At 62.6% G+C, this 60,948-nt stretch overlaps 6 protein-coding genes across 8 annotated transcripts in view; 3 read left to right on the forward strand and 3 right to left on the reverse strand.

Annotated features, from left to right (window-relative positions):
* The window catches only part of LOC135300161 (homeobox protein not2-like), a 2,606-nt gene extending 2,277 nt beyond the window's left edge, over positions 1–329 (forward strand). The window contains exon 2 of the mRNA XM_064419363.1: positions 1–329. This exon is cut by the window's left edge and continues 1,228 nt beyond it. The gene's annotated coding sequence lies outside the window, so the exon portion shown is untranslated.
* Positions 330–2,235: 1,906 nt separating this feature from the next.
* SMYD5 (SMYD family member 5) lies at positions 2,236–8,606 on the forward strand. The gene is made up of 13 exons (XM_064419181.1): positions 2,236–2,409; positions 2,577–2,685; positions 3,144–3,283; positions 3,481–3,602; positions 4,201–4,270; positions 4,430–4,534; positions 4,968–5,030; positions 5,198–5,268; positions 6,463–6,569; positions 6,793–6,849; positions 7,121–7,215; positions 7,470–7,540; positions 8,051–8,606. The coding sequence occupies exons 1-13, from the start codon at positions 2,344–2,346 to the stop codon at positions 8,187–8,189; spliced, it is 1,215 nt and encodes a 404-aa protein (XP_064275251.1). The 5' UTR covers positions 2,236–2,343; the 3' UTR covers positions 8,190–8,606.
* A 1,036-nt stretch (positions 8,607–9,642) lies between these two features.
* PRADC1 (protease associated domain containing 1) lies at positions 9,643–12,696 on the reverse strand. The gene is made up of 5 exons (XM_064419182.1): positions 12,602–12,696; positions 11,603–11,703; positions 11,188–11,297; positions 10,393–10,560; positions 9,643–10,164 (listed from the first exon to the last, which is right to left on the reverse strand). The coding sequence occupies exons 1-5, from the start codon at positions 12,651–12,653 to the stop codon at positions 10,044–10,046; spliced, it is 552 nt and encodes a 183-aa protein (XP_064275252.1). The 5' UTR covers positions 12,654–12,696; the 3' UTR covers positions 9,643–10,043.
* Positions 12,697–12,804: 108 nt separating this feature from the next.
* Positions 12,805–27,997, forward strand: CCT7 (chaperonin containing TCP1 subunit 7). 2 transcript variants are annotated; one of them, XR_010361669.1, is made up of 13 exons: positions 12,805–12,942; positions 14,343–14,496; positions 16,218–16,324; positions 16,975–17,100; positions 17,633–17,685; positions 19,368–19,539; positions 20,527–20,691; positions 21,515–21,703; positions 22,192–22,289; positions 22,943–23,075; positions 24,365–24,571; positions 26,712–27,457; positions 27,602–27,997. XR_010361669.1 is itself a non-coding variant. In XM_064419187.1 (12 exons), exons 1-12 carry the CDS (start codon positions 12,937–12,939, stop codon positions 26,940–26,942), a joined length of 1,641 nt encoding a protein of 546 aa, XP_064275257.1. In that variant the 5' UTR covers positions 12,805–12,936; the 3' UTR covers positions 26,943–27,997. The 2 variants fall into 2 exon arrangements, 1 of the variants encoding a protein (XP_064275257.1); XM_064419187.1 differs by having other exon boundaries at positions 26,712–27,997.
* A 778-nt stretch (positions 27,998–28,775) lies between these two features.
* Positions 28,776–50,074, reverse strand: FBXO41 (F-box protein 41). Of its 2 annotated transcripts, none has more exons than XM_064419184.1 (13): positions 49,930–50,074; positions 45,772–46,686; positions 42,334–42,562; positions 41,262–41,338; positions 40,885–41,183; positions 40,505–40,773; positions 39,970–40,085; positions 39,620–39,772; positions 37,335–37,430; positions 36,119–36,237; positions 34,739–34,897; positions 33,448–33,528; positions 28,776–32,907 (listed from the first exon to the last, which is right to left on the reverse strand). In XM_064419184.1, the coding sequence occupies exons 2-12, from the start codon at positions 46,491–46,493 to the stop codon at positions 33,470–33,472; spliced, it is 2,298 nt and encodes a 765-aa protein (XP_064275254.1). In that variant the 5' UTR covers positions 46,494–46,686; positions 49,930–50,074; the 3' UTR covers positions 28,776–32,907; positions 33,448–33,469. The 2 variants fall into 2 exon arrangements, with proteins under 2 accessions (XP_064275254.1, XP_064275253.1); XM_064419183.1 differs by having other exon boundaries at positions 33,448–33,563.
* A 2,892-nt stretch (positions 50,075–52,966) lies between these two features.
* On the reverse strand, positions 52,967–55,802 carry EGR4 (early growth response 4). The gene is made up of 2 exons (XM_064419186.1): positions 55,041–55,802; positions 52,967–54,756 (listed from the first exon to the last, which is right to left on the reverse strand). The coding sequence occupies exons 1-2, from the start codon at positions 55,672–55,674 to the stop codon at positions 53,420–53,422; spliced, it is 1,971 nt and encodes a 656-aa protein (XP_064275256.1). The 5' UTR covers positions 55,675–55,802; the 3' UTR covers positions 52,967–53,419.
* Positions 55,803–60,948: the final 5,146 nt, after the last annotated feature.

Genomic DNA, 60,948 nt, shown 5'->3' on the forward strand with positions numbered 1-60,948 from the left:
GGGGGGCCAGGACTAAGGACTCAGGCTGTCACCTTGCCTTTCTATGGCTGCCCATCAGCTCAGGATAATTTATTCCATCTCTTTCTGACCTAGAACACTGTATATCACTTTACTCTTACATTGTTATTTATAGAAATACCTTTTGTTGTTGTTGTTGCCTTAATACTTGTCGCTTATTTATTTTCTTTGTCTCTTGGTAAAAATCGAGTTAATTTTTAAAAGAGAGATGGAATGAGTATAAAAACAAAAAACAGATGGAAAAATTTCCAAGTACTCATATTTTTCAATTGAAATTAGTAGCAAAAACAAATAAACCAAATATATTTTCATCTTTCTCAAAAGAGTTTGAGGGTTTTTTTCTTAATAAACTATTTTGGACAAAACATAATACTAAGCATCTTTTTTTCAATTTATTGATGACCCCATATCAAAGCAGGTGAAGGGAGTTACTATCTCTGGGCTGGTTCCTGCTGAGATATAATTACATTTTCAGTAAGACCAGTCATGCCTGGTGAGTATGGGGTGCTCAGGCTCCTGGAGAACAAGAACATGTGTCTGCAGGTGGATGTGGCCAAACCCCTGCAGCTCCTGCTCTGCCAGCCTGAGGGGCTGGAGTGTGGCCAGGGCAGGGAATGGAGCTGGGAAGGGCTGCAGAATCTCTGAGGGAGCTGGGAAGGGGCTGCAGAATCCCTGAGGGAGCTGGGAAGGGGCTGCAGAATCCCTGAGCGAGCTGGGAAGGGGCTGCAGAATCCCTGAGGGAGCTGGGAAGGGGCTGCAGAATCCCTGAGGGAGCTGGGAAGGGGCTGCAGAATCCCTGAGGGAGCTGGGAAGGGGCTCAGCCTGGAGCAAAGGAGGCTCAGGGGCCCTTGTGGCTCTGCACAGCTCCTGCCAGGAGGGGACAGCCAGGGGGGTCGGGCTGTGCTCCAGGGAACAGGGACAGGAGAGGAATCCCAGGATCACTGAGGCTGGAAATTCCTCCAAGGTCACCAAGTCCAAGCTGTCCCCAGCCCGGAGCTCTGAGTGCCACCTCCAGGCCTTCCTTGGACTTCTCAGGGGATGGGGACTCCAAACCTCCCTGAGCAGCCCCTGCCAGTGCCCATTCCACCCCTTTCCATAAAGAAATCTCTGAAGAAATGGCCTCAGGTTGTGACAGGGGAGGTTTATAGAGGTTTATATTGGATGTTGGGGAAAACTCATTCACAGGAAGGGCTGCGCAGCCGTGGTACAGCTGCAGTGGTGGAAACCCATCCCTGAAGGGATTTAAAAGCCGTGTGGATGTGGCACTTGGGGACATGGCTCAGTTGTGGCCTTAGCAGTGCCAGGGAACATTGGACTAGTCTTAGTGGGCTTTTGCCACATAAATGTTCCATGAATCGCTGAGGATGTAATGGTGAGTGACGGCAGCATGGCCCCACCTGTGCCGTGTCCTTGCGGTCCCTGCCACGGGCACAGTGTGATGGAGCACAGCCTGCCCGGGCTCCACCGGCCCCGGATCCCACAGCACGGCCAGGGGACGTGGCCCTGGCAGCCTGTTTGTCCCCTGTGCCCCGGCCGGTGGCCGGAGCAGTGCCCATCCCTGCGGCCAGTGCTGAGGCCGTGCTCAGCTGCTGGCCCGGGCATGGAGGTGGCAGCCCCCGCCTTGTCACCCGCTGTCGTGTCCCCGCCACGAGCCGACAGTGACATCTAGTGACACCAAATCACTGCCCAAAGCCCCGAGCACGGAGTCGTGCTGAATTCCCAGCCCTGCTCCCGCCGCCCGGCCAGCGACGAGCGGGGCTGAGCCGCCAATTAGTAAATACAACCAAACACGCGTTTCCCTGGACTCTGAGGCTTTGCAGACCCCCATGCAGAAGGCAGCCAGGGCAGAGTGGCCACAGCAGCGCGTTTTGAAGGCTTTTTTGGGGGAAATCGGGCCAGTTTGGGTGCTCAGGGCAGTGGGCAATGCCTCCTCTCCAGGAGGGGAGACCTCAAGTGAGGGGGGAACTTGTGCCTGACAGGGCTGTGACTATTCCCCTATCGTTAAATAATAACAACTGACTGGGGAGAGGCAGCAAACTCCTGCGCGATTTGGGGTGGCAGCGGCAGCGCCCCGGCCCCGTTTTGGGGTGTTTTGGCGGTGTTTCGGGGTGTTTTGGCTGTTTTCAGGCGCTGGCCGGGGGCTGTGGAAGGGGGGCCAAGATGGCCGCCGGCCCCGGCGCCCCGCGGCTGAGGGGGGCGATGGCGAGCGCGGACCCCTGAGGGGCGCAGGGGGCGGCGGCGGAGGAGGAGGAAGAGGAGGAGGAGGAGGAGGAAGAGGAAGAGGCGCTGCCCGGCGGGTCAGGGCGGGGAAGTCGCCGCCCGAAGATGGCGGCCGCGGCGGGGCCACACGCCGGGGCTGCGGCGGAGGCGCGCTTCATCAGCAGCGCCAAGGTGAGCAGCCCGCGGTCTGCCCCCGTGAGGGGCTCTCCCTTCCCGGCCGGCCCGGCGGGCACAGCGAGTAGAGGCACGCAGGGGTGGAGGGCGTGCAGGGATTCCCTCAGCTCCCGGGTATGACTCGGCTTGGGGCGCGTCCCTGACCCGCGGCTGTCCCTCGGCAGGGAAAAGGCTTGTTCGCCACCAGAAACATCCGCAAAGGGGAAACAGTCTTCGTGGAGAGGCCGGTGGTGTCGTCGCAGTTCCTCTGGAATGCGCTGTACAACTACCGAGGTGAGCGGCTGGTGCTGGTGGCACGGCCCCATCCCTGTCCCCTGTCCCGGTGGGGTGACCGCGGGACCGCAGAGGTACCGAGGGAAGGGTTTGGGTTTGTCTTGGCGCCTCTATAAAGGTGGCCCTGCTGCCTTTTCTGCCTTTGCACCAAACTGTTGACAAGTTCAGATGCCATCTGAGGAATGGTGACTTCCCTCAGCTCTGGAGGAATGTGCCAGGTGCCACCATGGAATCTTGGAATGGGTTGGTTTGGAAAGGGCCTTAAAGATCATATTCCATCCCTAGCATGGGCAGGGACGCCTTGCCCTACCCCAGGTTGCTCCAAGCCCCATCCTCTTGTTCCTGTTTGGTGTTGGTACCACTTGTGTTGCTTTGCCCTGGGTTCTGGTCCCTTTCCTTTCTGAAGGCTTTCCAGTGGCATCCATCCTTCATCCATCCCCCCTTCCTGTGTCCCCCAGCCTGTGATCACTGCCTGCGGGCGCTGGAGACGGCGGAGGAGAACGCCCAGCGCCTGCTGGGGAACAGCTCTCTGGTGCTGCCTCACCCGGAGCAGTGCAGCATCCGGAAAGACCTGCACCAGCAGTGTCCCCGCTGCCAGGTACGGGACTGCCAGGAGGGACCGTGCTCTCCTGGGCATCCTTGAGTCCTTCCCATCCAGCCCGGCTCTTGTGCTGTCTGCCTTTCCATGCTGTGGGCCAAAGAGCCAGGGCTCTGCTGGTCAGGGAGGGGGCACAGCTGGATCCAGGAGCCCTTTCCTGCTGCCACAGCAGTGCCAGCGCTGTCCCCTCGCTCTAGGTGACGTACTGCAGTGCAGAATGCAGGCAGGCAGCTCTGGAGCAGTACCACCAGGTGCTCTGCCTCGGCCCGTCCCGCGACGACCCCACGCACCCCCTCAACAAGCTGCAGGAGGCATGGAGGTAGGGCCTGACCCGCCTGCGGCCCCACGGGCAAGGGAGGTGACTCTCCTGGGCTGGCTCCTTGCTGTGCATCCCTGCACAAGGTGGCTGGAGGGAGGGGGTGGCTGTGGGACACTGCCCTGCTCTTTCTCCTGCTGGGCTGTTGGGATCTTCCAGCCCAGGGCTTTGGACACACAGCTGAGCACTCCTTATTTTTCTCCCACTAAGGAGCTACAAAGCGCTGAGCTGTGCACATCCCTCACTCCTGCAGTTTTGTGGTGCTCCTGCAGATCTCCAGCCTCTGGGAGATCCTCCTTGTAGCATCCCATGGGCCCATTTCTGTCCCTGCTTTCAAAAAAAATGGTTCCAGAGGGGATAAGCAACATCCCTGACCCAAACCTTGTCCCAAGCCCCAGCAGAGTGAGCAGGATGGAGGGGGATTGTTTGTATGGGTGGAGCAGGGAGGTGGGTGCAGGTTTTTCCCCACACAGCAATGCTGCACTGTGCTGGATCAGTGCAGGCCTGTCCACACCTATGGCAGCTGCCTCTGCCTCCCTCCAGCTTTCCACTCCCATGCCAGTCCTGATCTGCTCATCTCTTCTCCGTTTTAATCCCACAGAAACATGCATTACCCCCCAGAGACCTCCAGCATCATGCTGATGGCCAGGATGGTCGCCACCATCAAACAGGTACGGTGGGTGGTTTTGTTATCCCATTGTAGATGTTATTCCCAAGGCTCTGTTTCCTTGGCCTGGCTTTCTCAGCATTTATTCTGACAATCCTCCCTCTCTCTGGGCTGGGGAGGAGAGTGGTGTTGGTGCAATGCCTCTGCTTGATTCTTTTGTCAGGCTAAAGACAAGGAGTGGTGGATCAAGGCCTTCTCCCAGTTCTGCAACAAGACAGCAAATGAAGAAGAGGAGATTGTGCACAAGCTGCTGGGGGACAAATTTAAGGTAAGACCCAGCAGCTCTTCAGTCCTTGAGCCTTCCTTCTCCTTCCTGTGTCTGAGCCCAGAGATGCAAAAGCCTCATTACAGCAGGGTAGGAAACACTGGAAACTCCAGGCTAAAAGGGAGGGCCCTGACAGTGAGGAAATGGTTGCTTAGGGGGTTTTGGCCTTGTGATGCTTTCATGGGATATGCTGCTCCTTCCCGTGGGGGAGATGTTCCTGCTGTGGGCTGGGACAGCGTGATATTTAGCTGCTGAGTGGGTGGCTTTTGCTGCTAAAATAGGTGGATTTCACAGCTGTGAGGGCAGCAGCCTGCAGCCATGCAGGGCAGGCCGGGGGGCCCAGGTCCTTCTGGAGGCTGTGGCTGGGCTGGGCTCAGCTCAGCCCGGGGCTGGCACCCACAGCACCCCACCCTGACCGTGCTCTGTGTCCTGCCAGGGCCAGCTGGAGCTGCTGCGCTTGCTCTTCACCGAAGCCCTTTACGATGAATATCTCAGCAGGGTGAGTGGAGCTGCCTCCCAGATAGCCCAGGAGCCTTGGCCAGGGCTTCCCCTGGGACTCTGCTGGTTCCTTGCTTCCCCCAAAGCTCCCTGTGGCGTTGGGAGCATTGCAGAGTGAGGTGGTCCTGCAGGCTGCCGCCTCAGGTGCTCTGTCTGTCCCTCCTGCAGTGGTTCACTCCAGAAGGCTTTCGATCCCTCTTTGCCCTCGTCGGGACCAATGGCCAAGGCATAGGAACCAGGTAATGGGCCTTTGTGGGTGCTCCCTGCAGGCACTGGAGGTGTGGAATGTGAATGGCTGGGTTTAAGAGATGGGGAGAGAGAGGCAGACTTAAACAAACCTTCATCATGGCTGTGTCCAACCCTTTCACATCCCTCTGCTAGGCCTTGGCTGCTCAGAGCCACCTTGGATCTCCTCTGCGAGGTCCCACCGTGTGCTGACAGCACTGTGGCACTGTAAAAATGTCCTGTTTCTGACAGCACTGTGGGACTGTGGCAGTGTCCCACTGCTCCCCCTTAGCACTGTGGCACTGTGGCAGTGTCCCCCTGCTCCCCAAGGCACTGTGCCAGTGTCCCCCTGCTCCCCAGCGCTGTGGCACTGTGCCAGTGTCCCCCTGCTCCCCAGCGCTGTGGCACTGTGCCAGTGTCCCCCTGCTCCCCAGCACTGTGGCACTGTGCCAGTGTCCCCCTGCTCCCCAGCACTGTGGCACTGTGCCAGTGTCCCCCTGCTCCCCCAGCTCTGTGGCACTGTGACAGTGTCCCATTGCTCCCCAAGGCACTGTGCCAGTGTCCCCCTGCTCCCCCAGCTCTGTGGCACTGTGGCAGTGTCCCCCTGCTCCCCAAGGCACTGTGCCAGTGTCCCCCTGCTCCCCCAGCTCTGTGGCACTGTGCCAGTGTCCCCCTGCTCCCCAGTTCTGTGGCACTGTGGCAGTGTCCCCCTGCTCCCCAAGGGCACTGTGGCACTGTGCCAGTGTCCCCCTGCTCCCCAAGGCACTGTGCCAGTGTCCCCCTGCTCCCCCAGCTCTGTGGCACTGTGCCAGTGTCCCCCTGCTCCCCAGTTCTGTGGCACTGTGGCAGTGTCCCCCTGCTCCCCAGCACTGTGGCACTGTGCCAGTGTCCCCCTGCTCCCCAAGGCACTGTGCCAGTGTCCCCCTGCTCCCCCAGCTCTGTGGCACTGTGCCAGTGTCCCCCTGCTCCCCCAGCTCTGTGGCACTGTGCCAGTGTCCCCCTGCTCCCCAAGGCACTGTGCCAGTGTCCCCCTGCTCCCCCAGCTCTGTGGCAGTGTCCCCCTGCTCCCCAAGGCACTGTGCCAGTGTCCCCCTGCTCCCCAGCAGCACTGGCACTGTGGCAGTGTCCCCCTGCTCCCCAAGGCACTGTGGCAGTGTCCCCCTGCTCCCCAGCAGCACTGGCACTGTGCCATGTCCCCTGTTTCCCAGCTCCCTGAGCCAGTGGGTGCACGCGTGCGATGCGCTGGACCTGCCCATGCTGCAGCGGGAGGAGCTGGACGCCTTCATCGACCAGCTCTACAAGGACATTGAGAAGGGTGAGGCTCTGGGAGGGCAGGGGCAGGGCAGGCGGCCTCGGGATATGAATCTTTGTCCTCCACCCCCTCCCAGTGGGAGGGAAAGGCTCTTGGGAAATCATGCTGCAGCACCCAGGCCGTGCTGGCTGTGGGTGTTCCGTGTTGATGGATGTCCTGTTGTGCTTGTGTGTGGAAGAGCTGGAATGTACCATGCCAGGCTCTAACACCTCTCTCTGTGCTGCAGAGTCGGGAGAGTTCCTCAACTGCGAGGGATCAGGGCTCTACGTGCTGCAGAGCTGCTGTAAGTGACACAAGGACTGGCAGGAAAACCAGTAGTGAGGAGGGAAGTGTCCCGTGCTAGGCTGGCACACCTCTTCCTCTGGAGAAAGGGGTTTGTGCTTGCCATCTGTGGGATGGGATGGGGTGGATGTGATGAGTGGTGCTCAGTGTTCCCTGGCAGTTTGCCCAGCTGTGGAATGGCCGGTCCTGCCTTGGATGCACTCACATGCACTCAGATGTGATGTGGTTCCAGGAGTCACTCAGGCATTTAGCAGAGATGGTATTGCCTGTAGGTAACCACAGCTGCATCCCCAATGCTGAGACATCCTTCCCAGAAAACAACTTCCTCCTGCATCTCACTGCTCTGGAGGACATCGACGCAGGAGAGGTGAGACAGCAGGGCCTGGGTGGACCTGAGGCATCACCGTGGCATCATCCCTGTGTCCCCTACATCCTCCACGGACCCCAGCCCCAAAACCTCCTGTGTCCTGCATCATCTTGGCAGAGGAATTCAGTCCGCATTCTATGTAGGGGCTGCCAGACCCCATTTCTGCCTGGTTCTGGGAGGGACTGGGGCAAATCCTGCTGCTTTGGGATCATGGGGAGCCATTCTGAGCCCTGCCCATTTCTGTTTGCTGCCAGGAAATCTGCATCAGTTACTTAGATTGCTGTCAGAGGGAGAGGAGCAGACACAGCCGCAACAAGATACTCAGGTAGGGGCTGCCTGGAGCTACCTGGGGGAGACCTCACACCCCCTGGCACCCCAAACAGTGCATCAGGGCAGCACCCCCACCCCAGGCTGTGTGTGCCTTGGGGTGTGGCTGTGCACGGGCTGCTGTGAACTTCAGTGGGCTTGTGGCAGGGGCTGTGTGCAGCACGTGGTGTTTCTGGTTCTTCAAGCTCCTTGTAATGTGTTGTAGGATTTGGGTTCCCCCTTCTCTCTGCATGCTTACACCTGCAGACCCATCCTTTTCCTTCTCTGTCCCTCAAGGGTAGAGGTTCCTGCTGGGGGTCACTGTCCCCCTGTCCATCACCCCTGTGGGGCTGAGCAATCCCCTCTGCACCCGGGGTACCTTTACCCTGCCTGAGCCAGCAGGATGGCCCCCCCAAACTCCTGGGTCTGACACGTTTAGCCCCTTCCTGGCTGTTCTCTTCCCGACCCCTGCCCAGCAGCAGTGTGGGAGTGTACCTGCCCCACGCCATCCCTCTGTCCCCCCTGCCAGGGAGAACTACTTGTTCACCTGCTCGTGTCCCAAGTGCCTCGCGCAAGCCGACGACGCCGACGTGACGTCGGACGAAGAGGAGGAGGGCGAAGGAGAGACGGACGATGCAGAGCTGGAGGATGAGATGACTGACGTGTGATCCTGGTCCCGGGCGAGAGGAGAGGGAAGGGATGGAAGGGAAGGGCCTGGAGGCTCCTCCAAGAGGCAGCAGCTTTAATTTAGAACAGGGTTGTGTCGTGGGGTCGGGTGGGCGCCGCGTGCCCAGGTGCCGGAGGGGGCAGCCGGGAGCCGGAGGCAGGCCCTGCTCCCGCCTGTCTGTGTCCCTGTGCGTGTGTGTGTGTGTGTCAGGCTGTCCCCGTCCTCCCTGCGAGGACAAGCTGTGAGCCAGTGGCCCTCCAGCACATCCCAGTTCCCGGTGGGGCTGGCTGGTGCTTGCAGGGGAGGCTGGAGGAGAGTGGGGTCCAGCCAGCCCCTGGGACACCACGCTGTCACCCGTGAGGTCACTCTGCTGTGTCTGTGCAGGCTGTGGATGTGGAGGAGCTTGTCCTTCCCACCCTGCAGGGACGAGGGCAATGTGTGTGTGTGTGTCCGTGTGTCTGTGCACGAGGGTACTATTTAATGTCTATATTAGCACTATCTACACCCTGTGGAGCTGGGGCCCTTAGATATCCTCATTCCACGCCTTGGCCAGCAGTGAGGGGCAGCAGGATCTTGCAGGGGATGCCCTGGAGAGTGGCCCAGAGCTCGAGTCCAGCAGGGAGAGCAGAGCAGACCCTGCAGACACCTTCCCAGCTCAGCCCATCCTTCCTGTGACACAGAGCCCCGGGCAGAGACTGCAGGAGCATGTGGGGATGGAGAATGGCCAGGAGCTGACACGGGCTGTGGTGTCATCCCAAACCCAGAAGACACTTTGGGTTCTCTAGGGAGGGAGTTGTCCCTCCCTTCAGCTGGCTGTGGGACAAGGATGTGCCCGGGGAGATGTGCCAGCACAGAGTGGCCCCACTGGATGTCCCCTTGTCATCCATCCCTTGTGCCACCCTCAAGGCCACACCATGCAGCAGTGTCCCTGTGTGCAGACGTGGCTGGAGGGACAACAGCTCCAAGTGACAGACAGGCAGCAGGTCAGGGATGCACCCAGGGTTATTTCCTTCCTCCACGGATTTTGGGGAGCTGTGTTCCTGCTGCCATGGCCGTGGCAGCTGGATTGTGGGACCGAGGGTGGCACACCTGTGGCACTGCCATCACTGCCAACCCTGCCTCCCGCTGCTTGTCCCCAGCCTTACCAGGGCCACATCCCCTTCAGTGTTCCTAATAAACCGAGACTGGTGACAGCTGGGGACCTGTGCTTTGTATTGCTGGGTGCTGAGTGGGCTGTGACCCGGGACACAGGGCTCAGGGAACAGACACCTTCAAGTGTGGGCTCTGGATTTGTGACCAGCCCATCCCTGCTGGAGGCTGTGCTGTCCCATGCAGCTCTGACTGAGCCCTGCCCCAGCTGCAGGAGGCATTTGGAGAATTTTACTGGTAAAAAATTTGAGGATGAGATTTATCCCAACATCTGCTGACTGCTGGAAATAAAAGAGAAACTTCCCTTTCTCTAAAACTTACTCAGACTTCATTAGCTCAGACAAAAATACACAGACATCAGGTGAGCCGTGCTGGAACAGACCAAGCCTCTATCGCTCTCCCCATCCCTGCCAGTCCTGCATCCCTCCAAATCAGCAGCACAACGTCAAATGTTTCCAGGGAGGTGCTGGCCTGCTCTGGGCCCTCACCCCCCTCCCACACAGTCACAGCCCGGTGCCTGGCTCAGGGTTCCCCCTGGCACTGGTGTTTGCCCTTGGCCACGCACCGGTGCCAGCAGGAAGATCTCCCTGTGGCCGAATCCAGCGGGATCTCTGGAGCACGCTGGGATCCTTTCCTCAAACCTGGTCCTTAGGGCAAGATCCTGGGACGCACCAGGAAGGCCTCGATCCACCACAGCCTCCAGCTGCTACCAGAAGGTCCAGGGGGGCTGCATCATCTCGTAGGTGGGGATGCTGGTGACGTTGACAGGAATGGAGATGACGGCCCAGGGGAGCCCGTGCTGCTCCAGGGAGCGCCTGATCATGTACCTGGGGGATGGAGGGTGACAGCTGTTCCCAGGCTGCCAGGGCTGGCAGTGCAGCCAGACCTGGGCACAAAGCACAGCCCAGCTCCAGCTGCCTGCTGAGCAGGACTGAATCCATGCAAAACGTGGCTCCCAAAGCCAGGCCCAGCTGGGACCTCCCTGCTGCGAGGGACAAGGCTGTCACTCGGCCGTTTGTGAGCTGTGCCACCCGGGCAGGCAGCCTGGCACGTACCCGTCCCTGCCCAGCAGGAAGAGCGCGGGGATGTCGGCCGTGCGCCGGGAGCTGTCCTGGATCATCTCGATGTAGAAGCTGTCGTTGTCATAGGCGTTGTCAGCGATGATGACGGCCCGCCCGCCGTGCTCCTGGATCACTCGTGTCTTGGACAGGAACGAGCAGCCCCTGGGCCACAGGGGGACCCCACTGTCACCAGCTGCGGTGGCCACAGGCAGCTCCAGAGCCTGCGCCTGCCAGAGCTGGCCTGGAGACAGCCTGACTGGGGATTGTCTCCCTGATTCCACACCTCCTCCAAACCCTGCTCCTCTGAGTCTGGTTTTAGGTACAAGCCACCCACACTCCTAAAAAACTTGAAATAAAATTTGGAATGGTTTGGGTTAGAAGAGCTTAAAGCTCATCCAGTGCCACCCCTGCCATGGCAGGGACACCTTCCCAGGGTGCTCCAAGTCCCAATGTCCAGCCTGGTCTTGGACACCTCCAGGGATATGAGGCATTCAGAATTTCTTTGGGCAACCTTTGCCAGGGCCTCACTGCTCACAGAGAGGAGTTTCTTTGCCACTGTCTAATTTAAGCCTACTCTCTCAGTCTGAACCCAGACAGCGTTTTTTTCTACCTTACCACAGGCTAAAAAACACAAGCTGCAATTCTCCAGGCTAGGAACACCCTCGCATTTTCCTGGTTTATCCGTGTGGGGAAAGGCACAGGATGGATCTGGAGGTGATGGGGAGGTGTGGCCAGCGCTCCCCTCCTGCCCAGCAGGGTCCCCCAGCAGCTGCCATGACGCAGACGTACCCCCTCTCCACCAAGGCGATCTGGTCCTGGATGAAGACCCCATTGTTCAGCTCTCCACAGGCCTCCGGGGGATCCGCCGGCACCAGGTGGATCTGCTCGTACCTTGTGTTCTCCGAGGAGACAGGCGGGGCTGAGCCGGGCCATGGAGCTGCTCCCGGCCCAGCCCTGCCCGCGTGGGCTGTCCCACACCCCGCTCGTCCCTCGGGGGCTGCTCGGGGGAGATTCTGGGCTCCCGGGTTCAGGGACGCTCAGAGCCAGCCCCGGGGCCAATCCCCGCCTCTGGAATCCTGCCGAGGATGCTCGTGCAAGAGCAGTGAGCTCCATTTCAATGAAAACCCCAAAGCACTGGGTCCCACCAAGGAGCAATATTGGCATGCAGGGAGCCAAAGTGGCAGGTTCAGTTTTTAATACTTACAAACACGCCTCCGAAATCCTTGGCTGGGGTGGCAGTGAAGATGTAGCGGATGTCCCCGGGGCTCAGCACTTGGAAGTACAAATACTCATGGATGCGCAGTCCTGGGGGTGAAAGGAACAGCTGAGGCAAGGGAAACTAAGGGCAAAGTCCCTGAAAAAAGGGGAAAAGTCCCACTTATCACTCCTGAACCATGGGGGAGAGAACAGGCCCTCCAGCAATGCCAAATCCCGGCTGGGCCCAGGACCCAAAACTCCCCAAAGGTTTTGGGGTGTTCCAAGGGCAGGTGTGGCAGTTCCCAGGGGCTGAGAGGGGATGGGAGCGAGAAAAGCACTGGGACTGGGGTGCTGAAGGGAAAGTGCAGCTGGGCCATGGAGGGGAGAGGGGTGCTAGGCACCCAGGCCGAGGGGAGCACAGGGGAAACACACAACTGGGAGTGAAAATGCACTTGGGTTAGGATGCAGCAGGAAATGCACTGGAGCTGGGCCGCAGTGGTGGGAAATGCACCTGGGTCAGAGGGGAGATCCAGGGGGCTCAGAGCCCCCCCAGAGGAAATGCTGCTGGACTGGCGTGGGCAAATGCAACTGGGGCGAGCTGCACCGGGGAATTGCACCAGGACGGGCATGCAGGAGGGGAAATGCACCCGGACTGGGGTGCAGGAGGGGAAATGCACCCGGACTGGGGTGCAGGAGGGGAAATGCACCCGGACTGGGGTGCAGGAGGGGAAATGCACCCGGACTGGGGTGCAGGAGGGGAAATGCACCCGAAATCCCACCGGGATACACACACAGGAGGGGAAACACACCGGGATACACACACAGGAGAGGAAACACACCGGGATACACACACAGGAGAGGAAACACACCGGGATCCCGGTGCGCCGAGCGGGAGGCGGCCGGCCCGCGGTGCCTGGGGTGTGTGCGCGGCCCGGGTGCGGGGCCCGGTGGCCCGGCCCGGCCCGGGCGCTGTCCCCGCTCCGCGCCTCCCCCGTCCCTCACTCACCGCGGGCCGGCCAGCAGCAGACGCAGAGCCAGAGCCAGAGCCAGAGCAGCATGGCTGCGCCGCGCCCCGCCCACCGGCCCGCCCCGCGCTCCCCATTGGCGGATGGTCTCACCGCGCTCCTTCCTATTGGTCTGCGCCGCCATCAATCACGCGCGGGCCGGCGCGGGCGGCTGGCTGTCACCGCGGCGCTCGCTGCCAAATAGTGCTCCATTCCGCTTCCCGCGCTGCGCGCCCTCTTCCCTGCCTGCCAAATAGTGCTCCCTCGCCGGCCCGCCCCCGGGAAGGTTCTGGGCGTGCGCGGTGCATTGTGGGGCCGGGAGCCAGCAGCCGCCAGGATGATGGTGAGTGAGCGCCCCGCGCCATCCGCCGCCATCGGCCGCCGTCCGCCGCCGTGCCCGCGGCCCGCCGTGCCGCAGGGCCCCCGCCGGCCCCCGGGGAGCCGCCGAGGCGGGTGGCGGCGGGCCGGGCCGCGCGGATGGAGCCGCCCCGGGGGCAGGCCTGGCGGGAGCCGGGCTGCCATGGCTGCGGGGATGGGAGCGGGCAGCCCCGAGCTCCGTCCGCTCCGCAGCCCCCGCCCGGCCCCGCCCGGCCCCGCCCGGCCCCGCGGTGATGCCGGAGCTGTGTCCAGCCTGATTGCCCCCGGGACAAACGGGTGCTTTCCCCATGGGGTTTCTGCCCTGCTGGGTGTGGAGGAAAGCTGTGCGTTCTCTTCCACACAATCTCCGGGTTTCAGGGATCACAGAGTAGGGTGGGAGATCACTGTTCAGCCCCCTGCCCGGGCAGGGTCACTGGGACAGGTGACACGGGGACGTTTTGGGATGACTCCAGGCCCTCCCTGTGCAGCTGCCCCAGGGCGCTGTCACCCTCCCTGGCAAGAAGCTCTTCCTCATGTTGAGGTGAAACTTGCTGTGTTTTAATTTGTGTCCTGTTATTGGGCATCACCAAAAAGTCTGGCACCAACTTTTTGGCACCGCCCCGGAGAGGTTTGTATGGATTGATGGGATCCCTCTCAGCCTTCCCTTCTGCAGCCTAAGCAGGCCCAGCTCCTGCAGTCTGTCCTCATAGGAGAGATGCTCCAGAGCCCAAGGATGCTCTTTGTGCCCATCACTGACCCCTCTGCAGTAGCTCCTTTTCCTGTGCCTGTGACCCCTCAGTGCACCAAGCACAGCTCAGTTCTGCTCTGGGCCTGCTGGCAGCAGTTCTGTGCCAGTGCATCCCAAATTTGGGCAGTGTTTGGGCTCTGCCTGTGGGATGGTTGCAGCACTCATGGAATGGTTTGGGTTGGAAGGGACCCCAAATCCCACCCAGTGCCACCCCTGCCATGGCAGGGACACCTCCCACTGTCCCGGGTGCTCCAGCCCCAGTGTCCAGCCTGGCCTGGGCACTGCCAGGGATCCAGGGGCAGCCACAGCTGCTCTGGTGCTCTCACCACCCAGATCTGTTTGGTTCCTCACTGTCTCTGTGATTCCTGCAAGCTCTGTCTCCTCCAGGTTCAGATCAGAACCTCAGTGGTTCTGCCCTGTTATTTTTGGGGCAGTTCTGTGTGTCCCTGGGCCTGTGCTGGAGCAGTTGTGAATTCCCAGTGCTGCGGGAGCAGTGGAAAGCAGCTGGGTGGTGCGGGCCACAGGAATTACAACAAATCTGTGGTTTTGGCCTTTTTCCTCACGCTCCTGCCTTCTGGGCTGTCGGGAGTGTGCTGCGGGCTGCCGGGCTAACAGCTGTGCTGTGCTCCTGCCCGCAGCCCACGCCGGTTATCCTGCTGAAGGAGGGCACGGACACCTCGCAGGGCATCCCGCAGCTGGTCAGCAACATCAACGCGTGCCAGGTGATCGCCGAGGCCGTGCGCACCACGCTGGGCCCGCGCGGCATGGACAAGCTCATCGTGGACGACCGCGGTACGGCCGCTGCTGCCTGCCAGCTGGGGCCACCCCTGGCCTGCTGCAGCTCTGCCTCGGGGTCACCACAGCACCCCGTGTCCCCTGCAGGAGGCAGGACGATTGCCACTCCAGCCTGAGGATTCTGATTGCTCCCCAGGGCACCTGCGGGGATGCACAGTCAGGGGGTGGGATGCCTTGGGAGGGCTGAGCTGGAACAGAGAGCAGACAGAGTTACAGGATAAAGCAGGGATTTATTCAAAGGATCTCCTCCATGGATCCACCTTGGGCAGCACAAGAGCCCAGCCAGGGCTGCACCCAAGGTGAACCCAAATGGTCCCAAAATGAACCCAAGGGGAACCAAAATGGTCCCAAGATGAAACCAGAATGGTCCCAAAATGAACCCAAGGTGAACCCAAAATGAACCCAAGATGAACCCAAAATGGTCCCAAAATGCACCCAAGATGAACCAAAATTGTCCCAAGATGAAACCAAAATGGTCCCAAAATGAACCCAAGGTGAACCCAAAATTGTCCCGAAATGAACCCAAGATGAACCAAAATGGTCCCAAGATGAACCCAAATGGTCCCAAAATGAACCCAGGATGAACCCAAAATGGTCCCAAAATGCACCCAAATGGTCCCAAAATGAACCAAGATGAACCCAAAATGGTCCCAAAATGCACCCAAAATGAACCCAAATGGTCCCAAAATGAACCAAGATGAACCCAAAATGGTCCCAAAATGAACCCAAATGGTCCCAAAATGCTCGAGCGCTGCCGGGGTCTCTCCCTGGGCTCAGCTCTGCTCCATGTGCACATTGCAGTTCATTGTCCAATTCCAGGTTTAGGTTATAGTCTTATCCTGGTTTTTTTTCTCTTCATTCTGCTGTTGTTTGTGCTCCTGGGCTGAGATTTGGATCATTTGTCCTTGGTCCCAGCTGGAGCAGGAATTGTTTTGTCTCCCTGCTCTGTGCACAGAGCTCACCATCCCCTCATGTGAAGCTCAGACCCACACACTAAAGCAGCACAGAATGTGAAAAATACAAAATTAAAACCTAAGGCATCACTTGGATGCATCCAGTGTAAGTCTGTGCCAGACAGAAGCAGAGAGGCTTGAACCTGCCTTCAGGTATTTTTGGTTATCTATGTTTTTAAATGAGGCTCATGATTCCTCTGGAGTTACTCAGCAGTTGTGGCTGAGTGTTAAGGTGTGAGGTCAGTAGATGTTCCTGGGTTGATTTTTAATCTTTTTTTTTTTTTGAGTGTGATTTAAGAGATTAGCTTTGCCACCACTCTAAAAAGACTTGTATGAAGTCATCGAACTAATTAATTACTATTTTTGTTCCTGAAGGGTGGAGTGAAAATGTAAGAATCCTTTAGTTTTTACAGATAGGAACTGTAGTAAATCCTTGTTCAAAAGGATAATTGCGTTTAAAGTCCTCCTATGATAACTGATACGATTTCTAAGCTCTTTCTTCATGAGAATCTCAGACTAGAATATGGTTTTATCTGTCTGGGGAGGCCTTTGAGAAGAGGGCACTGAATTCCAAACCTTTGTTGGTGTGGAAACTTGTTCTGCTCTCAGACTGACCTCACTGAACCTGCTCCACAATGGGCTGACAGGACTCAGTTCTGGGGGAGCAGGGGAACCTGCTGAGATCTCCTGAGAGCCCCCAGAGACATGGCTTTGCCCCTGCTCGTGTAAAGCTGCCTTTAACTTCTTTTCCTGCGTGCCCCCCAGGCAAAGCCACCATCTCCAATGACGGGGCCACCATCCTGAAGCTGCTGGACGTTGTCCACCCTGCCGCCAAGACCCTGGTGGACATCGCCAAGTCCCAGGATGCCGAGGTGGGGGGGGAGCCTGGCTGTGCTGGGGTGGAACACGGGGCAGCCTGAGAGGCAGTGCTGCCCTGGGCTCCGTGTTGGCTGCTGGGAATTGATCTTGGGCTGCTGGGGTTTATTCTGCCTGCTCTGGAGCCAGGCTGGAGAGCTGGGAATGTTCCCCGGAGAAGGGAAGGCTCCAGGCAGAGCTCAGAGCCCCTGGCAGGGCCTGCAGGGGCTCCAGGAGAGCTGCAGAGGGACTGGGGACAAGGGACAGAGGGACAGGACACAGGGAATGGCTGCCACTGGCCAAGGGCAGATTGGGCTGGGATCTTGGCAAGGAATTGCTGGCTGGGAGGGTGGGCAGGGCTGGGCTGGAATTCCCAGAGCAGCTGTGGCTGCCCCTGCATCCCTGGCAGTGCCCAAGGCCAGGCTGGACATTGGGGCTGGGAGCAGCCTGGGATGGCAGAAGGTGTCCCTGCCCCTGGCAGAGGGTGGCACTGGATGGGCTTTGAGGTCCCTTCCCACCCAGTGGGAATCACTGAGGAATTCAGCCACAAATCTGTGAGCGGAGAAAATCCCAAGCTCTGCTTTCCCTGGAAGCTCTGGAGAGCTTTTGCAGCTGCTCTCAGGCAGTGTCTGCAGCGTGGGGGTGACAGTGTCCCCTGTCCCTGCAGGTGGGTGATGGCACCACGTCTGTGACCCTGCTGGCAGCTGAGTTCCTGAAGCAGGTGAAGCCCTACGTGGAGGAGGGGCTGCATCCCCAGATCATCATCCGCGCCTTCCGCACGGCCACGCAGCTGGTGAGGCACGGCAGGACAGACACCCTGCCAGGGCAGCCCTGGGAATGGGCCTGGGGAGGGCCAGCAGCCATCTCCTGCTGCCTCCCTGCCAGCAGCACTGCCTCTCTGTGCCAGGCTTGCTGTTACCTCTGCAGTGCTGTCACCTCCTCTGGGTTTTTTCCAAGGAAGAAATGTAAAAACTCGTTTCCCATTCTCCTGCTCCTCCTGTTTTCTGCTTCATAGTAACCTGTGTGTCTCCTGGAGCCTGTTGGTCCCATTAACTGATTTTTGGAGGTTCACTCCTCAATAGCCCTTTGATTCCTGGGGTCTCTGCTGAAGACAGAAGCAGCAGAGCAGCTCTGAGCCTCCTCCCACTCCTCATGTATTGGTGTATTCCTTGGAATTACTGCACTGGCAGGGGTGGAATAACTTAAACACTTGGAACTTCAGTGACGTCGGTGCAGAGAACAAAAGATAAAATACAAAGAGGGGGTTGGAGGTCTCAGCAGCTCGGGAGCATAAATCATTAATCCAGCTGTTGCCTTTTTGCCAGGCTGTGAACAAGATCAAAGACATCGCTGTCTCTGTGAAGAAGGAGGATAAAGAGTAAGTTTCCCTTGGAGGTGACCTGGTTGTGTTCTGGGCCCCAGCTGGCTGCTGTGAGGGTGCTCCTGGGTTCTGTGCTCTGGCTGACATCTCCAGTGGGACCTGGAGCTGCAGCCCCCCAAGGGGGTTATTCCAGTTTCCCTGGAATTTCCTGCTCCTCCAGGGCAGTGCTGGGCTCCCACCTGGTGCAGGGATGATGTAGGGCAGTGTCCCAGTGCTCATGGAGGAAGCTGGGCACCAAAAGAAGTGGCCTGATTTCTTTTTTGCAGGGTGGAGCCTTGGAGCTCTTGCTGCAGTCAGTGGCAGTGTTAAATCTCAGCAGTTCCTGAGGATCAGATCCCCTTTTAGCTGTCACACACCAAGGTAGATAGCTCACAGCAGTGATCCCTTCAGCTGAGCTGAAATGCTGCAGTTCCTTTTCTCCCTGGATTTTAAGCTCATGTCCACTTGACCTTGCTGATACCTGCAGTTAATTGGAAGTATTTCAACTTCATAAGCATCTTGAATAAACCAAAATGGGTTGTCCAAACCTAATTTTAAAAATTGCTGGGAAAAAATACCCCAAATGTGGCCTTGTGATGAGAAATGGAGTGGTTCCCATAGGGGACAGAGCCTGGCAGCTGGATCCACATCTCCACATCTCCCTGTGTCACCCACTGCTGCACAGGTGCTACCTGAGTTAGTAGTTCAGGGGATGTGCTGCCTTTAGAGGGTTTCAGAAACATCTTCCTGCCTCGGGATGAAGGAGAGCACCTGCTCTTTTCTGATTTTAGGTGCATGAGAGCTGATCAGCCTCATGCTGGGCTGATGCTTGAGGTCTGAAAAGGAGACTGGGATTTGTCAGTCTGGGGTTTGTGCCTTGTTCTCCCCATGGACAGGAGGGAGCTGATCTTTGCCTCTGCCAGAGGGGATTTTGGGCCCTTCCTGACAAGACAGACCCTGAGGGGCTGGAGCATGGCCAGGGCAGGGAGCAGAGCTGGGAAGGGGCTGCAGAATCCCTGAGGGAGCTGGGAAGGGGCTGCAGAATCCCTGAGGGAGCTGGGAAGGGGCTGCAGAATCCCTGAGGGAGCTGGGAAGGGGCTGCAGAATCCCTGAGGGAGCTGGGAAGGGGCTGCAGAATCCCTGAGGGAGCTGGGAAGGGGCTGCAGAATCCCTGAGGGAGCTGGGAAGGGGCTGCAGAATCCCTGAGGGAGCTGGGAAGGGGCTGCAGAATCCCTGAGGAGCTGGGAAGGGGCTGCAGAATCCCTGAGGGAGCTGGGAAGGGGCTGCAGAATCCCTGAGGGAGCTGGGAAGGGGCTCAGCCTGGAGCAAAGGAGGCTCAGGGGCCCTTGTGGCTCTGCACAGCTCCTGCCAGGAGGGGACAGCCGGGGGGGTCGGGCTCTGCTCCAGGGAACAGGGACAGGAGCAGAGGGAACGGCCTCAGGGGAGCCTCAGGGTGGGCACTGGGAAATTCCTGATGGAAAGGGCAGGGGTGGAGTGCCCATCCCTGGGGGATTTCAGAGCCCTGTGGATGTGGCACTTGGGGACAGGGGCAGTGGTGGCCTTGGCAGTGATGGACTGAATGATCCTAAAGGTATTTTCCAGGTTAAACCTGTGATTAACAAACCCACATATGGTGTTTGGGGATTGTGAGAAGGTCTGGCAGGTGACCAAATCTTTGTTTTTCCTTTCCCTTTCTGCAGTGAGCAGAGGAGTCTCCTGGAAAAGTGTGCAGCTACAGCCCTGAGCTCCAAGCTCATCTCCCAGAGCAAGGAGTTTTTCTCCAAGATGGTTGTAGATGCTGTGATGATGTTGGATGACTTGTTGCAGCTCAAGATGATCGGGATAAAGAAGGTGCAAGGAGGAGCTTTGGAGGTAAGTGCTGGAGCCTTCCTGAAGGGGTGGGAGACAGGGATCCCAGCTCTGATGGTGCCTTGGCTCTAGCAGAAGTGCAGCCTGGCTTGACAGTTACTGTTGGGGGAATTCCCAAAGTGGAACAAAGCTGTTGGTGTGAGGAGGAAGCTTAGCAGGGTTTCTTTTCCATAGGTAGAATTTCTGGGTTTTGGGCTAAACACACTCTTCACCTCAGTGCAGCAAGTTGTTACTGATAAAATTCCATCTATCTCTCCATAAATAATTTTTTGTTTTGTTTTTTTTTTTGGTGGGAAGTCTTTGTTCCTTCTGGATCTAAAACTCCTGGTTGCATGTAGGATTACTGGGTTGGGAAAAATGCAAGGCAAACCTCATGGAGCTGATTTAGTGGTGGGCAGGGCAGGTGGGATGTGTGGTTTATGCCTCAGTGCTGGAGAACCTGTTGTGTGTGGGACTGCACCTGGATATGGGGTAGGGGATTGATCCTGGCTGAGGGACAGCCCCTGTGGAGAGGGAGATTCACATCCTGGTTTCTTCACCCAGGAAATTGAGGAGCTCGTGCCAGGGAATGGTGTTGGACAGGACTGTCCTGCTGCAGAAAATCCAGGAGGTGGTGATGGAACTTGGAAAGACAAACCAGAGCAAAAGCCAGCCCCCAGTGGGGCTGTGGATGGGAAATACCCAAAAGTTCAAAGGGGAGGAATGGGAGAGAGATCAGGGAGGGAACTGGTTGCACCATTCCTTGGTTTTTAGATTCCGTGCGGAATTCTTGGCTGTGGAGTTTTGAAGGATAGAGAGGAAGCTGCTTTTGTGAGCTGAAAGAAATCCTTGCTGCTTATTTCCTCTGAAAGTGGGTTAATCAAAGGAGACAGTGCTGGGAAGGCTTTGTAAATGAGGCCTCTGGGAGCAGGGAGTGTCCTGGGGGAGTTGTTATTAACCCTGTGCAGAAAGCCTTGGGGGCTGAGCCTGAGGCAGATCCCTGCGTTCCAGGACTCACAGCTGGTGGCTGGAGTTGCCTTTAAGAAAACCTTCTCCTACGCTGGGTTTGAGATGCAGCCCAAGAAGTACCAGTCCCCCAAAATCGCCCTGCTCAACGTGGAGCTGGAGCTCAAAGCTGAGAAGGACAACGCCGAGGTCAGAGTGAACACGGTGGAGGTAAGAGCCCCAGGGGAGCCTGGCCTGCTTCCTCATCCCTGTGACACCCGGGGCTGCTCATCCCCTGGGAGGGCCAGAGATGCTGAGAGGGCTGGAGCCAGGCTGGAGAGCTGGGAATGTTCCCCTGGAGAAGGGAAAATTCCAGGGAATGCTCAGAGTCCCTGCAGGGGCTCCAGGAGAGCTGCAGAGGGACTGGGGACAAGGGACAGAGGGACAGGACACAGGGAATGGCTGCCACTGGCCAAGGGGAGATTGGGCTGGGATCTTGGCAAGGAATTGCTGGCTGGGAGGGTGGGCAGGGGCTGGGCTGGAATTCCCAGATTGGCTGTGGCTTTCCCTGGATCCCTGGCAGTGCCCAAAGCCAGGTTGGACATTGGGGCTGGGAGCAGCCTGGGATGGCAGAAGGTGTCCCTGCCTGTGGCAGAGGGTGGCACTGGATGACCTTTAAAGGTTCCTTCCCACCCAAACCATTCCATGATAAATGAGTTTGCCTTCTGCCCATCCTTCACCTTTGGGAACACCTGGTGGGCTGTGCTGCCCTGGGAATGGGGCTCCAGCAGGCTGGGAAGCACAGCAGGGTCAGGACACGTTGGTGAGCTGTCACTGTGCCCCAGCTGCCACCACCAGCTCTGGGGTGACTGCCTTGGGGCTGACAAGTGGCCTTGCAGGGACAGCTCATGCAGCAGTGCCCAGAGTGCTGCAAGAGCTCCTGGGCTTGAAGGAGCCTTTTGGGCAGTGCCGTGGAGCAGGGCCCTCGAGACTCTGTGCCAGGGCTGCACCTGGGCCATCCCCTGGCACAGAACACCTCTCTGTCCTCTGCCAGGACTACCAGGCCATCGTGGACGCAGAGTGGAACATCCTGTATGACAAACTGGACAAAATCCACAAGTCAGGAGCCAAGGTGGTGCTGTCCAAGCTGCCCATTGGGGACGTGGCCACCCAGTACTTCGCAGACAGGGACATGTTCTGTGCCGGCCGCGTCCCCGAGGAGGATCTCAAGAGGACCATGATGGTGAGCTGCCCTGGCTTGGAGGAAAGCCTTGGCAAGGTTCTGACAGCCCAGGCTGGGCATTCCCAAACAGCTGCTCGCTGATGGCACTGCTCCTCACAGGGGTTTGAAAGGACAGGGCTGTTCCCTGGTGGGTGAGCAGTCACACCCTGGTGTTACATACAAAGATCTGATCAGTACATCAGTAGAGGTCTATTTTCCTGAGTTCTTCTCTTTTCCATCATGAGTGGGTTTTTTCCTGAGTTGTTTTTGTGTATCTCCTGGACTCTGGAGCCTGTGAGTCAGCACCTTGAAGCTGCATGAACTTATTTTGCTGTTGAGGGTTGGCCTGGGTCCCTGTGAGGGGAGGGAGGGAGAAGGGTTTTCCTGAATCTGCAGGATGGGTTTGCACCAGCTCAACAGCTGGGCTGTCCCTGAAGAGTGGAGCCTGCTGGGAGGTTGGTGTGGGTTGTCAGCAGTGGTAATTCCATGTTTGTCCCCTTTCCCTGCAGGCCTGTGGGGGATCCATCCAGACCAGTGTCAATGCCCTGTCGGATGATGTGCTGGGCCGCTGTGAGCTCTTTGAGGAGACCCAGATTGGGGGAGAGAGGTAACAACACCAGCTGCAAACCTGTGGTGCTGTGCAAGCACTCTCATAGTAGGTGGAAAAGTTGGGGTCAAAGTGTTGGCAGGGTCAACATCTCTCAAGCTGTTGAGAGGAAAAGAAGGTTGTTACAAAATGTATATGTTACTGTAGCCAGAAGCTGCTGTTTGAGGCTGAGGGAGGGGGCAGGAGCAAGATTTCATTAAGATCCTACCTCTTATAAAAGCTTTTAAAAAACATTTATTCTGCAGTGCCTTGTAAAAAGGCCAGTGGTATTGTTGCATTTGCAATGGAAAACCACCACATTTTGGGGTTGATGGTGGCACTTCTGTGATGTTCCAGCTTGATGCTTCCCTGTCAGTGCAGGAGAAGCTGGGGATGGTACACTGGGGTCCTTCCAGTCCTGTTTGGAGCTGGCTGCTGTCCTCTGTGCTCCTGCCAAGTGCAAACTGGGATCACCAGTTCAGTGTGGATCCCTGGCAGCAGGAAGAGAACGGATTTTCCTGGATTATCTGGAATGTCACTTCCGTGTTCCCTGGCCCTGCTCTCCTGGGCCCAGGATGCGCTGGGGCTGCGAGGGGCCGCGGCTGCAGGGCTGGCTGTGTGCCACACTGCCCGTCCAGCAGCAGCTCCCCCATGCCACACCCTCCCCGTGGCAGGTACAACTTCTTCACGGGCTGCCCCAAGGCCAAGACGTGCACCATCATCCTGCGCGGGGGCGCCGAGCAGTTCATGGAGGAGACGGAGCGCTCCCTGCACGACGCCATCATGATCGTCAGGAGGGCCATCAAGGTGAGCCCTGCCTGCCCTGCCCTGCCCGGGCTGCTGGACGCCCCTCACACACCCAGGGCTTGGCTGGGGGCTCTGCACAGTGAGCACATCTCGTGGGTTCCCTCGAGTGCAGCTCCTTGGCCAGCTCAGCGTGGCTCTGGCAGCGTTTGCAGCTGCTCTCCAGGCATGCCTGGGCTTCACCTGCACTTCTGTGCAGCTGTCCCTCATGTTTGCTCCATCCTAAAGGGAACGATCTCCTGGCTGTGCTGGGTGGACCTTCAGGAGATGGAACAGCAGATTGATGGCACATGTGTGTCCATGCCATAGAGCCACTTGACCCCTGTGCCCAGTCTGAGGGCATGACAGTCCCGTGGCTCTGAGGGCAGGCTGGGGGCACCAGGAGAAGTCCAAGCCTTCTCTGGATGTGTGTTTGATCCTGGGTGATGCTGCCAAGCTCTGGGTTACACAAGAACGTGTCACTGTAGGAAGGGCTTCTGGTTAAAAGCAGCCCTGAGGCTGCATGTCCTGAGGGGCTGTGGAGAATCATGTCAGGAGTTTTGGAGTTGTTGCTTTTAGAAAGGACATCCAGATCTCTTTCCTGGAAAAGCAGCAGAACTGAGCTGCAAGGTGCTGCAGCCAATATCTTTAATTTTGGATGCTTTATGAGAGTGAGGAAGTTTCCCTGGCCCGAGCTGGCTGTGAGCTGCCATCCCTTCCTTTGGGTGTAGCGTCCCCAAACCACCCTTTCTCTTGTGCACAGCTGGGCTGTGCTGCTGGAGCTGCCACTGCAGGTTCTTGGTGTGTTCCTGGCAGACAGTCCCAGGGACAGCAGCACCAGGGCTGGGGCTGGCAGGGCTGTGCAGTGCCATGGGCTGGGAGGGCTGGGGATTGCCATGGGCTGGCAGAGCTGTGGTTTGCCATGCCTGCAGGGCTGTGCATTGCCATGGGCTGGCAGGGCTGGCAGGGCTGTGCAGTGCCATGGGCTGTGCAGTGCCATGCCTGCAGGGCTGTGCAGTGCCCGGGGCTGTGCAGTGCCATGGGCTGTGCAGTGCCGTGCCTGCAGGGCTGTGCAGTGCCCGGGGCTGTGCAGTGCCATGGGCTGTGCAGTGCCATGCCTGCAGGGCTGTGCAGTGCCCGGGGCTGTGCAGTGCCATGGGCTGTGCAGTACCACGCCTGCAGGGCTGTGCAGTGCCATGCCTGCAGGGCTGTGCAGTGCCGTGCCTGCAGGGCTGTGCAGTGCCGGGGGCTGTGCAGTACCACGCCTGCAGGGCTGCAGCACCCCAGCAGCCCCTGTGCTGTGCCCCATGCAGAACGACTCGGTGGTGGCGGGCGGCGGCGCCATCGAGATGGAGCTGTCCAAGTTCCTGCGGGACTACTCGCGCACCATCCCGGGCAAGCAGCAGCTGCTGATCGGCGCCTACGCCAAGGCCCTGGAGATCATCCCCCGGCAGCTGTGCGACAACGCCGGCTTCGACGCCACCAACATCCTCAACAAGCTGCGCGCCAAGCACGCCCAGGTAGGGCACGGGGCCGTGCTTCGAAAGGCCGGGTGGCTGCTGAGGAAGGCAGGAGCTGCCCTGAAATGGGAAATGCAAACCCCCTCCCTCCAAATTATTGTAATTTGGAAATTAAGGGGCTCTCAGGCAAAGGTATGGGAATAGGAATAACAGTTCTTTGCTAGGGAAATTAGAAATACAAATGCAGTAGTACAAAAACAACACTGCCAGAGTCAGAAAGAGGAGCTGAACCCCTGTGGGTCAGGGGTCCCATGCCATGGGGGCTCAGCCCTCCTGCAGTGCCAGCTGTGCTTCTGCTGGAGCAGGGATCCTGCACAAGGGGGGAGTTTTCCTCTGCAGCTCCAGGGCTGCTGGAGATGGGCCTGGTGCTCCTGTGGGAATGCAGGGCAGGAGAAAGCTGCTCCTGTGGGAATGCAGGGCAGGAGAAAGCTGCTCCAGTGGGAATGCAGGGCAGGGGAAAGCTGCTCCTGTGGGAATGCAGGGCAGGAGAAAGCTGCTCCTGTGGGAATGCAGGGCAGGAGAAAGCTGCTCCTCTGGGAATGCAGGGGGCAGAGGCTGCTGTGCTGTTCCAGGCTCAGATTGTATCCAGGTAGGAATGCTTGGCTCCTGCCCTGGGCAGAGCATCTCCCCATGGGATGATGGGATTTTATCAGCCCTGCAGGGACACTCAGTGGCCATGACCAGAAGATAATTAATAATTAATGGCCCATTAACAGAGGATATCTCCTGGAGGGAGGATTGGCTGTGGAAGGGATAAAACTGCCCATGAGCAGCAGAGAACTGCCCCAGCTCTGACAGGAGGTAATAGAATACACACCCCCAGCTGCACCTTTCAGCCTAAGGCACCCGGGCATCCCAGAGGCAGGGTGTGTGGTTCTTTCTCCCCAGTTCCCCCTGGGGCCTGTCAGAGCTGGTGTAGCTCAGCTGAGCCCGTGTTGGAGCCGTGTCCCCTTTGATTAAACTCCGTGTTTGTTTCACATCAGGTGTGGGCCTGGCACAGTGGCTGTAAATGGAAAGGAGCTGTTTTCCCTTTGATCCCAGCTGTCAGGTGACTTCCTGAGCTGGGAGTTCTGATTTGCTCCTTAAAAACTCATCACTTGTCAGGAAGGAGCTGCTGTGTTAAACATTAAAGGAGGCAGGTGCAGGAGGCAGCTGAGCTGAGCGTTTTACACGGGAGCTGCAGGCAGAGGGTTCTGAGTGGTGCTCTTGTGGAGATCCCAGCTCCAGGGCTCAGAGGCTGCCCCTTGGTTCTGTCATTCCCCACATGTTTCACCCTGCTGCTGGTGCTGGGGCTCGGGGGGGTCCCCCAAAATGAGGGTGCAAACCCAGGCAGCAGCAGAGGGGGAGTCAGGTCTGTGAGGCTTCTGCAGCTTCATGGCAGGGGCTGCCCAGGGAGCTTTGGAGCCCCCATCCCTGGAGGTGTCCAGGGAAAGGCTGGAGGTGGCTCTCAGGGCTCTGGGCTGGGGATGAGGTGGGGATGGGGCACAGCTGGGACTGGATGGTGTGGGAGGGCTTTTCCAGCCTCAGGATTCTGTGATCCCAGACTGTAAGGAGCCTGCTCTTCATGAGGCACTGCTGGCCCCGAAAGCAGGGACTGCTCAGCTGGGATTTCTTGTGTTTTCCCTCACAGCAGAATGTGAGGGAGGCTCCTGCCTCTCCCTTCACCTTTGCCTGGCCTTCCCTCCAGGCTTTCCCCAGGTCCCACCCAGCCCCATGACCAATCCCTGTCCCTTTGTCCCCTCTGTCCTCTCAGAGTGGGATGGGGCACTGACCCCTGTGTCCCTCTGTCCCTCAGCAGAATGTGGCACTGATCGCTGTCCCGCAGAGTGGAATCTGGCACTGATCCCTGTCCCCCAGGGCAGCATGTGGCACTGATCCCTGTCCCCCAGAGCGGGATGTGGCACTGATCCTGTTCCTCTGTCATGCAGGGTGTGATGTGGCAGTGGTCCCTGTCCCTCTGTCCCCCAGGGCAGGCTGTGGCACTGATGTGTCCCTCAGCAGGCTGTGGCACTGACATGTCCCTCTGTCCCTCAGCGGCCCGTGTCACTGATGTGTCCCCCTGTCTCTCAGCAGCTGTGTCACTGACGTGTCCCTCTGTCCCTCAGCAGGCCGTGTCACTGATGTGTCCCTCTGTCCCCAGGGCGGGATGTGGTACGGCGTGGACGTGACCAACGAGGACATAGCTGACAATTTCTCGGCGTGCGTGTGGGAGCCGGCCGTGGTGCGCATCAACGCGCTGACGGCGGCCTCGGAGGCCGCGTGCCTCGTCGTGTCCGTGGACGAGACCATCCGCAACCCGCGCTCCAGCGTGGACAGCGGGCCTGCCGCCGCGCCCCGCGGCCGCGCGCGCGCCCGGCCCCACAACCACTGAGAGCCCCGAGCCCTGGGATCAGCCCCAAACCCCTGGGATCAGCGCTGATCCTTCCTGGGGCTGCCAGCCCCACAGCCACTGAGAGCCCCAAACCCCTGGGATCGGCCCCAAACCCCTGGGATCGGCGCTGATCCCGCCCGGGGCTGGCAGCCCCACAGCCACTGAGAGCCCCAAACCCCTGGGATCAGCGCTGATCCTTCCCGGGGCTGCCAGCCCCACACCACTGAGAGCCCCGACCCCTGGGATCAGCGCTGATCCCGCCCGGGGCTGCCAGCCCCACAGCCACTGAGAGCCCCGACCCCTGGGATCAGCCCCAAACTCCTGGGATCAATGGCTGCTCCTCCCCGGGGCTGCCAGCCCCACGCCACTGAGCTCCCAAACTCACTGGGATCAGTGCTGCTCCTGCCCCTGCCCAGGGCTGGCAGCCCCGGGCAGCTCCTGGCAGTCACAGGCAGCTCCTGGTGGTCACGAGCGGGCAGTTTCTGGTGGTCACGAGCAGCTCCTGGTGGTCACGAGCAGCTCCTGGTGGTCACGAGCAGTTTCTGGTGGTCACAGGCAGCTCCTGGTGGTCACGAGCAGCTCCTGGTGGTCACGAGCCGGCAGTTTCTGGTGGTCACGGGCAGTTTCTGGTGGTCACGAGCAGCTCCTGGTGGTCACAGGCAGTTTCTGGTGGTCACAGGCAGCTCCTGGTGGTCACGAGCAGCTCCTGGCAGTGACAGGCAGCTCCTGGTGGTCACGAGCAGCTCCTGGTGGTCACAGGCAGCTCCTGGTGGTCACAGGCAGCTCCTGGCGCTGGCAGCCACAGCCCTGGAGCTGCCCTGCCTGGCGCTGCCTCGCTGGCGTGGGCATTCCCTCAGGACCCTTCCCTCCTGGGGCCCCTTCCCTCCCCAGGAGCATTCCCTCCTCCAGGCCTTTCCCTCCTGGGGACCCTTCCCTCCTCGGGGCTGGAGCCAGTGCAGGGGGCTTTGGGGTCTATTTATACTGGTTTGTGTTTCGTTCTGCTGGGCACTTTGAAGCCAGCTCCAGCACAATAAAACGAGTTGGTCTCAGTGGCACATTGGGCTTGTCCTCTGTTCTCTGCTGCATCCACACGGGGAGGCCTCAGGACTGGAGTTGGAAATGAACCTTTGGGCTGGGTTTTGCCCTGTTTCAAAGCAGGTGCTGTGCTGCAGGGCAGGGCAGACTCCCGGCACATCCTCTAGGATGGAGCACCTCTGTGTGTGCTTGGAGCTCCTGGAAATTGCTCAGTGACACTTTAATTGGCTTCTGCTCAATGGGGCATTTCCATTTTCCATTTGCTTCACGGAAGGAGGTTCAGGGCAGCAGCTGGGTGACAGCTCCAAGGGGCTCCAAGGATGGATGCAGGCGTTTGGGGAGACTCAGGGAGGAAAATGTGCTGGGAGAACATGGGGAGACTTGGGTCTGGTGGGTTACAGGTGAGGAGGAGGGCAGAGAAAAATACAGAATCATGGAATGGTTTGAGTTGGAAGGGACCGTGAAGATCATCCAGGAATGCCTCCCACTGTCCCAGGCTGCTCCAAGACAGGGACACTTGGACACTTGAGGAGCCCAGGGGCACCCCCGGCTGCTCTGGGCACCCTGTGCCAGGGCCTGTCCCTCTCGGTGCCCCCCCCGTGCTGTGTCCCCGTGTCCCACTTGGTCCCTGTGTCCCGCTTGGTCCCTGTGTCCCGCTTGGTCCCCATGCCCCTGGTGCCAGACCAGTGGAGCCCTGGACCTGCAGAGGGAGCAGGAGGACGCTTCCAGCAGCCCCCAAGCAGTGACTGGTGTCACTGGTGTGGGTCCGGTGCGAGCCCGGGAGAGTGACAGCCCAGCTGGATCTCCAGAGTCTTTATTCAACACCGAGTCATAAAATAGCTCTTTACACGCTTGGCTGGGGGTCGTTTCTCTGTAATTCTTTGAGTACACATTGTTTACACTTGCCAAAGTTTCAAAGCAACAACATCAAAGTGCGTCTACAGGTGAGAGTTCCAACCAAAGTGCTAAAGCCACGGGCTGCAGGCCGGGGCTGCGCTGCTCCCCCGGCCTGCCCATCCCTGCTCTCCCCTCCAGGAACCTCGGCACACCTTCAGCTTCCAGGGACAGGGGCAGGAAGGGATGTTTGGTTCTCCAGACACTGGCACATCGCTGCGGAAAGACTAAAATAGACCTAAATTTATAGAGAGTTAAAAAAATAACTTGGGAGGCCACGGGGAGCTCTGGGGAGGGGAGGTCGCTGTACACCGCTGCCGTCCAGGGCCGTAGGGAGTGACTCCAGGTCCTGATTTATATATCTCTATTCTCTGCACTGATTATCTCCTCTGATTATCTCGAAGCAACTGTGCATCTCCCCCTGGCTTCCCAAAACCTGCCCCACACCATTGCACCCACTTGTCCCCGGCCCCAACCTGCCTCGCTGCCCTCCATGGGCTCAGTCCCGAGGCTGCACTAGAAAATCCCTTTTTTCCTTGCTTTTGGGCAGTTTCCCCTCCTCGCTGCTGCAGCAGCTTTCCCTCAGTGCTCTCCCACACTCCCCAGGGATTATTTTGCCTCCCTCTGATGGGGAAGGTCCATCACTGCCTCAACACCCTGCAATGCTTCGGTCACAACAAACCATCTCTGCTTCCCAACACCTCCCTGCTCCCTGGGATTTTTTCCCTTTTAAAGCACTTTCTCATTTGGCACCAATTCCCAAAAGCTTTTGCTCCAGCCCAACCTGCTGTTTCTCACCCCAAAATGAGGCCGAAGCAATGCTCCAGCTCCTGGGCTGGGGCCTCCCCTGAAAGCTGAAGGAAAACATCTGTTAACCGCTTCAGGAGCCATTACCAGCGCTTCTCCTGGTTTGTTTTTGCTCTGTTTTCCCTAAATCCAGGCTCTTTTGGGGCATCCAGACAAGCCCCTGCCGTGGCCGTGCCCTTGGTGGCAGCAGGGACCAGGACACCCGGCCAGAAGAGGGGCAGAGAGGTTTAAAATCCTGCTGGGGCAGAGCCAGCCTGGGGCCCCCTTTCCCTCAGTCCCTGACACCCTGGAGCCCCAGGGCAGGGGGATAAGGCAGAGGAGGCCCCTGATCCCCAGGGCATCCCTGGGGCTGGGGGTGATGGGGAACGAGTGAGATCCAACACGAGGGAGACACAAAACCAGGGATTAGGGATGGCTTTGGCCCCCGAGCTGCCTTTGGTGAGGTTGTTCCTCTGGAAATCCCTGACCAGCGCCCAAAGGCAGGTGCAGGGCAATGCTGGCAATGTCAGCCACGGGGAAACTTTGGGAAAACGCATTGGAAAAGGAATAAATCTGCCCAGAGCTGGTCCTGCAGGAGCCAGGCTGGGAAGCACGGTCCATCCAGCCCCTCTGAGCCCCATCCTGCCCCGGATCCCCGGATTTTACTGGGATTGTCACCGCAGAGCCCCTCTGGCACTTCTGCAGGCGCTGTGCGGTCCCAAGGCTTTCCCAGGAAACATTCCTGGGAGTTCCCACAGAGGAAGGGCCGAGGGGGCAGCGTGGGCAGAGCCCCGCGGGGAGGGGGCTCTGGGGGCGCACGGGGAGCAGCAGGGGCACCATCGTCTGGCATTTCAGAGCCGCTAATGAGCTCGTTAACGAGCTGGGCAATTAGGAGCCACCAGGAGGGCCCCCCTTCCGCCACTCCTGTCGCTGTGCCCGCCGCCTTCATCCCCAGCCGAGGAGGAGGAGGAGGAGGAGGAGGAGGAGGAAGGGATCCGTTCAAGCCCAAGCAAAACAGGCAGAAACCCCCACTCTCCATCTTCCAGTCCTCGAACCCGCTCAAGGTCTTGTGTCGTCAGAGGATTTTTGTGCAAAGGAGGCTTTGCTGAGCTGGGTTTTTGGGGAATGCCCGGGCAGAGCTGAGGTTCGGTCTGGTCCTGGGCAGGCACCGAATGCAGGCGAGGCTCCCAAAGCCCGGGGCAGCGCAGGGATGGGGTCACAGGGTCACCAACGCCACCACACACACAGCCACCGACCCCGCTGGCACAGAAGGCTTCTCTGGAGTCCTCACGCCTCCCCTCTTTCCACCACCTCACCCCGAGGAGCCGGGAGAGGCTCGGGGCACGCCCGGAGCAGCCGCCTCCAGCCTTGGGCCACGACAGTCTTTAAGCACAGAGTGTATAAACATGCTGAGTATATAATTTTCCTTTAAAATCTTTTTTTTTTTCCTTCTTCTCTTTATAGAAATAAATAGGTACTTTGTTTTGTTTGAGTTTTTGAGGGAATTCTGAGTCCCTGCGCCGTGGTGGTGCCATCTCCTGCACACGGCTGGGTGTTCCCCGGGGGTTGTAGCTCTGCTGGGTGGTTTTTTTGCTGGTTGGAGCATCCCTTGCTGCTCTTGCCCGTGGATCAGGAGCGTCCCAGGCTCCCCGGGGTGGAGGTAAACCCAGGTGGGCAGGGCAGGGAGCTGGGAGCTCATCCGTGGGACTGGGGCGTGCAGGAGGTTCTGGCAGGCGTTTGTGGGCTCCCCCATCTTGTGCATTCAGGAACAGCCTTCTCCTGGAAAGCTGCAAGGGAGGGCAGCAGGGGTGCTTGCCACGGGGCTGTGGCCCCAAAACCCCGGCCCTGCTCCGGAGCAGACAGGCAGCAGGGATGGAGGGTGGCTGCCTCCAGAGCCCCACCAGCCCCGGGATTTGGGGGTGCTTTCCCTTGCTCTGGGGATCCCCACGGGCTGTGTTCAGCAGCTCTTGTGCCACGGGTGAGGGCCGTGGTGCTGGATCTGCAGCCTGGTCCCTCCTGGGGGACGCTCCACGTGAGCCCACTGCTCCAGGAGGGGACAGCCAGGTGTGGGAGCTGTCCCCTCACAGCCACGCTGGCCAGCAGGCACCAAAACCTGCAGGTCCAGGGAGAGGGAAAAGCCCCAGATCCTCTCTCCAGTGGCCTCCTCTCCGCTCAGCCCGGGGGCCAAGGCCAGGGGCTGGGGCTGTGGGGAAGGCCGGGCTGTCCCCACTGCTGGCAGTGCTCTGATGGCTGTCCCCACCCCGGGGCCACCTCCTGCTTCCTTCTCCCAGCGTGGAGGATGGAGATGCCTGACCCTGCTGGATGCCTTTCCAAAGCTTTGCCCGTGGAAGAAGGATGTTTTGGGGATGATGATGACGATGATGATGTCCCTGCAGGCTGAGGACACTCAGAAGAAAAGTCAGATTTAGCAGACGGTGGCTGTAGGCGAGGCTCAGCCAGGGCAGTCGGTTGGTGCTTTTCCCAGGATCTTTCCAGGATCATCTGGCCAGGGTGTCTCAGGCTGCTCGGGAGGCAGACGTGGCTGTCCCCTGCCAGTCCCTCTCTCCACGTGGGATGCTGAGCCCGGATGGAGCCTGGAGGCTGGGACAGGAGCGTGAGCCGTGTTTCCCCTGGACGAGGAGCTGGAGGTGGTTTATTGCCTTGCAGGAGGGGTTTGCTGGGAGGAAGCGGGGCTGGAGCCCTCTGGCAGAGCACCCGTCTCTCCTGGTGCAGCTGCTCCTTGTGCTGTGCTGGCTCCTGGGAGCCTTTCCCGGCTTTGGCTGCCCCCAATCCCAAATGAAAGGAGCAGAAACCCTGTGGGAACGCTGGGGGAGCAGCAGCCCCTTCCCAGGCCACGGAGAGGCTGGGGGTGCAGAGGCCAGGCCAGCCAAGAGCCCCCAGGACGGGCTGGGCATCCCTGGCCCCGAGACCCCACCGCAGAGTTGTGCAGAGCAGCCGTCCCCAAACACGGATCCTGGGCCAGGAGCATCCCCGGGGCTGTGAGCCATCTTCCCTCCTGGCAAAGAGCAGGCCCTGCCTCGGGGCAGCCAGAAATTGTCCTTGAGTAGCACCTTGTGGCCCCGGAGGGTTGGGGGCTCCTCGTGCCCGAGCCGGGGTCCCCACCAGGGCTTTGGTCTCAGGGGGCTCCGCCGGGCAGAGCAGGGAATGTGCTTTGGGCTCCCGAGGGCTAACAGCCTCCCTCCACCTTGATGTGTAAAATCTTGGAGAAGCCGGGTCTCTTCCGCAGGGCCTGCGAGAGCAGCAGAGAGCGGGGCTGGGGGAGCCAGCAGTGCCCTGCTCCTGGGGAGGGACAGGGAACGCCCCAAATCCTGTACGGGGTGAGGGGGGAATGCCCCAAATCCTGTACGGGGTGAGGGGGGAATGCCCCAAATCCTGTATGGGGTGATGGGGGAATGCCCCAAATCCTGTACGGGGTGAGGGGGGAATGCCCCAAATCCTGTATGGGGTGATGGGGGAATGCCCCAAATCCTGTACGGGGTGAGGGGGGAATGCCCCAAATCCTGTATGGGGTGAGGGGGGAATGCCCCAAATCCTGTATGGGGTGATGGGGGAATGCCCCAAATCCTGTACGGGGTGAGGGGGGAATGCCCCAAATCCTGTATGGGGTGATGGGGGAATGCCCCAAATCCTGTACGGGGTGAGGGAGGGACAGGGGAATTCCTGCCTCGGAAAGCACAGAGGCGAGGCAGGGACAGGGGGAACATTTGTGACCCCTCCTCGGGGAGGACACAGGGCTGGTGACCCCTGGAGCTGGCCCTGGGCTCCTTACCTGCAGTTTGTTCACCATTTCCTCAAACATCCTCCTGGCTTCGGGGCTGTGGGGCTCCTTGAAGTAGTCCACGATCCCCACCTGCACCACGATGGACTTCAGGTTCCTGCACACACCTGGGGGCACAGACAGCGCCTGGGTGTGCTCCCCTGGGGCCAGCAGGGACCCCGGAGCCCAGCCGTGCCCCTCCTGCTCCCCTGGGGACCCCAGAGCCCAGCCGTGCCCCTCCTGCTCCCCTGGGGACCCCAGAGCCCAGCCGTGCCCCTCCTGCTCCCCTGGGGCCAGCAGGGACCCCGGAGCCCAGCCGTGCCCCTCCTGCTCCCCTGGGGCCAGCAGGGACCCCGGAGCCCAGCCGTGCCCCTCCTGCTCCCCTGGGGCCAGCAGGGACCCCAGAGCCCAGCCGTGCCCCTCCTGCTCCCCTGGGGACCCCAGAGCCCAGCCGTGCTCCTCCTGCTCCCCTGGGGCCAGCAGGGAGCCCAGAGCCCAGCCGTGCCCCTCCTGCTCCCCTGGGGACCCCAGAGCCCAGCCGTGCCCCTCCTGCTCCCCTGGGGACCCCAGAGCCCAGCCGTGCTCCTCCTGCTCCCCTGGGGACCCCGGAGCCCAGCCGTGCCCCTCCTGCTCCCCTGGGGACCCCGGAGCCCAGCCGTGCCCCTCCTGCTCCCCTGGGGACCCCGGAGCCCAGCCGTGCCCCTCCTGCTCCCCTGGGGACCCCAGAGCCCAGCCGTGCCCCTCCTGCTCCCCTGGGGACCTCAGAGCCCAGCCGTGCCCCTCCTGCTCCCCTGGGGACCCCAGAGCCCAGAGCCCAGCCGTGCCCCTCCTGCTCCCCTGGGGCCAGCAGGGAGCCCAGAGCCCAGCCGTGCTCCTCCTGCTCCCCTGGGGACCCCAGAGCCCAGCCGTGCCCCTCCTGCTCCCCTGGGGACCCCAGAGCCCAGCCGTGCCCCTCCTGCTCCCCTGGGGACCCCAGAGCCCAGCCGTGCCCCTCCTGCTCCCCTGGGGACCCTGGCTCTGCCATCCCCGAGCGTTCCAGGCACAGCCACCCGAGCTGGGGCCAGCAGGACAGCCCTCCCGGGGCTGTGGGCATCCTGCCCTGCAGGGACTCAGCTCTGTCACGGCCTCAGGTGTGGCACACACAGCGAGGCCCTGGGGGCACGGAGGCAGCCCCCCATCCTCCCTGCGGCCCGAGGCACGGCCAGCTCTCCTCGGGCCATCCCCGCTGGGGACGTGGGATCCCCACAGAGCTCCCGGTGCCCCCCGGGCGGGTGGCAGGCGCGGCCCTGGCGCCGCTACTCACTGTTGAAGTGCAGCAGGGCTTTGGGGGTGACGGGCGTGGAGGTGAGCACCAGCATCTCGAGCCCCTTGAGCCCCTCGCGGCACACCTCGGCAGCCACCTCCTGGTTGATCTCGGCCACGTGGTCCAGCTCCAGCACCTGCAGCCTCATGCAGTTCCGGGCTGGGGGACACGCGTCAGCAGCGCGGTGGCACCGGGGGGACAGGAGCACCCACCGGGCGGGGCTGGGGGGCTTCTGCAGGGACCCCAGGGAGCAGCCCCGGCCCACGGCCAGGGAACTGTCCCTGTCCCAGCAGAGCAGGAGGGAGCTGTGCCAGGGAGGGATGGAGCCCCCAGCCCTGCAGGTGCCCAGGGAAGGGCTGGAGGTGGCACCCAGTGCCCTGGGCTGGGGACACGGGGCATTGGGCACGGGGTGGACATGGTGATCCCAGAGACCCTTCCCAAGGCCAGTGATCCATGATCCTGAGTGCTGGGCTGGGCACAGGGTGGGCATTGGGCACGGGGTGGACATGGTGATCCCAGAGACCCTTCCCAAGGCCAGTGACCTGGTCTGTGACCCCGGATCCCAAGGGCTGGGCTGGGGACACAGGGCATTGGGTACGGGGTGGGTTGGTGGCCCTTGGATCCTTTCCAAGCCCAGTGACCCATGTTCCTGAGTGCTGGGCTGGGCACAGGGTGGGCATCAGGCACAGGGTGTGTTGGTGGCCCCAGAGCTCCTCCCCAAGCCCAGTGACCTGCTCTGTAACCTGTGATCCCAAGGGCTGGGGACAGGGTGGGCATTGGGTGCATTGGTGGCCCTTGGATCCTCCCCAAGACCTGTCACCCATTCTGTGACCCACGAGTGCTGGGCTGGGGACATGGGGACATTGGGCACAGGGTGGGCATCGGGCACAGGTGGGCATCAGGCACAGGGTGGGTTTCAGGCACAGGATGGGCATCAGGTACAGGGTGTGTGGGTGCCCCCAGAGCCCCTCCCGCAGCCCAGTGACCCATTGTGTGACCCATGATCCCGAGTGCTGGGCTGGGCACAGGTGGGCATTGGGCACAGGGTGGACATGGTGATCCCAGAGACCTTTCCCAAGCCCAGTGACCTGTTCTGCGACTCATGATCCCAAGTGCTGTGCTGGGGACAGGGTGGGAATTGGGCACAGGGTGGGCATTGGGCACAGGGTGAGTGGGTGCCCCAGAGCCCTCCCCAGCCCAGTGACCCTCTGTGACCCATGATCCCGAGCGCTGGGCTGGGCACGGGGTGGGCATTGGGCACAGGGTGGGTATTGGGTAGAGGGTGGGCATTGGGTACAGGTGGGCACTGGGCACAGGGTGCTGGGTGTCCCCGAGCCCTCCCCAGCCCCGGGCCCGCTGTGTGACCCTGCCCATGCCTACCGAGGGAGGCCAGGCCCTGCAGGCCGCAGCCGGCGCCGCCGACGCCGAGCGCGCGCAGGTGGGGCCAGCAGCGCCCGATCATCTGCAGGCAGCGGTTGCTGAAGCGCGTCGGCTGCTGGCTGGGGACACGAGGGACAGCAGCTGGGGTGGCACGGCCGCCCAGCCCTCCCGGGGGGCTCTGCCACCCCCCCGGGCTGGGGCCACCCTGGGGTGCCAGCCTGGCACCAGCCCGGCTGTGCTGCGCTGGCACGGGGCAGCTCCGGGTGCCCCGCGCCCCAAACCCTGCCCGGAGCAGCTGGGGCTGCCCTGCGTCCCCGGCAGTGCCCAGGCCAGGTTGGGGTGACCTGGAGCAGCCTGGGATGGGGGAAGGTGTCCCTGCCACGGCAGGGTGGCACTGCACAGGGTTTAAGGTTTCTTCCAACCCGAATCTCTCCAGGATTCTGTGATTCCAGCCCTGGAGACCCAAACCGGGCCCTGAGCTCTGGTGCTTGCAGGATCCAAGCAGCAGCAGGGCCTGGGGCTCTGCTCAGGTGCCAAGTGCTGCTCCCCCAGGGCACCAGGAGCCACCGGGCTGTGACACCGGGGGTGGCATCCCCTGGGGGTGGCACGGCCATGAGCAGTGCCCAGGGACTGTCCTGAGGCACAGAGCTGTGCCCTGCTGCCTGAGCCATCAGCTCCTGAGCGCCCAGGCACTGTGGGGCGGAGATGAGACCGCACCAGCACCTCCCCAAAAAGCTGTCCCAAAATGAGAGCAGCGGCTGTGGCCCCCCAAGCTGTGACACCCCTCAGGAACAGCCAACAACATCCTGCTCCTGCTGCAGCTGAGCAGGGGGAGCTCAGCCAGGCCTGTGGCGTTCAGTGGCACCCCAGAGCCAGCAGATCCTTTCACCCCAGTGAGCAGTGGCCCTGGAGATCTCGGGGAGCTGCAGAGCCCAGCAGCTCCCGGTCTGCACGGGGAGGGGTGGGCTGAGCTCCCTCCCTCGGGCTGGGCTCCAGGACTGCTGCCCATCCCACGGAGACCCCCAGGCAGAGCAGGCTCTGGCACCCAAACCCCTTCACACCCAGCGTGGCCTCCTCCCAACCCAGTTCCGCCCTGGCAGTGCCCAGGCCAGGCTGGCAGCCCCAGGGACAGGGGCAGTGTCCCTGCCGTGCGGGGTGGCCCGGGGTGGGCTGTAGGGTCCCTCCCACCCAGCCCACCCGTGGCTGCAGGCCTTACCAGGGATGCAGAGGGGCGACCTGCAGCGAGATGATGTCCCTGCAGCCTGCTCCAAGGGCCCAGATCACCTCGTGGCCCACGGGGTCCGTGGAGCTCCTGCAACAACACAGGGGACAGGCGATGGCCCCGGCAGCAGCAGTGCCACCCGGGCTGCCTCTGCAGCCCCAGAGTGCCTGCAGCGCCCACAGGCACCAGGCTGGGCATGATTTACTGCCCGGGAGCTGCAGCCAGCCCTGCCCGACCCTGGCAGGAGGGCTGGGGGCATTCCCAGCGGGAACGGGCAGGGGCAGGACGTGGGGCTGGGGAGGGGGGAGCAGGAGGGAGGAAGGGGAGGCTGAACGTGGAAGGGGCTGCAGGTGCACCTTCCACATGCCAAGGTGACAAGGCTGAGCCTGCCAGGCCGTGTGTCCCTGCTGGGGACAGAACCCGTCCCTGTCCCTGCAGGTCACACTGTGCTGGTGTCCCTTGGCCGGGATGGGGACAGTGCCAGGGGGGGAAGGACACCCCAGCCAGGGGCAGGGGCTGCTCCGTGGCCTCTGTCCCTGCTCTGTGCCGCTGTGGCTGGAGGTGGCTCTTGGCCCAATGTCCCTGCAGGGGTTGCTGTGGCTCCTCCTCGGTGTCCCTGGAGGTACCAGGAGAGCCTCTGGGGCCTGGGCAGGGGCTGGGGCTGGTGTGGGTTTGTCTGAGCTGGGGTGGAGCCCAGCTCTGGGAGAGGAGCCAGAGAGCAGCACCCTGCTGCCACCAGCCCGAACAGTCCCCAGGCTGTGCCACCACACCAGGAGCCTTCCAGGGACCCAGGCTGCGCTTGCCAAGCCTAAATGCCCCACTTCAGAACTTCAGGCTAGCCTAAAAATAAGGCTGGGTGTTATCTGGGGTGCCTCACACAGCTGCTGGAGCAGGGTGCCAAGAGCAGCAGGCTCATCAGAGCGGGAGGCAGGCACAGCTCAGGATGTGCCAGGAGCACCCAGGCTGGCTCGGCTGCCCTGGGAACAGCCTGGGACTGCAGCCTGGCAGCTCTGGGCTCTCTCCAGTCTCGAGGTGTGGGCAGAGCCAGCTCTGGGGTCACGCCAGGGGAGAGCCTGGATGTGCTTTCCCCCGGGAGGATTCTCTGTCCTGGCTGCACGAGGAGCAGCTGGAACAGACACCAGGGCTGGGCTGGCTGTCTGCAGGTGCAGCAGAGCCAGGATCAGCCTCCTGCAGGGTGGAGGGGAGGCCAGTGCTGTCTGCACAGGTGGAGTGGCCAGTGATGCCCCCCAGGACCTGTGACCTCCTCCAGGACCATCGAGGCTTGTGCCCTGGACCTCAGGCAAGGTGTCCAAGCTGAATCAGGGACCCTGAGCCTCTTCTCTCTGCTGGGACCCTCCATCAGGGGTGACAGCCAGCTGGGACCTCCCTGGGCACCCCCTCCTCACCCTTCTCTGCCACAAAGGGTGCCTCCTTGCCGAGCCCCCGGCCCATCCAGCTGGGATGAGATGGGTGGTGGGATGGTGGGAATGGAGCTGGAGGTGAAACACCTGCATGGAGCAGCCTGGAAGGGAGGGGAGCTGCAGGGACAGCTGGCACTGGGGACACTGGGGCTGCCCCTGGGCAGGCAGGGCCTTTGCCCCCGGGCAGAGGGCTGTGCTCTGCCAGGGAACAGGGGTGATCTCTGTGGGAATCCATGAAATCAGAGGGTTTTGGGAAAGCTGAGAAAGGCAGGCCTCAGAGACAGCAAACTGTGATCAGAGCTGAGCAGTGGCCATAAAATAAATCAGCAGAAAAATTATGTAAGCAGTAGAAAAGTAAGGACAAATGGAACAATGGTCTGTGTATTAATGCTTGTCTAGAATAACTCCCTAAACTGCAGAAAAGTATATTTAGTGAGATATTAGGAAGTTCTAAGCTTAATAACGGAGCTCTGTGCATTGTGTTTGAAGGCTCACAAACAGGTATTGGATTGGAAACAAGCAAGCACTGTTTAACCAAAGGTGTGTGTGCTTACAGTGGTTGGATGGAACTACTGTCAATGTGCTTTTGCTCCATGCATGTCGTAGGTTAAGAAGGAAGTGAGTTTTTTGGGAGGTTGTGGTCAAAAAACTTAAAAAGTAAGTTGCAACATGAAGTTCTGGGTCTGCTGCCTGGGCTGTGAGCTGCTGGCACCTTCCCATTGTCATAGCCATGGGATGAGGCTGATGCTGGACAACAGAACAGCTCAGGACACGTTCCCAGCAGTCCCGCCCCAGGCAGCAATCCCAGCCCAGCCCTGGCTGTCCCCAGCCCCGTCCCCGTCCCCTGGCTGTCCTCACCGGTAGGTGACGGCCTGCAGGGCGCGGCAGTAGCAGCTGGCCAGCCAGAGCGAGCGGTCCGTCAGCACGTTGGGGCAGTGCGAGATGCGCAGGATCAGCAGGTTGCTGCCCGTCGCCTTCAGCAGCGACTCCAGCCCTGCCTCCAGGCAGCCCCTGCCAGCAGGGAGCCAGCATCAGGCACAGCAGCCCCCTGTCACCAGCCCAGGACGGGGACAGGCCCACCCTGGCTCCAGGACACCCCAATCCCACAGAGGATTTGGAGTTTGTCGTGGAGAGGGATGGTGGGGCTCAGGGAGCTGCAGCTCCAGCTGTGGGAGGGGACAGGGGGACACGGGGACACGGGGACTCACCGTGTGCTCTTCATGTAATCCTCCTTGCTCTCCTTCTTGCCCCGCTGGCGCGGCTTCAGGTTTTGCAGGGTGAGGGAATGCATCTGGGTGCACCACTGGGACAGCATGGCCAGGAACTGGGGCACAGCGGGGACAGTCACCGGCAGGGACACCCCGGCACGTCCCACGCCACCCCCCTGCAGTGCACACACGTGGCAGAAACGCGGGGACACGCACACACGAGGCCACGGCAGAGCATGTGCCACCAATTCATGGGTGTGGCCAGGAATTCATGGGCGTGACCACAAATTCATGGTGTGACCACAAAATCACGAGTGTGACCCCAAATTCATGGGCGTGACCCCAAAAGCACATGGAAACCTGTGCTGGGTTGAGCTCCTCTCCTCCAGCATTCACCTCCAGCACGGAGCAGGACCCACCTGTGTCCCCCATGACTGTGGTGGCACAGCCATCCCGGGCACCGGGGAGCTGCTCACGCAGCTGTGCCCTTCTGGAAGAAGAGCCGTGCCCCGGGCGGTGCCAGCCCCTCCCGTACCTTGGAGGAGACCCTGGCGTTCTCCAGCAGCACCCGCGTCCACACGGCCGGGTGCCGGGCCACGAACTTCCAGTCCTTGCACACCTCGGCCGCCCGCAGCAGCGTCTTGGTGTCCAGGTAGGTGAAGATGCAGAAGAGAGCCGCCCTCATCTTGAGGATCTCGGGGCTGATGACCTCGCTGGAGTGGCCCGGGCTGCCCCGCTCCAGCCGGCACGCCTTGGCCCCGGCGCCCTCGGGCCTGCCCGCGGCGCACCCGGCGTCCGTGGCCACTGGGGCAGGGAGGGAGCGGCGGCTCAGCGGAGCTCCGTGCCCGTCCCGCAGCTCCGTGCCCCCCTCCCCGCCCGGCCCGGCCCGGCCCGGGGGTCGCGCTGCGCTCTCACCGGTCAGGCGGCAGCTGCCGGCCGCCCGGGGCGCGGCGCACCCCGGCGCCTCGGGCTCCCAGCCCTCGGCCTCCGACTCGGTGGTGCGGGAGCCCACGTCGGACACGTCGCCCTCCTCGCCCTCGGTGCTGTTGCGGTAGGGCCGGCGGTGCCAGTTGTGGATGGCCTGGCGGCGCAGCCCCGAGCCCCGCGCCGCGTACGGGGGCCCCTCGCCCGCCTGCTCCGCGGGACACGGCTCCGCGCTGTCGCTGTCGTAGCAGCCCGAGCTCTGCGACACGGCCTTGGCCCGGCTCGAGGCCCTGCGGACGGGCATGCGGCGGTCAGGGCTGGCGGGGCCGCCCCCGGCCCGGCCCGGCCCGGCCCGGCCCGGCACTCACCCGGTGCTGGAGCAGGAGCGCTGCTGGGACGCGCCGTAGGGACCGTGCCCCGCCGCCGGGCCCGGCTGCCGCTCCCTCTGCGGGACAGGGCACAGCAGGGCCACGGTGGCACAACCAGCCCAGCCAGGGCACCCCCAAACCCAGCGCTGCCGGCTGCCCTCGGGGGACCCCTCACCCCGAGGGATGGGGAGCCTGCAGCAGCGCCCCGGGAGCACCGACCGCGGAGGAACGGCTGCTCCTGGCACCCCCGGGGTTATCCATTCCCACGGGGACCCCCGGGTTATCCATTCCCGCGGGGACCCCCGGGTTATCCATTCCCACGGGGACCCCCGGGGTTGTCCGTTCCCACGGGGACCCCCGGGGTTATCCATTCCCAGGGGACCCCCGGGTTATCCATTCCCACCGGGAGGAGGGGGGTCCCTGCCCCGCTCGGCCCTGGCACAGGAGAGCCCGGGGCGCGCTGCTGAGGCCAGGGTTGTGTTATGGAAGCAGAGGGCGAATTCCCGAAGCAGAGGGTGAATTCCCAAAGCCCTGGGCACACTCCCGAAACCCTGGGTGTATTCCCGAAGCAGAAAGTGAATTCCCAAAGCCCCGGGCACACTCCCAAAGCAGAGGATGAATTCCCGAATCCCCGGGCGCGTTCCCGGAGCAGAGGGTGAATTCCCAAAGCCCCCGGGCGCGTTCCCCAAGCCCTGCGTGTATTCCCGAAGCAGAGGGCGAATTCCCGAATCCCCGGGTGCTTTCCCGACGCCCCAGCGCCACTCCCGAAGCCCCGGGCTCATTCCCGAAGCAGAGATGAATTCCCGAAGCCCCCAGCCCTGCTTCCAAAGCCCCCAGCCCTGCTCCCGAATCCCCAGCCCCGCTCCCGACACCCCGGCCACACTCCCGAAGCAGAGGTGAATTCCCGAATCCCCAGCCCTGCTCCCGAGCCCCCAGCCCCGCTCCCGAAGCCCTGGGCGCATTCCCGAAGCAGAGATGAATTCCCGAAGCCCCCAGCCCCGCTCCCGGATCCCCCAGCCCCGCTCCCGGATCCCCCCGCCCCGCTCCCGCGCCGTGCCGTGCCGAGCCGTGCCTGTGCCCGCAGAGGTGCCGCCCGGGCGATGCCCTTGCTGCCCGGGGTGCCGCAGCGGCCCAGGCTGCCGTTCGGGGTGGTGCCGCAGCTGCTGCTGATGATCTGCAGCTGCTTCTCGGCGCGGTCGGCGCGGTCCAGCAGCTCCTCGATGAAGTGCTGCAGCCGCACCTTGGCGTTGGCCTCCCGCGCCGCCGTCTCCTTCAGGAACTGGTCGATCTGCAGCACCTCCCTGGCACGGGGAGCGCGGTGACACCCGGGCTGCCCGCCCGGCCCCGCTCGGCGCCCCCAGCCCGTGCCCAGCACGCCTGGCTGGTTCCGTCCCCAGCCTGGCGCGGGTCTGTGCCCGCCGGGCTGGGCTGGGCAGGGCAGGGATGGGGCAGGACAGGGATGGGGGGATGCTCCCAGCGTGCAGGGGGTGTTACCGCCTTGTCTCGGGGGTGAGGAACACCCCCAGCACCTCGTCCATCACCCCCAGGACTGGAATCAGGCTCCTGAGCACGATGGAGCAGAGGAAGAGGAGGATGATGGTGTGACAGGGGGAGGGAGGAGGATGGCAGTGACACCCTTTAGCCCTGCTCAGCCCTTGCCGGCCCCGCTCCCTCATTAACACACTAATTAGCAGGTGCTCGGGAGCTCCGAGGCTGCGGCAGGGCTGTTCCCCCGAAATGTGTGACAGCAGCTCCGTGACCCGAGCTGACCCCAGCCCGGCACAAACACCCGCTGTGCTCACCCAAAAACCGGGGAGGCACACGGGGACACGGGCACAGCCGTGAGGCCACACGGCACAAACACAGCCGGCCAGCACAGCCCTGCACGTGGATGTGCTCCAGGAACAGCTGGTGTGCAGCAGGGACGGACACAGACACGGACAGACACACAGCATGGCACACACATGGACAGACACACAGACACAGCATGGCACACACACGGACAGATACACACACACACAGACACAGCATGGCACACACACGGACAGACACACACAGACACAGCATGGCACACACACACAGACACACACACACACACAGCCCTGTCCTGCACACCTGAGTGCACACACAGTGCCAGGAAAGCACAAACACAGCACTCAGCAGGGCACACACAGCCAGGCAGCATGGGGAGGGTGCAAAGCCCTGGCACAGGGTGCCCAGATCCCTGTGGCTGCCCCTGCATCCCTGGCAGTGCCCAGGCCAGGCTGGACAATGGGGCTGGAGCACCTGGGACAGTGGGAGGTGTCCCTGCCATGGCAGGGGTGGCACTGAGTGGGCTTTGAGGTCCCTTCCAGACCCACAGCCCCATGAGCAGCCATGTGAACACAAACCCAGAGCTGCTCACACTGCACTGCTGGTGGTGCACACACACCCAGAGCTGCTCACACTGCTCTGCTCACACTGCTCTGCTCACACTGCTCTGCTCACTGCTCGCACTGCTGGTGGTGCACACACACACCCAGAGCTGCTCACACCTCCCCTCAGCATCCAGGAATGCCTGAAGGGGCACAAACCCAGCTTTGCACGCCTGTCTGGGCACACACAGGCACCCCAGGCTGAGCACAGACACCAAGCACGCCCACCTGGCCGGGACACCTGATCACACAGCGCTGACCCCAGAGCCCTGCCGGCACTGCTGGACACCAAAGCTGACCGTGCACCTGGCCTGGGACACCCGGACACCATGAGCTGCTCAGGAGCACGCAGGGAGGGGAGGGGCGGCTCTTCCTGACATAATTCCCACTGCTGCCTATCAATTACCAATTAATCACCAATTAATTATCAGTTAATTTCTCCCCAACCTGCCGCTGGCAGGCACAGCCTGGGAGCTCTGGGGGTGCTCTGGGAAGGATCCTGGAAGGGGCCCCAGGGGATTTGGAAGGCAAATGTGGAGCTGGGCAGCAGCTGTAAGGTGATGCTGATGGTTATCACCCGTGCCTCTCTCATTCCCATGGACTGGGTGGAAAAACACTCCTGGCAGAGGAAACGGAGCCCAGAGCCAAAGGTCTCCCAGGAGGACAGCGGCTTCGTGGTGTCTGGGAGCTGGCAGGGCTGGGAAATGTCCCCACGGTGTTTTCAGGGAAGGCTTTGCTGATTAAAATGATTTCTGATGACTTCCTCACGTGCAGGAGAAAACCTCCTCCCACCAGCAGCGCTCCCCGTGCTCCCCTGCAGCCTCGCAGGGGATTTGGTCCCTTGGGGTGGGGGAGCTCGGGGACTGCTGGGGGCAGTTGAGGGGCAGGAGGGTTGCTCTGAGGAATGGGAGGCCCAGGAGGTAGTTTTGGGGCATAAACCCAGGGTTTTAGGTGCTGACATTGTCCAGGTTCCACCAAGAGACATTTGACCCTCTGTTTTCCCTGTCTAGCTGTCTCCAGGCCCTGCTCCATGCTCATCCACGCTGGTGTCCTTAATTCCCTCACCACACATCCCCAAGGTGCCCCTGGACAGCACCCACGAGGCAGCCCCCAAACCCCTCACTCCTGTCCCACAATGTGCCCCAAACCCGAGGTGTCCTTATCCAGCCCCAGGTCACCCCGCTCCCCACCCAGGCATCCCCCATCCCGGGAGCTCTGTTCCTGAGCCAGGTCATTATTTTGGAATCAAAGTCGTTCACAAGTGTGCAGAGGATGATGGGAATCAGGACAATTCCTTCAGGAATCCCGGCAGTGCTCCCAGCCCAGCCCAGCCATGCCTGTCCCCACAAAGCCCTCACTGACCTGGGCCCCTCCAGGTCTGCTGCAGCTCCTGGGGAGCGAGGTCTGGTTTGCTTGGGCAGCACCAAGGGGCAGAATGACCCAGAGGGAAACTCAGGAGCAGCCTGGGGTGGGCAGGGGGCTGAGTGGGGAACACGGGGTGGAAATGAGGATGGCAGTGCCACAGGATTTACAGCAAATGGAGGCGGCACTGCTCGGGCTGCCCCACCCTCCCTCTGGCAGAAAAACCTGGAATTTGGCACGGTCGTGGCAGGGGGTGGGGATGAGGTGGGATTTGAGGTTCCTTCAACCCAAACCAGTCTGTGGCTCGGTGATGCCAGCCTGGCCATGTCCTGGGAGTGCTGGTGGCCCTGGACAAGGTCTGGCTCGCCATGACCCAGCCATGGAGGGGCCAGGTCTGACACTGAACGTGTGGGAGAAGATGCAGAACCTGATAAGGGAGGATGCTGGTGGGCACCACCAAGGGGCTGTGCCTGAGCCCTGGCCCGAGGGCTTGGTGGTGCTGCTGGGTTCCTCTGCACTTAGGGAATTGTTTGGGTGGGAAGAGACCCCAAAGCTCATCTCATTCCAGCCCCTACCATGGGCAGGGTCACCTTCCACTATTCCCCACCGCTCCAAACCCCGTTCAGCCTGGCCTTGAACCCCTCCAGGGATGGGGCAGCCACGGGTTCTGCAGGACTCACTGCCAGGCACCCTTCCCTCCCGCCCCACACCCGGGGCAGGCACAAAGCACTCACTGCTGCTTGCGGGTGAGCTCCTGCTCCTTCTGCACCAGGTCCTGCTTGAGGGACGCCAGCATCTCCACGCTGACGTCCACCTGGCGGGACAGCTCCGACGCGCGGTCCTCCAGCTCCTGCTTCTCGCGGCTCAGCCGCAGGCTCTCCTGCTTGGCCTTCTCCAGCTCCGAGCTCTTGCGGTCCAGCTCCACCTGCAGCCGGCCCACCTGCGAGGCGATCTTCTGCTCCACTTCCTCCGTCAGCTTCTCCAGCCTCTTGTCCACCTCCAGCTTCTCGAAGGCGCGGATCTTCAGGCGGGCCAGGCCCTCCTCGTAGGCCGAGTCCATGGCGGCGGGCGGGACGGGCGTGGGCGCCACGGCCTTGCCCCGCGTGAAGATCTCGCTCAGCGGGATCTCGATCTCGTGCACATAGCGCGGCGAGGGCGACGCGGCCGGCGCCGGCTCCAGCTCGTCGGCGGGGACCAGGTCGCAGGAGAAGCGCTGGTCCTTGCCCTGGAAGGAGGTGCTCTCGAAGTAGTCCCTGCGCGCGGCCGGGGCCAGCAGGGCCCCGTCGGCGGCCAGCGGGAAGACGGCGGCGTCGCAGATGCTGTTGGTCTTGGAGAGCACGTAGAGGGTCTCATAGGTGTGGTTGTACTCCAGGTGAGCGCGCAGCGAGGACAGGCTGCGGAAGCGCTTGTGCTCGCCGCAGCGCGGGCAGCGGTAGGGCAGGTCCAGCGAGGCCATCCCTCAGCTCTGCTCCCCGCCGGGGCCCCGCTCACGGCGCGGCGCCGGGGCCGTGGGGACCCGCGGGGGCAGCCGGGGAGCCCCCGGCACAGGGGCGGTGGCACCGCTGGGACATGGCGTGGGGACGGCCCCGCGTGCAGAGCGGGGGATCCGGCAGTCCTGGGGGGGTGTCAGCATCGAGCGGAGCCGGGCGCTGGAAGAGATGGGGTCGGTGACACCGGGGTGGGGGGTCCCCAGAAATCCCCCCTTGGTCCTTCTTCTGGTGCCCTCTGTGCCTCCATCCCACCCTCCCGTGTTCCTCCCAGCCACGTGCATCCCTGGGGAGGGCACACGGTGCTAAAGAGGCTGCAGAGCCCTGGGAATGTCCAGAGCCCTGGGAATGTGCAGAACCCTTGGGAATGTCCAGAGCCCTGGGAAGGTGCAGAACCCTGAGAATGTGCAGAACCCTGGGAATGTGCAGAGCCCTGGGAAGGTGCAGAGCCCTGGGAAGGTGCAGAGCCCTGGGAATGTGCAGAACCCTGGGAAGGTGCAGAACCCTGGGAAGGTGCAGAGCCCTGGGAATGTCCAGAACCCTGGGAATGTGCAGAGCCCTGGGAATGTGCAGAGCCCTGGGAATGTGCAGAGCCCTGGGAAGGTGCAGAGCCCTGGGAAGGTGCAGAACCCTGAGAATGTGCAGAACCCTGGGAATGTGCAGAACCCTTGGGAATGTCCAGAGCCCTGGGAATGTGCAGAGCCCTGGGAAGGTGCAGAACCCTTGGAAGGTGCAGAGCCCTGGGAATGTGCAGAGCCCTGGGAATGTGCAGAGCCCTGGGAAGGTGCAGAGCCCTGGGAATGTCCAGAGCCCTGGGAATGTGCAGAACCCTGGGAAGGTGCAGAGCCCTGGGAATGTGCAGAGCCCTGGGAATGTGCAGAGCCCTGGGAATGTCCAGAACCCTGGGAATGTGCAGAGCCCTGGGAATGTGCAGAACCCTTGGGAATGTCCAGAACCCTGGGAATGTCCAGAACCCTGGGAAGGTGCAGAACCCTTGGGAATGTCCAGAACCCTGGGAATGTCCAGAACCCTTGGAAGGTGCAGAACCCTGGGAATGTCCAGAACCCTGGGAATGTCCAGAACCCTGGGAATGTGCAGAGCCCTGGGAATGTGCAGAGCCCTGGGAAGCTCTGGAGCCATTGGGAAGTTCCACAACCCTTGTGAAGACCAACAGCTTTTGGGAAGCTCCACAAGCTTTGGGAAATTCCTGGACTTGATGGTCTTAGAGGGCTTTTCCAACCTGAACGATCCCGTGGTTCTACAAACCCTTGGGAAGATCCGTAACTGCTGGGAAGGCCTCCCACGCCTTGGGAAGGTTCACAGCCACCTGGGGGACACAGCCACCAGGCAGGTGCACAGCCCATGGAATTCTCTCCAGGCACCCTGAGCTGTCACAGGAGGTGGCAGGGGTGACCCTTTTGCTCTCTTGCCCAACGAGCCCCTGCAGCATCAGGGGACCCCAGGGGCCAGGACCATCCCAGGAGCGGGTTCTGGGGTCCCCCTTCTCCAAGAGAAGGCCGCCCCACTCCTGCTGGATCAGCCGTGAAGGCTGGAATGGATCCATCCCCAAGAGTTCCCACCCATCCCTGGGCTGCCCGGTGCAGGGGACACGGTGGCCGCTCCTGCCTGGGTGGGTGAGGGTCCCTGTGGGACCTGGCTCACCCCCCACCCACAAAATCCTCCACAACATCACTGGGGGAACCTCACCCCCGTGAAATGGGACAAGCCAGTGACAATCCAGCCCGGGAGGCTGCTGAGGTCCCCTCCAGGCTGGGGGGCACAAACACACCTCAGGGCACAGTACTTTCATTTTCCATGCATTTGTCATTCAAAGATGAAAACGGCAATGCTTTTACCCCAGAACACCGAGGGCACCCCTGGCTGGGAGCATCCCCTGCTCATCCCCCTGCAACATCCCACAAAGGGCTCTTCCCACCACCCTAAAAGCCCCCAGAGGCCCCCAGCATTCCATAACCAGCAGCTGGTGAGCCCTGAGCTGCCCGGAGCCTCCATCCACCCCTGCTGGTGCCAGGGCAGCATCCCTGGTGGCTCAGCATCCCCTCAGAGGGACAACCAGGCCACGAGGCTGGCAAACCATTTTTTAAGGGGAAAACCAGCAAAGTCGAGAAATCGGCGCCAGAAATAAAACCAGGAAGAGCCGGGAGGGTTTGTGACCCGCCTGGCCGCGTGTTGGGGTGGTTGCCGAGCACTCCCTCCCACAGCAGCCCCACCCGGGCCAGCACGGGCCCGGCCCGGCCGGAACCCGGGCCGCGGCGGGCACAAAGCACGGCCGGCAGCTCCGGCCGCCGCCGGCGATGAGAAAGCGCTTTTCCAGCGCAGGGATGGGGAACCGTGCCGTGCTGCCTCGGGCCTGGATGCCTGCCCGCGTCTCCCGGGGCTCCCGAGCAGCCCCAGGCCGAATTTCCCGGCCGAAATCCGAGGCAGGATCGGCCCGGGTGGATCGGGAAGCTCCCTGTCCTGGGCAGGTCCTAGCCCGGCCTCTGCTCGCTCCCATCTCCACGGCAACCACCAGGGTTTGGGGGGATCGTTGGTGGAGTCGTTAGCAGGCGGATAAAGCCCAGAGGCACCCGGAGCCGGGAGCGCCGGGGCTGCAGCGCGGCCGGGCTGCTCCCGCACCGAGCCTTGCCCGGCATTGTTCGGGGCTCTGCTGCCCACCCACCAGCCCCAGGAAACACCAGCGGCAGGCGGGGAGCTGCCTGGGGAGGGGAGGAGAGCTGGGGGGCTGCTGCGGGCGATGCCGGGCTGGATGGGGGTGACGGAGGGTGATGATGGAGTGGAGGATGGAAGATGATGCCGGGATGGATGCAGGGCGATGCCGGGATGGAGGGCGATGGAGGGTGATGCTGGGCTGGAGGATGGAAGATCATGCCGGGGTGGAGGGTGGGTGATGTTGGGCTGGAGGGCGATGGAGGGTGATGCCGGAATGGATGGAGATGCCGGGATGGATGGGGGGCGATGCCGGGCTGGATGTGGGGTGATGCCGGGCTGGATGGAAGGTGATGCCGGGCTGGATGGGGGGCGATGCCGGGATGGATGGAAGGTGATGCCGGGCTGGATGGGCGGTGATGGGGGTGCTGCCCGCGCCGCTGGTCCCCATCCTTCCCCGCGCTCCAGCGAGGTGGGAGCACCGTGGTGGGCGACGACGGCTGGGGCTGAGGCACAGGGGGCTCGGGGGAGGTGGGCATGAAAATCCAGATGCTTTTTTTGCCCCCCCCGCCAGCCCCTGGAGCAGGGAGCGGCGGTCCGTCCTCGCATCCTGGCAGCGGCTTTGTCCCCGCTGCGTCCCCCTGCTCCCGGGGGCCCCGGGTGAGGAGCATCCTGGGGACAGACCACCGCCCCCCAGGGCACCGGCGCCGCTCCATCCCACCCCCTGCCGCCCCATACCTGCTTCTGGCCGCCGACCTGCCGCGCTGGGCTCCTCCGGCGAGGGCAGCATCCCTCCCGCTGGCCCGCGGGCCGCCCCCGAGCGGGGCTGGGGGCGCGGAGCCCGCACGGCTCCGCAGCCGCACAAAGGAGCGGCTGCCGGGCGCTCAGGGCTGTGCCGGGGCGGGGGGGTGCGGGGCACCGGGGATGCGGGCACGGGGACGCGGGGCAGCGGGGATGCAGCCCGCGGGAAGCGCCCGGCTCCCCGCGGCCAGCACCTCCATGCCAGGCAGGCCCTGGGGAAGGAGGAGGAGGAGGAGGAGGGAGGAGGGTGGCGGCTGCGGGGTGGGGGGAGGAGGAGGAGGAGGCGGCGGAGGAGGAGGAGGAGGAAGGAAGGCGAGGCTGAAGGCCCCGGCGGGGTGCTGGGAGGGCTCTGGGCACGCCGGGGATGGCGCTCCCCGGGGCGCTGGGGCTCAGCGCGGGCTGGGCACGGCGGGCGAGGGAGGATGCAGCGATGGAGGGAGGCGGAGGGCGAGCGCAGGCAGCCGCCTCCTCCCCTGCAGCCGGAGCCGGGCCCTCCCGCACAGCTCCCTCTGCCTGTGTGCCCACCAACACGGCGGCCACGGCAGCCCCCGGCCCCCTGTCCCACCGCCCCGGCAGCTCCCGGCCGGGATCCCCCCGAGCATCCTGCCCGGGATGCAGGGCCGGGTGTGGGACCAGCCTGGGCTGCCCCTGCCCCGAGCCGGGCTGGACACAGGTGCCAGGACACGGGCTTGGCCCCAGGACAGTCCCTGATCATCCTGTCCTCATCCCTGCCTTGATCCTGATTGAGTTCCGAGTATTCTGTCTTGGTCCTGATTGTCCCTGAGCACCCTGGCTTTGTCCCTGGCTGGGGCCTGAGCTGGTCCTTGTTCATCCTGGCTTTGTCCCTGCCGTGGTCCTGGTCCAGTCCCGAGTACCTGGCGTGGTTCCCAGCCTGGTCCTGCCCCGGTGTGGTCCCCAGGCTGTCCCCAAGCCCCTGCTCTGGTCCCAGTCCAGTCACGCTGGGATCAGCCTGAGCTGGTTCCCAGCCTGGTCCTGCTCTGGTCCAAGGCTGCCCTGCTTAATCCCTGCCTTGGTCCTGAGTCCCTGAGCACCCACTGCTGGGCCCTGGCTCCATCCCCACATGGTCCCTGAGCTTTAAGCCTGGCTTGATCCTGATCCAGCTCCTGGTGCCTGTGCCAAAGGCATCTGGAACTGCAGTGTTCCCTCTCTGGGGTGGGCACAGGGGGGATGGCAGCGCCAGGCCCAGGGTGCTGCTGACACGGGGGCAGAGGGGTGGCTCTGGGGCGGCTCTGGGGTGGCTCTGGGGGTCTCCCATCCCTCCCACGTCCCTGGCAGCGCTGGCTGGAGGAGCAGAGGCCCAAGGCTGGAGCGGTGCCCTGCAGAGTTCCAGGCTCACATCAATTATGGATGCATTCCTGAGGGGTATTAATCAGGGCCTCCTGCATCATTCATGGCCAGCGGTGAGGGAGAGCTGGGCTCTGCTGCCCCGGGGAGCTGGCATCCCCAGAGAGGGGCCAGCCCAGCCCTCCCCAAGGAAACCTGGGCCCCTTATTGGCCATGAGAGCTGGGCTGCCCCCCAGAAAAGGTTTTCCTGTGTGCCTGGGGTCACCTGCACCCCTTGGAGTGGTTCTGGCTCAGGGCTGGGCGCCCACGCACTGGGAGGGGTCACCCGAGGGTCTCGGGGTGTGAGATTTTAGGGGCACATCTGAGGGGAAGTTTGGGATTTCCCCCTCAGCCAGGTTTCCTTCTGGCCCCTTCCCCCATCCCATCTCTGCTACCAGCCCCCCATCTCCTGCCCAGCTCCCATCCCAACTCCACAGGGTCCCCACAGCCCCTGGAAGCTCAGATTCTGCTGTGACCCCCGGGACTCTGGGTTGGCTGGGATTACTGGGACACTGGGTTCCTCTGGGATTACTGGGACCCTGGATTTTCTGGGATTACTGGGACCCTGGGTTCTTCTGGGACCCCTGGGACCCTGGATTTTCTGGGATTACTGGTGTCTAGCTCTGGAATGCTGCAGCCCACATGTTGCCAAAGGGCTGAGGGAATAGCACAGGGTTACCCCTCTCTCCTGCATAATCTGGCTGGGGGCAGATCCCCTCTCCAGGGCTGCAGGAGGAGGCAAAATCCATCAAAAAAGGAAAGCAGACTGCAGCTGTGCCCTTTTCTGCCTCTGCCAGCAAAGGAGCATCGCCCCTCAATCACCCGAGCATCCATGACAATGCCCGGGCACCGCTGCCTCCTTCCACGGGCACCTCCTCCTGATTACCGAGAGCGAGGCGTGCCCGAGCCCAGCACCTCCCCTGGAAGGACGGGATTTTGGGATTTCGTGATTGTGACTGATTTTCAGCCACCGGAGGAGGGCGGTTCTTCCAGGGAGGAACATTCCTGGCTGCAGCAGCGCCTCCTGTGCCGCTCCCAGGAGAGGGAACCAGCATCCCTGCGCCATCTGAAATCCCAAAAGGGAGGGATAGACAGCCTCCCTTTGTGCAGGGTCCCCATCCTGCCTGGATCTCCAGCCCTGGGGCTGAGCCAGGCTGGAACTGGGGAACGGGAACCTCACCCCATTTCCTGAGGGTGAATGAAGTGTGGGACACCCACCTCCCACCGGGAGCCAGGATCTGCAATGGGGGCTCTGGGCTGGGCTTTGGGGGCCCCGCGGGAGAGGGGCAGATTCCTGCAGGACCCAGATCCATCAGGACAGCCCCAGAACCACCTCCTGTGTCTGGGGGGACACCCAGCACAGGGAGCAGGGATCCCTGCCCTGCCCCAGGATGGAGCCCTCCCCCGGGATGAGCCCCACCTGGGGCTTGGGGACGCTCTGGAGCTGCATTTATGGATTTTTTCTCCCTGCTAATTATGGAAGCACCTTTTTTTCCCCCCAAAATGCAACAGCAGAGGTCAGAACCCCAACGGAAATACAGGATGGAAAGGCAGAGAGCAACCTCAGCGAGGGCTTGGATCAGCTCAAATCTTTAATTAGAAAAATAGACACGAATCTGAAATATTCCTGATAGAGGCCTTTTCTTTTTACAAACATAATAATAATAATAATAATAATAATAATAATAATAATAATAATGAAATCACCTTTCCCAAGGGTCTGTTAGCACCGGTGGCCAGAGCCTGGTGGGGTCTGGAGAAGGGACAGGAGCAGCCGCAGCCCCGGAGAATCTCCAGGCAGGAACATCCTGGGAAGTGCTGGCTGGGGAAAGCACAGCCGGGCGCTCCAGCGCACCCACCGCCGTGGTGATTTCTGTCTGTCTGTCCGTCTGTCCGGGGGCTCTGCTCTCCCCTCCTGGGAGCAGCAGCCGTGGATGGCTCAGTCCCGCGGGCCGGGCTGCCCTCGCCATCCCGCCGGGATCGCCTCGCCTCCCGCGGGCCCCGGCGCCCGGCACGGCCCCGGCTCTCCCTGAGGCGCTCGGGGGACTCGGGAAACGCCGCCTGGCAGCGCCCGGGCCGCGGCTCAGAGCGCGCCGAAGGAGAGCCCCACGGAGAAGAACCCCAGCCCCTTGAGCTTCTCCTCGCTGCGCGCCTTCTGCTTGAGGTGCACCTTGCTGTGGCGCTTCTTCTCGTCGCTGCGGGCGAAGCGGCGGCCGCAGGTGTCGCAGGAGAAGGGCTTCTCGCCCGTGTGCGTGCGGATGTGCGTGGTGAGGTGGTCGCTGCGGCTGAAGTTGCGCAGGCAGATGCGGCACTGGAAGGGCTTGTGGCCCGTGTGGATGCGCAGGTGCCGGTTGAGCTCGTCGGAGCGGGCGAAGCTGCGGATGCAGCTCTCCACCGGGCAGGCGAACGCCTTCTCGTGGGGCTTGGGGCAGAAGCACTTGGAGGAGCACTTGCTGCGCCGCGCCTTCTTCTTGGGCTCGGGCAGCGCCGGGGGCGCGGGGGGCAGCAGGGCGGGCAGCGCCGAGGCCGCGGCCTGGCCCAGGAAGTCCGTGGGGGGCACGGAGGGAGAGGGGTGAGCATGGAGCAGCTCGGCAGAGCCCAGCAGGCCCGGCAGCACCTCGGCCTGGGCCAAGGAGGCCTCGAAGTCCGGCAGCAGCGGCCCGGGGAGGCTGTGGATCTTGCCGTCGGCGAAGTCCCCGCGGGCCGGGAAGTTCTCTGGCTCGCAGCCGAAGCCCAGATGGGCTCCAAAGCAGGCGGCCTCCTCCGCCAGGCTGCCGAGCTCGGGCTGGCAGCTGACGGACAAGGCGCTCTCCATCTTGGAGCCCAGCGGGGGGAACAGCCCCGGGCCGCCGTCGGTGCCCGGGAAGCCCTCGGCAGAGTGGAAGGCGGCGGGCAGGTAGGCCTGCTGCTGCTGCTGCTGCTGCTGCTGCTGCTGGGAGATGGGCTCCCACTGGGCACAGGCCGCCTTGAACTTGTCCAGGGGCGGGGAGCCGGAGGACAGCTTGACGTCCTGCTTGCTGTCCAGGAGCTTGGGCTGGAAGAAGCACTGGGAGGTGCTGCCCGGCAGGGGCTGCGCGCCCTCGGCCGCGGGGAAGGCGCCGTAGCTCGGCTCCGGGAACGGCGCCGGGCTGGACCCGCTCATCTCGGGCTGGCACGGCGGGTACAGCTCCAGCTGGCCCTGAGCCACCTCGGGACAGGGGTACAGAGCGTCCAGGTGCCTCTGGTGGCCCTCGGAGGAGGCGAAGGGGGAGATGCCCAGGATGCCCGACATCAGGTTGAAGAGGGATTCCTGGTCCTGCGGGTGCTCCGGCACCGCCTTGATGAAGAAGCTGCCGGTGTAGCTGAGGGAGGGGGAGGGCTGGCTGCCCAGCAGGGAGTAATCCACGGCCCCGCCGCTGCCGGGGACACCCAGCAGCTCACCTGGGAAGCAGAGGAGACGGCGGTGAGAGGCTGGAGGGGCGCGGGGCCGGGGGCGGGATGCGGGGAGCAGCGGGAGCTGTTGCGTCACCGCGAGGTCTCCGTCCCCGACACGGCACAGGCAGCCCTGGCACTCACCCCCTCCCCCCCGGGACCCTCAGCACCCCCGCCCCGAGCTGGGGGAATGCTGCAGCCCCGGCCGGAGCGGGGGAACGATCCCCGTTCCTGGCTGCAGCGACCGCTCCCAGCGGGGTCCCTCGTCCCTGCCCGCTCCCGCCCGCCCTTACCTCCGAGGAAATCGGCCTCTGCCAGAAGTTGCTGCTCAGGCTGCCCCAAGCCCTGCAGCTCTCCGGTTTTCATCTCGCAGCTCTCCTCGTACTTGGAGTAAAGCGGATCCGGGCAGGAGAAATCCACAACGTTGAGCATCTTCCCTGGGGACGCGGCCGGAGCAGGGGGGCCGGGCTGGGGCGAGCCGGGGATGCCCGGGATGAGCCGGGGGATGCCCGGGGAGAGCCGCTGGGTGCTCGGGGGCCGGGCGGGCGCTGCTCCAGGCGAGCCCGGGGATGCCCGGGGCGAGCCCGGGACGAGCGGGGACCGCCCGGGATGCCCGCAGCGATCCGAGGGACGCTCGGGGATGAGCCGGGCCACGCTCGGGGGGCCCGCACCGCTGCGGGGGACGCTCGGGGCAGGTGCCGGGGACTCTGGGGGTGATGCTGTGGGGTGCTCGGGGCGGGGCGGGGGCGCTGCGGGGGCAGGGCCGGGGCGGGGGGCGCAGGCAGGGCCCGGCGGCGGCGCAGCCCGAGCGGACACCCGGAGCTCCCTCCCCGCCGCCCCCTTTATAGCGGGAGCGGGGCTGCTCCGACCTTCCGCCGCAGCCATTTCTGGAGTCCCCAGTGAGGCTGCCGTGACGTAAATGCCCATACATGGACTCAGGATGTAGGCTAGGGAGTCCCAATAAGGAAATCTCTCCCGTGACGCGATGCCCCTTCCCTCCCCCTTCCCTCCTCCCCTCCCCCTTTTCTCTCGCTCTGTTTTTCATTCCCCCCCCCCTTCCTTTTCTCTTTTTAACTAATAATCGCGATATTTTTAACAAATCTCTGCCGCTGCGTGCGCGCGTGTGCCCAGCATCCCCTCCCGCGGGTGTGCCCAGCATCCCCCCGGTGTGCCCAGCATCCCCCCGGGTGTGCCCAGCATCCCCCCGGTGTGCCCAGCATCCCCCCGGGTGTGCACACAGATCCCCCCGGTGTGCCCAGCATCCCCCCTAGGGTGTGCCCAGCATCCCCCCCAGGGTGTGCCCAGCATCCCCCCGGTGTGCCCAGCATCCCCCCGGTGTGCCCAGCATCCCCCCAGGGTGTGCCCAGCATCCCCTCCCGCGGGTGTGCCCAGCATCCCCCCAGGGTGTGCCCAGCATCCCCCCGGTGTGCCCAGCATCCCCCCGGGTGTGCCCAGCATCCCCCCGGGTGTGCACACGCGTGTGCAAGCGCGGCTGTGCAGGAGCGAGCCCGGCTCGCAGCCTCGGCTGCCGTCGCTCCTCTCCCGGGTTTGCCTCTCCCCGGGCGCCCCTTCCCCCGCGCTGTTTTTTCCCCCGAATGCCTCGTGTGGCTCCTGCTCCTTCCAGGGGCTCCAGAGGCGCCGTGTTTGCTGTCGCTGCCCCGTCCCTGCCCTGCTCCGCTCTCCCGGCCGGCTTTTGGGATTTTGGGTGTTTCTGCCGGGGTGCCGCGCTGCTGCTGCGGAGCGGGGCGTGGGTCCGCTCCTGCGGCCGGAGGAGAAGGCGCAGAGCCCGGAGCGGGGCTGGGGAGGGCATCCATCCTGCGAACCCCCCGTCTCCCGGGAAAGCTTTCGGAGCCCCTCCTGGCAGCGCCTCCAGCCCAGCATCCTCCGCCCGTGCCGGGATGAAGGCTCCTGCCCTGCCCTCGGGGATCCCCAGCGCGCTTGGAGCCGGTCCGGGACGGGCAGGGCTGCTCTGGGGAGGGCGCTGCCACCGGCCCGGGGCGGGCAGGGGAAGGTTTGCTCTGCCATTTCGGCCGCTGGGCCCAAACCCGCTGTGAGGGATGCTCAGACAAATATTGGGGTGTCACCCCCTGCTCACACAGCAGCTCAGGTGAGCTGGGTGGGCAGGAGGGGGCTGTGCATGCACCGGGCTGGGGGAGAGCAGGGGGCCCTCCCTGGCCTCCCCAAATTCCCATTTCACTGCCTCCAAGTGCTTACAGCCCTGCAGGCAGGCCAGAGGTGCAGGGGCTGTGCCCAGATGTGCTGGGGCTGTGCCCAGAGGTGCAGGGGCTGTGCCCAGGTGTGCAGGGGCTGTGCCCAGGTGTGCAGGGGCCGTGCCCAGATGTGCAGGGGCTGTGCCCAGATGTGCAGGGGCTGTGCCCAGATGTGCTGGGGCTGTGCCCAGAGGTGCAGGGGCCGTGCCCAGATGTGCAGGGGCTGTGCCCAGGTGTGCAGGGGCCGTGCCCAGATGTGCTGGGGCCGTGCCCAGATGTGCAGGGGCTGTGCCCAGGTGTGCAGGGGCCGTGCCCAGATGTGCAGGGGCCGTGCCCAGATGTGCTGGGGCCGTGCCCAGATGTGCTGGGGCCGTGCCCAGATGTGCAGTTCCAGATGTGCTGGGGCTGTGCCCAGGGGTGCAGGGGCTGTGCCCAGGGGTGCTGAGCCCTGCCCCGTGCCCAGGCCGTGCCAGCTGTGCCCAGCTGGCAGCAGCAGGGATCCCCAGCCATTCCTGGCCCCAGGGAGTCACGGCCCCACCTCGGGCAGATCCCAGGATTGGTGTCTGTCAGCTCTCCCCTGGCTGGGGCAGCTGCTGCCTCGGCAAACCCAGAGCCCAGCCCAGGGGCAAGGAGGCAGCAACTCCCCTGGGCACGCAGGGAACGCCCCTGAGGGTTGGGCTGCAGAGAAAAGAGGGCATGGAGAGGTGCAGGCAGTGACCAGAGTGGGGAAATGCCCAGTGGCAACCCATTATTCCCTCACAGGGGATGAGGAGCCCAGGGCAATGAGTTTCAGTAAATCAAAGGCTGCAGTGCTCAGTGACGCTGGAACTTGGAGCTTCAAGACATCCTGAGGACCAGAACGGTGACCAGGCTGTAAATATTCCCCTGTGGCCCTGGGGACAAGCCCAGCCTGCAGTGGGGATGTGCAGGACCCAGCCAGGGAGGGACCTGGGGCTCCTGGCCCTCTCCTGCGCCTCTCCCCGGCTGCACCCCGGGGCAGCCTCGCTCACTCTGGGTTTTGGCTCTCAGGGGGTCAGCCTAGAGCATGTGTAGGATGTCCAGGCTGGCCCTTTGCTGTGCCCACCCTGGGACAGCTCTGCTGCCAGCACAGGCAGCTCCCCTTCCCCCCCAGGCACGGAAAACTCCATCCCTGCTGTGGGACAGCACCAGGGGCAGCTCTCAGCATCCTCCCCTCGCCCCCAGGGCTGCTCTGAGGCAGTGGCAGTGGCTCAGCTCCCGGGAGGAGCTCAGCTGTCACTGTGGGTCCCGGGGGGGCTGCAGGGGCTCCCCCGGGTGAGCGCTCCAGCCCCCAAACCCCACGGAAGCAGAGATGGCTGCTGAAAAGCCCCGTGTGTTCGGTTTTCCTGCACAAACCCGCGGCAGTTTGCGGTGGCCCTCGGCACGGAGCAGAGAGCTGGCAGGTGACACCAGGCATGAGGTAATGCCAACGTGACCCGAGCCCGGGCCAGGCGCTGGCACCGCCGAGCCCGGGCCAGAAGGGGCTCCCGGCAGCCGAGGGGGCGGGATTGCCTTCCTGGGGCACTGCCGTGGGCACCAGGAGCAGGAGGAGCCCCGTGTCCAGGTGCCGGGGGAGCGGGCTGGGTCCTGCCCCGCTCCGGGGGGCTCTGGCTTTCCCGGCCCCAGGAATGCTGCAGGAGCCTTCCCACGGGGTGGCTGGGTCTGGGCAGGGCTGGGGCAACTCCCCAGTGCCCCTGGGCAGCCCCCAGCCCAGGGCCGGCCGGGCAGAGGGGTCTGAGCTCCCACTGTGAGCTGGGAGCATCCTTGGGGCAGCAAACGCCCCCAGAGCAGGGCTGGCTGTGCCCCAGATGGAGCTGGGGGCTCGGGGCTTTCGGGGGGGTTTGGGCAGCTCCAGCCCCCCCGAGGGCTCCCCCAGACTGGCTACTGCACTGCCCTGGGCTCCTGGCCACCTCCAGCTCCTGCCTGGCCAGCTCCTGCCACCCCTGCCACCTGCAGCTCCTGCCTGGCCAGCTCCTGCCACCCCTGCCACCTCCAGATCCTGCCTGGCCAGCTCCTCGCCCTCCTGCTGGCCCTGCTGGGTGCCCTGTGCCCTGCCACGCTGCCGCCAGCCCGCTGCAATGGCACAGCAGCCTGCTGCCCCTCCTGCCCTGTCAGGTCCCATCCGGGCTGCCAGCCGGGCTCCCAGCACAGAAACCCAGCCCCAGTTCTGGCTCTGGCTCCTTCCTGCCTGGTTCCCATCTCTGGGGCCTGGCTGGGCCCTGCCCCGCAGCCCGGCAGGTCTGGCAGGGCTGGGTGCTCCCAGGACTCATTACTGGAGTTAACTGAGAACCATCCTCTTCCTCCTGGCACAGCCAGAGAGGCTGGGGGAGCTCTGGGATGGCTCTGGGATGGCTCTGGGATGGCTCTGGAATGGCCCTGGGAACGGCTCTGGAATGGCTGTGGGATGGCTCTGGGATGGCTGTGGGATGGCTCTGGAATGGCTCTGGGAATGGCTGTGGGATGGCTCTGGGATGGCTCTGGAATGGCTCTGGAATGGCTCTGGGATGGCTCTGGGATGGCTCTGGGATGGCCCTGGGATGGCTCTGGGATGGCTCTGGGATGGCTCTGGAATGGCTCTGGAATGGCTCTGGGATGGCTCTGGGATGGCCCTGGGATGGCTCTGGGATGGCTCTGGGATGGCTCTGGGATGGCTGTGGGATGGCTCTGGGATGGCTGTGGGATGGCTCTGGAATGGCTCTGGGATGGCTGTGGGATGGCTGTGGGATGGCTCTGGGATGGCTCTGGGATGGCTGTGGGATGGCCCTGGGATGGCTGTGGGATGGCTGTGGGATGGCTGTGGGATGGCTCTGGGATGGCTGTGGGATGGCTCTGGGAATGGCTGTGGGATGGCTCTGGGATGGCCCTGGGATGGCTCTGGGAATGGCTCTGGGATGGCTCTGGGATGGCTCTGGGATGGCTCTGGGATGGCTGTGGGATGGCTGTGGGATGGCTCTGGGATGGCTCTGGGATGGCTCTGGGATGGCTGTGGGATGGCTCTGGGATGGCTCTGGGATGGCTCTGGGATGGCTCTGGAATGGCTCTGGGATGGCTGTGGGATGGCTCTGGGAATGGCTGTGGGATGGCTCTGGGATGGCTCTGGAATGGCTCTGGAATGGCTCTGGGATGGCTCTGGGATGGCCCTGGGATGGCTCTGGGATGGCTCTGGGATGGCTCTGGGATGGCCCTGGGATGGCTCTGGGATGGCTCTGGGATGGCTCTGGAATGGCTCTGGGATGGCTCTGGGATGGCTGTGGGATGGCTCTGGGATGGCTCTGGGATGGCTCTGGAATGGCTCTGGAATGGCTCTGGGATGGCTCTGGGATGGCCCTGGGATGGCTCTGGGATGGCTCTGGGATGGCTCTGGGATGGCTCTGGAATGGCTCTGGGATGGCTGTGGGATGGCTGTGGGATGGCTCTGGGATGGCTCTGGAATGGCTCTGGGATGGCTCTGGGATGGCTCTGGGATGGCTGTGGGATGGCTCTGGGATGGCTCTGGGATGGCTCTGGGATGGCTCTGGGATGGCTGTGGGATGGCTCTGGGATGGCTCTGGAATGGCTCTGGGATGGCTGTGGGATGGCTCTGGGATGGCTCTGGGATGGCTCTGGGATGGCTCTGGGATGGCTCTGGGATGGCTCTGGGATGGCTGTGGGATGGCTCTGGGATGGCTCTGGAATGGCTCTGGGATGGCTGTGGGATGGCTCTGGGATGGCTCTGGAATGGCTCTGGGATGGCTGTGGGATGGCTCTGGGATGGCCCTGGGATGGCTGTGGGATGGCTCTGGAATGGCTGTGGGATGGCTCTGGGATGGCCCTGGGATGGCTCTGGGATGGCTGTGGGATGGCTCTGGGATGGCCCTGGGATGGCTCTGGGATGGCTCTGGAATGGCTCTGGGATGGCTGTGGGATGGCTCTGGGATGGCTGTGGGATGGCTCTGGGATGGCTCTGGGATGGCTCTGGGATGGCTCTGGGATG

Source organism: Passer domesticus, chromosome 4 (assembly GCF_036417665.1).
Source record: "Passer domesticus isolate bPasDom1 chromosome 4, bPasDom1.hap1, whole genome shotgun sequence".
In the NCBI taxonomy this organism is placed as follows: Eukaryota; Metazoa; Chordata; class Aves; order Passeriformes; family Passeridae; genus Passer; species Passer domesticus.

Coding starts and splice junctions, on each gene's coding strand:
- EGR4 (XM_064419186.1), bottom strand. CDS start 55,674: ATGGGCATTTACGTCACGGCAGCCTCACTGGGGACTCCAGAAATGGCT. Junction 54,757..55,040: donor AGAGGCCGATTTCCTCGGAG/GTAAGGGCGGGC, acceptor TCTGCTTCCCAG/GTGAGCTGCTGGGTGTCCCC.
- CCT7 (XM_064419187.1), top strand. Junction 16,325..16,974: donor CCAAGTCCCAGGATGCCGAG/GTGGGGGGGGAG, acceptor CTGTCCCTGCAG/GTGGGTGATGGCACCACGTC. Junction 17,101..17,632: donor TCCGCACGGCCACGCAGCTG/GTGAGGCACGGC, acceptor CCTTTTTGCCAG/GCTGTGAACAAGATCAAAGA.
- PRADC1 (XM_064419182.1), bottom strand. CDS start 12,653: ATGCTGCTCTGGCTCTGGCTCTGGCTCTGCGTCTGCTGCTGGCCGGCC. Junction 11,704..12,601: donor CTGCTGCTGGCCGGCCCGCG/GTGAGTGAGGGA, acceptor TTTCACCCCCAG/GACTGCGCATCCATGAGTAT. Junction 11,298..11,602: donor AGGATTTCGGAGGCGTGTTT/GTAAGTATTAAA, acceptor GTCTCCTCGGAG/AACACAAGGTACGAGCAGAT.
- FBXO41 (XM_064419183.1), bottom strand. CDS start 46,493: ATGGCCTCGCTGGACCTGCCCTACCGCTGCCCGCGCTGCGGCGAGCAC. Junction 40,086..40,504: donor ACGCCAGGGTCTCCTCCAAG/GTACGGGAGGGG, acceptor GCTGTGCCCCAG/TTCCTGGCCATGCTGTCCCA. Junction 36,238..37,334: donor GTCGCCCCTCTGCATCCCTG/GTAAGGCCTGCA, acceptor TCGTGTCCCCAG/CCAGCAGCCGACGCGCTTCA.
- SMYD5 (XM_064419181.1), top strand. CDS start 2,344: ATGGCGGCCGCGGCGGGGCCACACGCCGGGGCTGCGGCGGAGGCGCGC. Junction 3,284..3,480: donor AGCAGTGTCCCCGCTGCCAG/GTACGGGACTGC, acceptor CCCTCGCTCTAG/GTGACGTACTGCAGTGCAGA. Junction 5,269..6,462: donor GGCCAAGGCATAGGAACCAG/GTAATGGGCCTT, acceptor CCTGTTTCCCAG/CTCCCTGAGCCAGTGGGTGC.